Raw genomic sequence first — 72,089 nt, 5'->3', positions numbered from 1 at the left:
GGTTTGCAAGTCGGGAGGATTGGCAGTCGGACCAATGCGGTTGTAGATTGGCAGTCGGGCCAAAAGGGCGGAAGGTCTATGGTCGGCTCAAAGAGTGGAATATAGGGGTAATTTTGGTCTGCTGAGGACACGTGTCAGCAGGCGAAGGATTGGAAGACGGTTGGGAAGGAGACGTTGTAACCGTTCGGGCGACGGTTTTCAGTACAGTTCCCCAGAGAATATTTAAGGATTTGGATCATCATTTGACAAGGCATCTTCAATCAACTTCAACAAAGCAAAGTCAGATTTGGGGATCACCACTTTAAATTTCAGTCTTTTATTTTCCAGTTTATTTTCTGTACCGTACAGTGTTTAGAGATTCCTAATCTCAGGCACTAATTAATCAAGTTTAAGGATATTTTCTATATCTTTGAATTTTACTTTATTTTTGTTGAAAAATTACATCAACAAATTGGCGACCACAGTGGGAGCAAGACAAAATTGCTTATTCCAATTCCGGCGATAATTTCATACATCTAAGATCCGGCCGTATCATCGGAAGGGTCCATATGGCAGGTTCACAACCTCAATCATCTTCGGCACCGGTGGGAGAATCCGTTCCACCACCTATTGTGCCAAATGCCGGGGAAATCCCTCAACCACCAACTGATTGGTGGTCTTATGTTCAACAAATGAACAACCAGCACACTTTGGTTATGCAGAATATGTTGCGTGAGCAACAAACGAACATGTTGCGTGAGCAACAGAGTCTGATGCAGAACATGATAGATCAAGCACTGTCAAGGGTTAGTTTTCAACCCACTCAAACTCCACCAGGAGTATCACCGTCCAGACCACAGGCAAATTTCGCAGGGCCATCATTCGTGGATAGTACACTCCCAAGTGCCACAAATCCCAACCGAATGGATAGGGGAAAATCTCCTCTGACTTTTCCCAACACTGTTCCACTGGGACCAAGGGTTACCAATCCGCAGCCGAACAATGCAAGGGAGGACAGGCCAGAAGGATATATACATGATCCTATTCATATTCCTGTGCAGGATCCGTTCCATGTTCTTGATCATCAACGCTTTCATGTAGATCCTGATGAGATTGCACATATATTAAGGGATCAGTATGGATTAACTCCTCAGATGGCTAACCGCCCTGCATATCAGAGACCTTTCCCAGAAAGGATCATTAATGAACACCCTCTCCCAAGGAATTATCGACCACCCGATTTTCATGCATTCTCAGGGGAGGACGGATCTTCCACCATAGAACATGTTGGTCGGTTCACATCACAATTAGGAGAAGTTGGCAATAACCCTTTTTATAAGTTGCAGCTGTTTGGTTTATCTCTTACTAGAACAGCGTTCTCGTGGTTTGCAAGTCTGCCCCCTGGACAAATTCAGACGTGGGAAGGTCTGGAGATGGCATTTCATGCCAGATTCTTCAATCCTTTACCAACTGTTTCTTTAACTGATTTATTAGAATTGAGACAGTATCCGGAAGAATCTGCTTCACAGTTTATAGAAAGGGTGCGATTGATGAAGGGGCGATGTCCTACAGTAATCAGTGAGAAAGAGATGACCAATTTAGTGGTCCGGAATATGCATACTCGCTTAAGAAAGGCACTCACTGCCCTGGATGTTGAGGATTTAGCAAGTCTTGCATCCAAGGCAGGACGTTTAGAGTCTTTGTTCAGAGAGGAAGATCAGCATAACAGGCGTAATAGAGGCCAACATATGGCGAGTATGGGAACAGAAACATGTGATTTTGATTTTAATCAGTCAGAAGAGATGGCAGCCGAAATCCTTTCTGGAAAACCTTATGTATGCCCCAAATTGAAGCCAGTACCAGGATCTGAAGGAAAGGAGCAACCGACGTTTGATAGTTCAAAAGCTGATGAAATTTTTGATATCTTGCTGACTGATGGGCAGATCCGTATTCCAAAGGGGCAAAGACTGGCCACTAAAGAAGAAATCAAAGGGAGACCATATTGTAAGTGGCATAATTCTTTCACACACAATACAAGTCAGTGTACTCATTTCAGGAAGGAAATTCAAAAGGCCATCAAGACAGGTCGGCTCAAATACATCACTCTAGGTGTAGACCAGCAACCGTTTCCGAAAGTAACAACGGCAATGGTTGACCTCCAACCAAGTTCGGAAACAGGGAAAAGTTCGGCCAATGATGGACAAACAGGGGAACGAACTCAGGCAAGCCCCGGAACAAAAAAAGAAAGTCAGCAAAACAGTGGCCGACCGGAAGAACGACTCAAAGTTGTTGAAAGGCCAGTCGCTGAAAAATGGGACCGACCAGACGGTTCGTTTAATGTGGAGGTGAAAGAAAAGGTTTTAGTACGTGACCACCCGACCAGAAAAACAGGATCAGTCGGGAACAATTGGGCTCGAAATAAAAAGCCTTTACCAGTTGATATAGATCCTCGTTTCCCAGGTATGAATCGTACACAGATTCGCAATGCCAAACGCAGGTATGCTGCAAAGTATGGGAAACGAGTTCCTTCGGCAAAACAACTAACCGACGAACAAAAAGCAGCCGACCACTTGGCAGGAGATCAGTCCATTAGAGTCTTTACAGAACAAACGACCAACGAGCAGGGAACAGCCATTCAGTCTCCAAAAAGTCGGTCCAGTCGGGTTTGTTCAGGAAAGCAACCGAATGACGGATTAGGCGCTTCCGACTATACCAAAAGAAGTTCGTCGGGACAGGGGAAAGGTAAAGGAATGGCAGATAAAATAATTAGAGGTTTTCGATGCCAACATTGTGAACGGATCAACATCAATCCATCTCCTGAGGAATTCCGCATAGAATCTTTGACGGTTCAATCTCGGGATAAGACAAAGGAAGAAGTTGTAACTACAGAGGAAAGTTCAAGATCTGTTAAATCTCGTCTGGGACCACGAATCCCTTGTCGAATGACAGAGATTAATCAGATGAGAGATGAACCGATGTGGGCGAGTCTGGTAGATGATACTATGGACGAACCTTTATGGGCATTCTTGGCAGATGACGAATTAGAGGAAACAGAATGGGCAAAGACTTCAGATTCTGAGCCTCAGCCGGAGGCACCTTCGATTGTGTTTCCTCCTATTCCAGAGGGTGCGATCTCCCATTTGAAACCTCTGTATGTTAATGCTCACATTTGTGGGAAACCAATCACAAAGGTTTTCGTGGATAATGGAGCAGTCTTTAATGTTATGCCATTGAAGACCCTCAAGAAGCTAGGGAAAGGAATTCATGATCTGTCTCCTGTGGAATTCGAAATGACAAGTTTTACAGGGCAGCCGACCAAGCCGGAAGGCATGATGGTTGCCACAATTGAAGTCGGACCAAAAAAGATCTCCACTGTTTTCTTTATTGTGGACGCAGATACTACATACTCTCTCTTGCTGGGAAGAGACTGGATTCATGCCTCTCAATGTGTGCCCTCAACCTTGCACCAACAATTAATGTTCTGGGAAGGAAATCAGGTCTTCAAAATGGAAGCGAATGACAACCCATTCGACGTAACAGAACAAGTTGAAGAGTCAGTGTTTTATTCCAGTCATTTGGCTCCAATGTCTCAATTTTATATGGCCAGGGAATACCCAAACAAGGGTTATAAAGTCACTGGCCAGAACTCGATGTTCTATTAAAAGAACACCTGTTTTGTATGGCTCATGATAAAGCCACACCCATTCCCATATAATTTGTTTGTTATGGATGATACAAGTTTAGAAATATGTAGTTCTCTTATTAATAAGTTCTATTTAAAGCAGTTATTACATAAAGCAGAAAATAGTAAAGAGATTCTGGATGTTCACCTCCAAGACGATGAACAATTTCGTTGGCCCGATTTATTAGAAAAAACAGAACCAACAGCTTCATCACAAGACCCATTATTGGAGTTTAATTTAGGAACCGAATTGGTTCCAAAAGTGATCAGGTTAAGTGGTTATTTGTCTAAAGAGCAACAAACAATGATGCTCGAAGTTATTAGAAACAACATTGATTGTTTAGCATGGGATTATTCAGAGATGCCTGGTTTGACAAGAAGTCTAATAGAGCATCGATTGCCTATCAAAGAAGGTTGTAAACCTTACAAACAACCTCCAAGGCGAATGAGCCCGGATCTAATGCCTCAAATCAAGGAAGAAATCCAAAAACTTCTCAAAGTGGGTTTTATTCAGCCTTGCCGTTATGCGGAGTGGCTGGCTAACATTGTGCCAGTGGTCAAGAAAAATGGTAAGATAAGGATATGCATCGATTTAGGGATTTGAATCTAGCTACCCCTAAGGATGAATATGTGATGCCTATGGCCGACATGTTGATAGATGCAGCAGCAGGGCATAAAATCCTTAGTCTGATGGATGGTTATGCAGGTTATAACCAAATATTTCTGGCAGAAGAAGACATTCCTAAGACAGCATTCAGATGCCCAGGGGCTTTAGGTATTTATGAATGGACAGTCATGCCATTCGGGTTAAAGAATGCAGGGGCAACTTACCAAAGAGCCATGAATTCAATCTTTCATGATTTAATTGGCAAATCTATGGAAGTTTATATTGATGATGTTATTGTTAAATCTGCCAGTTTTGACGAACATTTGAGAAATCTTGAAGAGGCATTCGAAAGAATGAAGAAGTACAAGTTGAAGATGAATCCAACCAAATGTGCTTTTGGAATATCAGCCGGGAGCTTTTTAGGATTTTTAGTTCATGAGAGAGGAATTGAAATCGATGCCAATAAGGCTAAAGCCATTCTTGACAGTCGGCCACCCAAGACGGTTAAAGAAATCCAAAGTCTTTTGGGTAAGGTGAACTATTTGAGGCGTTTCATTTCTAATGCTGCTGGCAAGGTCAGACCCATTACTAAATTGTTGAAAGCTGGAAAAAATGCTTTTGAATGGGGTCCCGATCAACAGACGGCTTTAGATGCTATCAAGCAGGCATTGGTTCACCCTCCAGTCTTGATGCCTCCTAAACAAGGTCGGCCACTCAAACTTTATTTGGCAAATACATATGAAGTGGTTAGCTGTTTATTGGCACAGGATGGTGATGACGGGAAGGAAAGGGCAATCTACTATCTCAGTAAAACCCTTACAGGACCAGAACTGAATTACACTATGCCAGAAAAAATGTGTTATTCATTGGTCTTCGCTTGTACTAAACTCGAGCATTATTTGATGCCCAGCAGAATTGAGGTCATATCAAAGGTGGATCTCATCAAATTGATTTTACAGAGACCTACTATGAAGGGCAGACTCATGAAGTGGGCCATCAAATTGGCTCCTTTTGATCTTCAACATTCCCCTTTGAGGGCAATCAAGGGACAAGCAGTAGCCGACTTCTTAGCGGAATTCTCACAAGTCGGATATTCTCTTTGTGATAGTATCCGACCATTTAGTTGTTCATCATATCTGGATAATCTACAGGTCGGATGTGTGCCTTATATAAGTACCAGAACATGGTTGATGTTCTTTGATGGTTCTACCTCTGGAAACAAATCAGGGGCAGGGGTCTTTTTGCAAGGACCTGATGGTCAAAAGATCAACTTACAACTACGATTGGAAGCCATGACCCATAATTCGGCAGAATATGAAGCTTTAATTTTGGGTTTGGAGGCTTTAATAGCCAGGAAGGTCCAGTCTGTAATCATAAGGGGGGATTCTCAGTTAGTGATCAACCAGGTAAACAATCAATATGTTTGCAATTACCCTCATCTTCGCAGATACAGGGACATTGTGGGTCGGTTACTGACAAAAATCTCAGAAGTAATAATTGAGTTCATTCCGAGGAAAGAAAACCAACGTGCTGATGAGTTGGCTCAAAGGGCCTGTAAAGGAATTTCGGAGGATATGTGGTCGGAGGTCAAGTCGGGCATAGAAGGAAAGACAGACCCAATATGTGATCGAACGGTCGGGCAAGAGACGGTCGGACAAAAGCCCGACTGCGAAGTTACGGTCGGGCAAGAGACGGTCGGACAAAAGCCCGACTGCGAAGTTATGGTCGGGCAGGAGACTGTCGGACAGGAGCCCGACTGCGTAGTTGCTGTCGGACAGGAGCCCGACTGCATAGTTGCTATCGGGCAGGAGTCCGACGGCGAAACAGTGCCCGATTGGAGAACAGAGCTTATCATGTATTTACAGAATCCAGGTGCGAGTGTTTCAATTGCGACACGATTGAAGGCTTTACGTTTTCAATTGATAAATGGAATTTTGTATAAGAGATCATTTGAAGGTTTACTTTTGAAATGCTTGGGGTCTAAAGAAGCTCTAGAGGTAATGACAGAAGTACATGGTGGGATATGTGGAGCTCATCGGGCAGGTCTGAATATGAGATGGGCCATTCATCGTTTGGGTTTTTTCTGGCCAAAGATTTTCGAAGATTGCATACAATTTGCCAAAGGGTGTCAGGAATGTCAGAGACATGGAAATTTAAACCATTTGCCAGTAACCGAATTGCAATTCTTGGCAAAACCATGGCCTTTTAAATCATGGGCTATGGATATTATTGGTAAAATACATCCTGCTTCATCGAAACATCATTGTTTCATATTGGTCGCGACTGACTACTTTACCAAATGGGTAGAAGCAATTGCTTTGAAAAATGTGGATCAGAAAGAAGTGATAGACTTCGTTTTGAACCAAATTATTTACAGATATGGTATTCCTCAGTCTATAACAACCGACCAGGGCCTGGTTTTCACAGGGGAAAAGTTCTCTAGTTTCTTGGCAGAATTTGGTGTTCGATTACATCATTCGTCACCTTATTATCCCCAAGCCAATGGACAAGCGGAAGCAGCAAATAAGATTATTATTGGGATTATAAAGAAGATGGTTGAAGGGAACCCAAGAAAGTGGCATTTGTTATTGTCTCAGGCTTTATGGGCACATAGGAATACCAGAAATACGGCCACAGGGTTCTCACCGTACCAACTCACTTTTGGCCAAGATGCTGTTTTACCAGCCGAAATCCGAGTATCATCTGGCCGAACAGAGTTTACTGATGGTGATTTTACAGAAGAATACCAACAACTTATGTTGCAACAGTTAGAAGATTTGGATGTTAACCGACTTCATGCAATAGGGCGAAGTGTGAAACAGAGTGAAATCAGAGCAAGGAGTTATGGAAAGAAAGTTCTTCACAGGACATTTCAAAAAGGAGACCTAGTCTGGAAGACCATTCTTCCTACATATAAGAAAACTGACCAATTGGGAAAGTGGTCACCGAATTGGGAAGGACCATACATTATTCAAAAAGATATTGGGAATGGTGCTTTCATTATTGTAAATCATGAAGGTAAGAGAGTACATGATTGTATTAATGCTAAATATCTGAAGAGGTATTATCCTGCCTTTTCAGATAACAAAACTGCCTGAAGCAAACTATTATTCAGAACCCATTTGTGGGGTTCGAACCTATTTAAAGGTTCATTTCTGTTAGTCATCATGTATTTGTGAGAAATTTTCTGCCTCTGAATCAGACTTTTCATCCCAGTGAGTGGATATTAGTTCTGGTTCTTCTTCAATAAGATCTTCCAAGTCTGGTCGGTACCTCTCCCATTGGCTTTGCATTTCGTCTAAATCTTGATTGGTACGTGCTTGCATGTCCGTTATGGCTTGATATTCACGGTCAACAATGGTACGCAATCTTGAAAAGACTTTTCGTTGATTGGAGAATATGTTATCCCAACCAAGATCTGGAAGTATGGTTGCTGCGTGATTTTCTATCATTTCCATGTGATGATGGAGATCAGGAATGCGGCTAAGGATGTCACGAAGAGGTTCATACCCCTCAATGATTTTTTCCATTAGGCGGATGACGCGATGAATGGTTCTTCTACCTCGTTGGGAGAATCGGAATTTGAAGTCTAGTTGCTTGAGTATATGTAACAAGTCTTCTGCATGGCCTCCAATAGGGTGATTACCCACAAAGAAGGGTTGAAGAACACCCTCCCAGTTGCTTGATGGAACATGAGGTCGGTCATTCGCCATGATTGTTAACACTTCAAGTGTTTTGATTTTCAAAATATGCCTTGGAATGTGTTTCTTAAAATGTGAGAAACAGTGTTCTTTTAAAGAAGGAGTTTGTTTCGATTCCTACAAAGTTGGAAATTGAAAGGTGATCCTTGTTTTGAGAGAAGAAAGAAAAAATGGATTACTAAGTCAATTGTTGTTACAGAGGGGAAGGTATTACAAAAGTGCCCCTAAGGCAGTTTTTATATTTGTCCATTTGATTTCATCCCTGGATAGCCTTCTGGTATTAGCAGCCGTCTGATATCTTCGGATGAATTGGGATCGAGCTTGGGTTTTTAGCTCTTGATCCAATTCGGCCTCGTTCTTTGTATACTTCTCAAGCAGACGCTGCTCATTGATAATTTGATTATCCAGGATAGACTGTTCCTTCCTTAGCTCCCGCAATTCTGCCTCCTTTTTCTGGATAGACTCATCAACTTGAGCCTTCGTGCTAAGGAGACCGCCCAACCGTCCAGTAGTTTGCTGAAGGGATTCTCGGGTCTTGGCCAAAGAATTCTCCAGTGTTGTTTGATCGAAGTCAGGCTGGGGGGTTTCGGCTGACAGGAGTCCAATAACTAACACTTCAGTCTTGAGCTCCGTAAGTCTCTCCATCAGCCGATGCAGAATGGGGACGGCTGGTGATTCCGTCGGAGTGTAAAAAAGAAGGCCACCAACCGTCTGAATGAGTTTGTCCAATAAGTCGGATCTTAATTCTGAAAGGGGATGGTTGATGGCCTCAGTGAATATAATTTGGGCCTCCGCTGGAACTGGAACAGTCGATAGGATAGCTAAGTCCGAAGGCCCCTGCAAGTCTTACAGTTTCAATAAGTATTCCAAGGGAGGTGTAAAATTATTCAGATAAGATATGTGTCACCTCTGGGCGAACTGCTGTCAGTGAAGGGGGCAACAATGAGGTCGGTCGAGTAGGGCGGACAGCTGGTATAACAGCAGCCGACTCGTCGGCTGCTGCGAATGGTCGTTGAGGTGCCGACCTGGGTCCCTATGGAAAGTAGTATATAAAACAGTTAGTGTTTTCCGAAAGAAACATTGTGGTATGAATTGGTTTAATCTTACCAGATTCACAGAAGTCTCCGAATTGGATGAAGAAGCTTCTTCCATTTCTGGAGGTTGGGCTGCCACAGGTGGTTCTTCTGCCTGCCACTCGATTGCTGGAGGGAGCGCCGCTGCTGGCTGGGCGGCTGTAGGTTGGGCAGCTGCGTCTAAAGCCACTGCAGCTGGTATCTCAGGAACAACTCGGATAGCCGCGGCTGTGGCATTTTCGGTTTCCAGCGCGACTGCATCCGATTGGACGTTTTCGGGATCAGCAGCAACAGGGATGTCGTCTTGAGGGTCAGCTTCGGCAGGGGGAGCTGGTTCTTCCTTCGAAATGGATGAGTCGGATGCCATGTATGGCGGTCGACCCATCTGGGAAGTAGTCCCTTCGCTGTCTGAAGAGACCCCTGCTGCTGATGCGATTGGTGAAGGTGTCTGTGGAAAATCATGGAAATGTTGTTGTTAAATATATCAAGGTTGATCATTAGAATCCTAAGTATTGCTGATGAGAGAGCTTACTGGTTCTATAGGCACTGCTGGTGAAGACTGCCTCCTGGTCGGGTGCCTGGCCCGACCACTCCTCGGTACGGGAGGAAGAGTTTGCCTCCTCGTCGGGTCCTCCGCCCGACTACTCATTGGCAAATTGGTCTGGACCAAAGGTCCGATTGAATGGTCGGCTGGGACTGGCGTCGTTTGTGTGGTCGGTGTCACCAAGGTCGGTTCTGGTGAATGCAATAAGTGAAATCAAAGTTAAGATATAGTGAATTGGTTCACGGTTGTAAGACAAATTACCTATTCGGGGTCGGGTCCTAGCTGACGTCCTAGTAGTTCCAAGGTCCGCGGGAGCTTGCTGGTCGGCCCCAGAGGTCGGGGGTGTTTGCAGCTGGGAAGCTTTCCTTTTTCGCATTGGAACACTAGATCCGATTCCCGGGGCGGCTGTTTGTTGCTGAGTGCTAGTATGTCTAGCCGCCCCTAGAACCAATCCTTGGGGGGGAAGGAGTATGTTCAGCAACCGATCCTCATCAGGGGAGATCAGGGGCCATACAACCGACCACCATTCATTGAATGTATCTACAGTCTCAGGGTTGGAGCGGAAAGGAATATACGAATTGGAAATTATGTACGTGGTGAGCTGGGAGATATAAGAAGGAATGGAATTAGGTAGGACTCGTCGGTCAGGACTTTGAAAAATTATATGCGGACAAGCGACGGGTCCAGGGATACCTTGGCAACAGCCGAACTGGCGCGCCATGAATTGAGGTTCATAATTAAAAGTGTAAAAGGTTTTCTGCCCTTTTTTATCAAGTTTTTTGCTGCTAAAAAGAGACCTGGGTTTGAGGGCAACGTCCCAGGCAAAAGGATAGGTGGGATGAGGACAAGGCTCAGGAGTCGGAAGAGGATTTGGTGCCGGAAAGGGCCAAAAATGGTCGGGAGCATAACCCGCATATTTTTTATACATAGAAAATCGAGAGTTACTGCGGGTATCCGTTACAATTTCGGTTATTATTGGATCGGAAGATTGGAGTTTATTGCGTCCTGAGCAGAGTCGGTTGAGGGCTAATCCCAAATGTTTTTCGGATGTTGGCATAGTGGGCGGAGATCCTAAGTTGAACGCGTTGGGGAAGTAAAGACGGAACCAAAGTTCTAAAAACCAAAAAGGACCCGAGGCGGCAGTGTCTAATTTTCTACTATCATTATCTGTTAGACGAAGGCTAACTCTAGTAAGTCCTTCAAACAGATTGGCTAAAAACAGAGTGCCAAGGGAAAAGAACCGACCAGACGCGATATGAATGGCTAGGTCGAGATGAGAAGGAAGAACACATTTAGAAGGGGAAACAATGATGTACCTACAAAGCCAAAAAAGGATAAAGGCAGTATGCTCCCGGTCGGTCACGGGGGTCCCTGGAGCCCCTTGCTGATCGGTTGCGAACTTTGTCCAGCCCCATTCTTTCACACCTTGTAAAGACCACCCTGGATGGTCTTCTGATGGCTCCTGCCCATCTAGGGCTCCCATCACAGGATCTTCACCCACGACTGGGAGATGCGCGATCATTGCCACATCCATAAGAGTTGGACCAAAGGGGCCCGATGGTAAGAGAAACGTCCCATTTTCCGCATTCCAGAAGGCAGACATGGCCAAGAGCACCTTCTCATGCAGATTGATCGGCATGGTGGACAATAGTATTGCTTGGTCGATTTTTTGAGATCGCCATTGGGTCTGGAAGTGTTCTGCTACTCGTCGATACCAAGAGCGGTAAGGATCTTTTGGGTCTGTGAGATGGGTTTTGATGCTGTCTCGAATGCGAACTGCTTGGTAGTTAGGGTTGTTGATAGCCAAGGAATTTCGAGATTCCAAAACTTCCCTTATCCGATTTGAGTCTTCAGGAGTAGTGCAATATGGGCGGATCGTCGGAGTTAGTACTTTCGAGGCTGAAAATGGGCCCTCTGGGAGGGTTCCGTCGAAAGGAAGGGCAGGAATGTATTGATTCGCCATGGTTAGAGTGTTTTGGGATTGTGATTCACAAAAGCTCGTATTGCGGAGAAGGAAGTTAATCAGGAGTGTTGCAGTAACTGGTGCAGTTGCTAAGGGAATTTTTCAAGAGGGTAGTGATTTATGAACTTCCAAACATTGATTGTTAAATGGCATTTGAAAGTCCCTTGGCGGCGGGCAAGTTGTTACGTACGAAATTTAGAATTAGGTTAAAAGCCCAAGGTAAAAAGAAGAATGGGCCTGGCAATAGAGTTGATTGAACTAGCTCAAAGAAAATAGGTTTATTTCTAAGGAAAGTCTTCAGGACGGAAGGACCTCAGGTCGGTAGGTCCTCAAGACGGAAAGACCTCAGGTTGGAAGGTCTTCAGGTCGGTAGGTCCTCAAGACGGAAAGACCTCAGGTCGGAAGGTCTTCAGGTCGGGAGGTCCTCAAGACGGAAAGTCATCAGGACGGAAGGACCTCAGGTCGGTAGGTCCTCAAGGCGGAAAGACCTCAGGTCGGAAGGTCTTCAGGTCGGGAGGTCCTCAAGACGGAAAGTCATCAGGACGGAAGGACCTCAGGTCGGTAGGTCCTCAAGACGGAAAGACCTCAGGTCGGAAGGTCTTCAGGTCGGGAGGTCCTCAAGACGGAAAGTCATCAGGACGGAAGGACTTTAGGTCGGTAGGTCCTCAAGACGGAAAGACCTCAGGTCGGAAGGTCTTCAGGTCGGGAGGTCCTCAAGACGAAAAGTCATTAGGACGGGAAGTCCGTAGGTCGGGAGGCCCTCAGGACGGGAAATCCGCAGGTCGGGAGGCCTTCAGGACGGGAAGTTCTCAAGTCGGAACTCTGCGGCAGGACCAACAAATCGGATGGTTTGTTAGTCGGGATGTTTGTAGCTATTCCAAATAAGTCAGATGGTTTGCAAGTCGGGAGGATTGGCAGTCGGACCAATGCGGTTGTAGATTGGCAGTCGGGCCAAAAGGGCGGAAGGTCTATGGTCGGCTCAAAGAGTGGAATATAGGGGTAATTTTGGTCTGCTGAGGACACGTGTCAGCAGGAGAAGGATTGGAAGACGGTTGGGAAGGAGACGTTGTAACCGTTCGGGCGACGGTTTTCAGTACAGTTCCCCAGAGAATATTTAAGGATTTGGATCATCATTTGACAAGGCATCTTCAATCAACTTCAACAAAGCAAAGTCAGATTTGGGGATCACCACTTTAAATTTCAGTCTTTTATTTTCCAGTTTATTTTCTGTACCGTACAGTGTTTAGAGATTCCTAATCTCAGGCACTAATTAATCAAGTTTAAGGATATTTTCTATATCTTTGAATTTTACTTTATTTTTGTTGAAAAATTACATCAACAGATAGATAATAAACTGAGAACGCATGGTTAATATGAGAAAAAAATAGGTTGTGTTTAATCGTTAGATTTGTTTTTTCATTTTATTATTTTAATTTTTTTCCAAAAAATGACAAATTAAACATCTATTTTTTATTTATTATATTACACAAAAATTAAATTTTACATTCAAAACATCACATTAATACATATTTATATCATATCAAACTACTATTTTAATTTAAAATTTTACTATTAAAACCAAAATCTCACGAGTAAATGTGTTTTATAGGGATTTTATGAGGATTGCATGGTTATAAGGTTAAAAGAAAAAATTGTTGAGAATAGAACCGAAAATAAATTGTATATCATTTATTTTTATATATTTATATATCTTTTACTTTGATAAATTTGGGTTGAAAATAGTTGCTGAATTAGTTGATATTTCTAGAAAAAATAGTAAATTTAATAATTAATACATCATTCATCCTCTTAAAAAATATTTATTTTGTCATTTTCAGTCACTCAAAATTAAAGCATAATATTTTTATTTTTTTAATGCGGATCCATCAGACATAACAAAGTAAACTAGTTAAAGAAAAATAAACTTTGGTTTAAGGATTTAATGGGATTTTAAAATTCTATGGAATTCATGTTTGGTTAAAAATAAAATGATGGAATTTAAAATGATAGAATTTTAAGAAAAGATCCAAAATCATATAAATGAAGAATTTTTTTGTAATAGGGGTCCCTTCTTACTTTTAAATCTCATTTTTTATAATTTTAAATTTTACTTTTATATCATCTTATAAAAAGATAATATTATAAATTATAAATATATTTATATAAAATAAAAATTAAATAATTTTTAAATTAATTATTATTTAAATTATATATTTAATTAAATTTATCTTATCTTTTATTATACAATATTTTTTAAAATAAATTAATAAATTCATTGCTTAAAATTATTATTTATTATAAATTTTATTTGAATTATAAAACTTTAGGGATGACAATTAGTCGGGTTCAGTCGGAACTGAGATTCGTCCCGAATATATAATATTAGATACGAGACCCAAATTGGATCTGATTATACCAAATCCGATTGAAACTATACCCGATAAGACCGGAATCCGAAAAATCCAATTCTTTTTACATTTCTTATATTTTAATTTAAAATTGTCATGTACTGGACTCAACATATGTTAAAATGTATGTATTTTATTAACAAAATTTTTATAATAAAATAATGAATAAGTTAAACTCAAAAATTATTTTAAATATAATTATATTGTTAGAAATTATTTTTTTCATATGTATAGTTGATATATTATTAATATATTACCCCGAACATGACTTGACCTAATACGCAAGTAATTGGACTCAACTTCAAATAAATAGGTCGGATCCGGGTCGGGTCCCGAGTTTACGCGAGCCTATTGTTATCTCTATAAAATTATTGATATCTTTTCAATTTATATTAATAATAAATTAGAGGTTTAATTCATCAAAATAAATAAAATTCATACGAGAATAATTATGTCATTTAGAATATAAGAAACTCAAATCTTTCAACTCATATAAAAAACAAATAAGATTTGAGAAATATAAATCCCATGTAATTTTACCAACCAAACATAGGGTAAGATTCCAAATCCTAAATATAATAAATCTCATCATATATAAATCCTATTGTAAAATTTCAATCCCACCAAAAAAGTCCATGAACCAATCACGCCATTAGAGTAGTTTGTTATGATTTACCGAGTTAGAATAGCATTTTATGCCATAGGTATGCTAGTGCTACAACAAAGCCTGTATTTATATTTTGAGGGGTTGTTTCACAATTAGTTCTTAGGTTTTAATTGATAATTCATTTGATTATTTGTTAGTTGTTAGCTGATTTAATTAGCTGGTTTGACTAGTTGAACGTATTAGCTATTTATGCTAAGTGTTTGATAAAATAATGATTTTGTATTAACTATTTATACTTAAAATGACAATTTATGATATTATATATTTATTTTTTTTTAAAAAAAAAAAACTCTTTGGTTGAATTTTTTCGATGGATAAACTTTTTAGAATTTTATTATAAACTTATTAAAATTAGGAAAATTTAATTAAAATATTTATATTTTATTTTTTAATCATTTTGTAAAAAATAATGTAATTTTATTGAAATATATAGATATTTCATTAAAAATAGTATAACTATATAAAAAAAATAGTATATATATTTCATTAGATTAATTCTAAATTAATATATATTTTCATTAAATTTATAATTTTAAATAATTATATTTATTTTTAATAAAAAATATATTAGTATATATATTTTTATTAGATTAATTTTTAATTAATATATATTCTCATCAAATTTATAATTTTAAATAAATATATTTATTTTTAATAAAAAATAGAGCAAAAATCATTTTTTGTCTTATTCAATATCATAATTATTAATTTTGGTTTCATTCAATTTTTTTTTGTCAATTTTGGTCTCACTCAAATAAAAATTTATCAATTTTAGTCCCAAAATGGTTGGATGAGACTGAACACAACCGTATTGGCCTAAACACAGCCGTATTGGATGACTCAGAGGGTGACTGAGCGTCCCAGGCAGCTAACACGGATGTGTTGATTATCCTGCACTTCTTAACATGATCGTATTTCTGTCCGTATGTTCCTGCCCATGTTCTCAACACAGCCATGTTCAAGGTCACGTTCACAATCCTGTTCTCAACAGGGTCATGTTGTCGACTATGTTTTCAATATAATCATATTATAGCTCATGTTTATTATTATTCACTTTTTGGTTAAAATTATTTGATATATATATATTTATTATTCAACAAAAATATCTTTTACAATTATTTCATAATATAAAAAATAATCAATTTTTAATATTTAAAAAATAATTGCAAAAAAAATATAAAAATAATAATATATTGATATATATTATAAAAAATCATCATTATATATAATTTTAAATTTATAGTAAAATTTAAAATAATAATAATATATTATTTTGAATATAATTAAATTTAATTTATAGAAATAATTATTTTAAAATAATATTTTAAAATTTCTACTACAAATTTTTAAAAATATATATAATGATGATTATTAAAAATATATATTAATATATTATTATTTTATATATTTTTTTGCAATTATTTTTTAAATATTAAAAAATTGATTATTTTTTATATTATGAAATAATTGTAAAAAATATTTTTGTTGAACTATAAATATATACATCAAATAATTTTAATCAAGAATTGAAAATAATAATAAACATGAAGTATAATATGATTATATTGAAAACACGATCGTCAACATAACCTAAAACATGGTTATGTTGAGAACAGGGTAGTAAATATGATTGTGTTGAGAACATGGGCAAAAATATGGATGTGTTCAGTACACGGGCAGAAACATGAGTGCAGGGTAATCAACACGGCCGTATTTGCTTCCTGGGGACGCTCAACCACCTTCTGAGTCTTCTAACCCGGCCGTGCTCAATTCCGGTCAACCATTTTTAGACTAAAATTGATAAATTTTCATTTGAGTGAGATCAAAATTGATAAAAAATTTTGAATGTGACCAAAATTGATAATTATGACATTGAATGAGACCAAAAATAATTTTTTCTCTAAAAAAATATATAAATGAATTAATAATATTAATATTTTTATTATATCTTTATTTTAACAAATTTAAATTTTTTTATAAATAAATATTTGACAAATAAAAAATTAATTATTTTAAATTTATAAAAATAAATTTATAAGTTATTAGAAGGAAATATATTCAAATATTTAATAAATAGTGTAATAAAAAGTATATTAATATATCTGAAAGAATTAATTACTTTTAAGGGTAAATAAGCAATAAAAAATATTAAAATGAAAAGGCTAATATGAAACGTTGGCATATACAATATTTTTAAAATTAATTTTTTGGACTCAATAAGCTAATAAAAACGTTAATTTATCAAACATAAAAATTAGCTGGTTAACTGGTCAAACAACTAAAAGTTCTTCAATAAATTAAAAACCGTTGAAAAAGCTATTTGCTGAACAGCCTCTGAATATACTTAATTACACGTGTAAATTAAAATAAACACATCCATTAAATTAATTAACCTGTATTGTATTTGAATTTTCCAAACATAATTAGCGAATTAGGTAAATGTTGTAGTTTATGTCATGAAACAAGAACAACTGTTCATAGAATATGTTTTCTAACATTCTGTAGTTCATGTCACAGGATTTGACATTGTGAATATTTTATCTGATTAATTTTTTCTCACTATCATTACCGCGATCTATGTAAACACATTATTTTTTTTGTCGCCAAATTACTAAAATAATCATCTTGAGTAGTTAGAAAGGTCTTAAAACATATCATCATTTTAGAGAAGTGGTTAAATCAATAATAATAGTAATAATAATAATAATAATAATAATAAGTCTACTTAACAAATTAAAATGACTAATTTTTCGTTATTTAAATAAGATGACAAGTATTGACTAGCAAGGGAACACACAAGATCACTTTATTCTCTCCCCTACAAAAGAAACCTTTCATTCTCTCTCTCTCTCTCACACACACACACACACACACATTTACACTCACTCGCTCACTCAATACATTAAATGGCAAAGAACGTGTTATGTCTCACAATCTTGAAAAGGGTTCTAACTTTATGTCTTTTAATGTTCATAAATTGATTAAATATATATATATATATATGTGTGTGTGTGAGAGAGAGAGATAAAAATGAAAATTTGGATTTTCCATGTAACATGTGGTGGTAGGAAATCAAGAACTAGAAACCAGGAAACAAAGACAAGGAAAATAGGGAAGTTATCCTCGATCCACACACACATGTTCGACAGTTTGCCCTTTTGCTTTCTTGTTTTTACCATCCCCATTAATTTCTCTACTTGTCCTTTCTATTCATTCCTACCTTTTACTTCTCTTCTCATCTCATCTCATCTCTTCTCTTCAAAACCCCATTTTGACATTCTCATCAACACATACATACAGACATATTGCCAAAAGTACTTATTATATAGTGGACTTCAATTTCAGTTGGTTTTGTTGATTTAGTTCTTCCACTCGCTTGTATTATTTACTTTTCTCATCACTACAGTGTTCTTCAATTGAACTATATAACCACTACTCTTTTCTCTCTTTTCGGGAATCCTCTCATCTCTTTAGTTTGTAATTTCTTCAAATGTCCATCACAATAATCTCTCTTGTGTTATTTTTATTGCTCCTACATTGTATTGAGTTTTGTGCACCATCCGATGCTCGAAGTCTTGCCGTAGTTCACATGGATTCAGAAAAACGACTTCGATATTCGACTATGACAACAAACAAGGTACTCAAGGATTTTGCTTTGCTTTGCTTAGCTTATCTTTTTTAGGGTTTTCACAAAACACAGTCTTGTGTGCTATACATTTTGATTCTCTCTCTCTATATATATGTGTCTGTGTGTGTTCTGTGTTATTACAAAAACAATATATAGTGTGGATGTCCAATGTAGATAGTGCAAAACTAATAGATTAGAAATTGATGTAGAAAGACAACAAGATGTTGAATCCAGCCAATGCCCTAAATGCACAACGTGACGATGAAGAATATCATTCAAGACATAATAAGAGGTTGAAAGGAACGATTGTGGACAAGAAATACTTGAATGACGAGGGAGAAAGTGGTGATTTCCAAGGATGGAGTCGTGGTGGATTACACTCGGTATGGAGAGTTCATAAAAGAAAAGGAAGATGGGTTAAAAATCCCGGGTTTAACCTAGACTATTCGCGACCCAAAACACACCCTCCAACACACAATTAATCCTCATTTCCATCCCATATATATGTGGATTATAAAATTTTGTAATTTTTTAAGAAATTCGAAGAAAATTTTGCCCTCTTTTAGTATGTTGATGTTATTTCCAAAGAATTTTCAGTTGTAAGTAGATTTGCATGACATCTTTGGTGTGACTATTTGTAAGTTTGCACATTCTCCATAACACAAAGTTTTCATGGAATATTTTTTTACCAGTGAAATAATTAATATTTCAAATACTCACAATAATTAATTCAAGTTATATTTCATCAAGCATTAACCAATACCCTTTTTTTAACATGATTTCATTACAGATATATTAATCTTTACTATTTGAAACATTAATGATATTGAAATTATAATTAGTGAGGTTTTTTTTTTTTTTTTTTTCCACGTTAGGATTGAGTTTTGAAGACTTAAATTTTTTATTTCAATAATATTTAATACTATATTTTTATGAGAAAAATTATATTTTTCAAAGAGCATTAAGTTCAAATAATAATAATTGAGTATAAATTTAAAAGAAACACACCTAGAATGTCTGGCATCATATAAAATTAAATTTGATTTTTCATACCAGATGTGTAATAAATTATATAACCACCTAAAAATTATTACATTGTTATATTGTGTTCACTTGTAAGTTTTTGTTTCTCTCTATATGTGTTAAGAATATATTTAAGTAAAATAACTGTTAATATTTTAATTAAATAAAAAAATAGTAATATAATTTTTGTTAAAAATAATAAATTAAATAGTAAAAATATAAATTATAAAAACAAGTGAACAAACAAACCCAAAAGTTTACGAGTTCTACCAGCACGTTTTACTACGCAATATAATAAACTTGGAGAATAAGAAGATCTGGAACTGAAAAGTAGTCAACACTTGCATTACTATGATAAAACAAGACACAAGGTGCAGCAATTCAATGCTGCTTCCACTTCACATTATAATTTAATTATAAAATAAACACCCCTTTTGATGCACTTTCAAAATAATAATAATAATAATAATAATGCTAATAAAGAATTTCAAATCCCAATAATTTGTCCATAGATTTTGCCTTGAGTCAACCAATTACATCTATTTAGTTAAGCTTGCTCAAATTGCTTGAATTATTGATGTCGATTTATCAAAATTTTGAATTGAAATTAATTAATTTAGATCATAGTATTCTTATTTCGATATGTCAATATAATACTACTCTATTGGCAATCTAAACTCTAAAACTAAATAATTTCGAATGGCAGATTTCAGGTCAAAATCATTAGATGTGTTAATAAAAATTGTCTAATCTAGAAATATTAAATGGGGAATTTCTCAATTATTTTTTGGATTTTGACGTTTCCATTTCACATATAAAATGGGCAATTTAATATGGGGAATCCGTCTGGGTACCATTTGTATGTGGCGATAGTTGGCTGAAGAAAGCTGTTGGATCAGAGATCATATATCTTTCACTGAAAAAAAATCAAAAACTTTGCATGAGTTTGTTGAGATGGAGAAAGCAATGACTTGGTACTATTATCATCGAAGCGAAGTTGGGTCGATGAGCCATCCATCCAATGCAGAGACATGGAAACATTTTGATTGTACATATCCCGTTTTTGCATGATATTCACGGACACTATAAAAAAAATAGTATATTTGTAACGGAATTATGTTCCTAAAGTTCACGTAGCTAACGTAATTTCATCTCTAATTCTGTCTCCAATATCATTAGTAATGGAAAAAGTAAATTTATAAACGAAATAACCTCGTTACAAAATTGATAATTTCTTGTAGTGGGAATGTTCAATTAGGAATTTGTACAAATGATTTTGCACCTTATGGAGCATATGGGGCAGATTATTTATGTTGGTTAGTCATTCGTACCTTATATAATTTGCCACCAAGAACATATATATAGAAGGAGTATATGTTCTTGTCCATGATTATTCCGGGACCGCGTAATCCCAAAAAAGTTGATTGTCGTATACTTATAGCCATTGGTGAAAGAGTTGTTGCATTTGTGGATAGATCGATATATTGTCGATGATGCATATACTAAACATCAGTTTCGGATACGTGTTGCACTCTTATGGACGGTAGACGACTTCCCTTCCTATGGAATGATTTCAGGATGGAGCTCAGCGAGAATGTTAGTTGTCTGGTGTGCATGGATGATAATCCAACATTTCGCTTAAACCCACGGGAGAAAGGTATGTTATTTTGATTATCACCGTCATTTCTTACTGCAATATTATTTTTTCTGTTGAGATAGACGAAGTTTCATTAGGAGAAAAACTTAGTACAGTGTAGCTCGTGAAAGGCTTGATGGCCATATATTACATGAATGCATTTCTACAATGCCTTTAGTAGTGGTCGACCTAAATTTTGCAAGTTAGAAAAATAATTTCCGCCAACATTTTTCGATAGTTGGGAACATTTAATAGTCTATTTTCCAGATGAATGCATGTTAGCTGGACTTGTACACTGTCGTTGGATGTATCATTTTGAAAGGTAAATTTACTGTTTATGAATTTTGACTATTAATTTAATTAAAATTGTAATTAATTTAATTATATTTTTTTAAGAAGATTCTTACATGATTTGAAGAAAAAGGTCACAGATAAGGCACACGTCGAGGCTTCCACTTGCTCAACATATGTTGTTCATGAATTTTCAATATTATATGGGATGTACTTTTCTCAAAAGAATGTTGAACGTACTTTGAATTCTAGAATCTCCCCGTCAACAACTTTTTCAATCTTTAATCATATCGAAGTAGCTTCGGGGCGGGCAAAATGCAAGTATGTTAATACAAAAGAAATCAAGGCTGTTGAAATCTACATTTTCACAAATACTCCCGAGGCAGAGGAATTTCACCGTATTGATTTAATTTACTTGTTTGAATTTCGTTTGAGAAATTTTATGTTATTAATCAACTTTTTTATAATAGATAAAGTTTTTACCATGATTGACTTGTATAATGTTTCGGGATGGAGGAAAGTGTCATTGACAAATGCATTTTTTAAGGTTGTATATCTTGGTTCAAACAATGGTACATATTTTTTCTAAGTCACTTAAAATTGAAATAGTTTTTATAACAAATTAGCATGTAATTTTTTTATATATTTTATAAATATTATAGATCAATCAGTATGATGTTACAAAAAACATCACCAGTGATACGAGCCTTAGCAACAAGCATATCTAATAGGGCTGCGTATTGCAAAAAGTATGAAATAAATAGATTATCCTTTATTATATACGGGAGAGTTGGTAAAGATTCACAACATTATAGTGTGTCTGTGGTTATCGATGTTGGCTTCTGAAACTCCATGGAAAACTACGGAATAAATGATGAGATGATTGAATTTTCATATGATCTCCATCATCACATGAAAGTAGTATTATTTCATTGTCCTTGGGCAGATCTGACTCGTGGGACAATGAGACATCTGACTTACAATATAGTTGGTATTAAGTTTAGGCATATTCTACGGATGAAGGATCATAATATACTTGCACAACAAGCTAAACTGGTATTTATTGTAAATTATTCGAATACAACTAGTTAGTGGTCTCATTGACAAGTTGTTGTGCGCACTCGACTACGAAATGTTGTTGAAATACAATACAATGAATCTATTTTCCAGTATGACCAAGTCGAAAGAATGTCAGTTTGGACCAATATGGATGAGAGATTCAAATTAACTGATAATCAGATGCTTTTTATAAATGATGATGGTGACAATGATAAAAAAAACTCATATAAATAGTCGACTAATGTATCTAATAGAAAAAATCACCCGCTATTACTAATTTATAAGTAATTTATTTTTTACGATTGTGAGTTTCTTAAAATATTTTTATTTTATTTTTTTATTAAAAAATTACAATAAAAAATCTATAAGTATTAATATATTATTTAAGTAAAAATTAATTTAAATTAAAAGTATCCTTATTAAAAAATTTACATAATTAAAAAAAAAAAAATTGTCTTTTTTCTTATTTTTCATATATATTTTTTTTATTATTATTATTTTTAAATCCAGCTAACCCTAATTGATTAGGAGCGCCAATCCCCCGCCCCTCAAATCTTCCAAAATTCATCTTTCACCTCTGCAAAATTCATCAACGCCTCAACGCCGCAATTTATACATTTGTCTCTTTTTCATCCATAGGCGCCCCTCAAATCGAGCAAAATTCATCCCCCATCCTTTATCCATAGACGCCTTTGACTCTTATTCATCCCTACCCAATCGACAATCACAACTGTCGTCTTCCATTTCTTGTTTTAACTCAAAGCCTAACCTCAAAAACCGTTGTAAATTATGGCCTGGTAGTGTAGTGGTGAACTCGTGATCATAAGGTCATGGGTTCAAACCTCCGACGCCTCCAGGTCTACTTGTTATATATAGTTTGCCTAGTGTAACTTACCCGGATTAAATTTGCAAGGCATTAGGTTCGGCCGGAGGTTTACCTGGAGCATACTCGTTAAGTAGCGGTTGCGGGTTCCCACATTATAAAAAAAATAAAAACCTGTCATCCCCACCCAATCGACAGCCACAAACGCCACCTTCCTCTTCTTCAGTCGAACGCACGTGCGAACCCCACATCTGTATTCCGTTTCAATAATTTTTCTAGAAGATCAGAGATAATATATATATATGTATGTGATTATTCATACAGATAGATGTATTTACTTTTATTTTTTAATCCAAACACGCACACACTCACATACGTAATGAAATTTTTTTCTAACCGCACAAATACATGTATCCACTCAAAACCCCGAACCTAGATCTAATTCTCAAGCAAAAATGTCTCACCATTTGATTTATAAGAATTTGACAAATATATGTATTTATGAATATAAGTGTAATGTAAGATAAAATTATTTCTATATCAATATCAATAATAAAACACAGCAAATTTCATAAAAAATTTGTGGTTAATGTCTTAATGAGATGTTATAAAGCATCCGCATGCTGCCTAACTAGATACGGGGTATAAAACAATATTTATTTATATATTTATATTTATATTTATAAATACAATTAGAGCTGTCAAAATGGATTGGTAAAGAAGAGTAGCTCACAATCGAACATAATCCACAAATAAACGTGTTATTTTTTGGCCAACCTATGGATGAATTGGCTAAAATTTAGACAATCCAACCCAATCCAACCCATAAGTTTTTAAAAATATTATTTTTTATATATTAAATATAAAAAAGTTATATTTTGGAATTTAAATAATAAATATTTAAAAATATCTAATATACATTGATTTAAAATATTAAATATCATTGGTTTGCGGTTGGTAATTTTTTTAAAAAAAATTACTAACAGAAAATATTTAAAGAATAAATATGTATTATTCTTATAGCAACATAGCCGATACACTCATAAAAGAGAGTAATATGGAGACAATATATATATTGATTAATTAATTTAATATAATATAAATTTTTTTAATAATCAATAATTTAAAATAATAAGAATTTTTTTTAATTAATTAATTATTTGATTTAACTTAATATAAATTTTTTAAAAAATAACCATAAAAATATAATATTTTATCAATCTCATGTGATATATCTAATTATATTTTATTTAAAAAAACTATGAATATTACTAATAAACAAAAGGGTAAACTGTTTTTTTAGTCCCGTAACTGGACTCCCTTATCATTTTAGTTCCGTAAGTGGAGTATGTCGCAAACTAGTCCCATAAGTGAAAATTTTTCGCTGTTTTAATCCTCCGGCGCCGGAGACGCCCACGTGGCTCGCCGGAGGTGACGTATCCGCCAGGTGTCCCGCCACGTCAGCGACACCTGGCGGACACGTGGATTTTTTTATTTTTTTTTCATTTTTTTATAATTGGACCAAATCAAAAATTAAAAAAATGCAAATAAAATTAAAAATAAGTTTTAAAAAAAATTAAAAAAATGAAAAAATAAATAAAAAGTCCACGTGTCCGCCAGGTCAGCGACACCTAGCGGACACGTCACCTCCAGCGAGCCACGCGGGTGTCTCCGGCGCCGGAGGACTAAAATAGCGAAAAGTTTTCACTTATGGGACTAGTTTGCGACAGGCTCCACTTACAGGATTAAAATTATAAGGGGGTCTAGTTACGGGACTAAAAAAACAGTTTATCCTAAACAAAAATGATGATTTTTATTGTAATAATATATAAATTGTAATTTTTTTAAAAAAAAATTATGAAATAAGCGCAATTACTAAAAGTATAATAAATAGATTAACTAAAACTCATAGTCCGCGCCTAAATTGACTCATTTAGACTCGCATTAAATAATTTTTAAAAATTAATATTCAACTGCCTTTAAAAGTGAGGCAAAACAAGCCAACCCGACTGTTTGAATATTTGCAGAAAATAGAAATGATATATTGACAAAAAAAAAAGAGTTTCAATGTGCATATATATATATATATATATAGGCATATATATGTGGGCTCCAAATAAAAATAAATAAAAAAATATGCTAACACCCCCTCAAACACAAGGTGGTAAAGTAAAATCAACTTGAATTTGCTCAACAATGTGGAGAACCGGCCTGGGAAGAGGGATTTGGTGAAGATATCCGCAGTCTGATCCTCGGAAGAGACAGAAGATAGATGAATAGTGCCTGCACGAACATGCTGACGAACAAAGTGACAATCAATCTCAATATGCTTGGTGCACTCGTTAAAGACATCATTATAAGAGATCTGAATTGCGCTCGTGTTGTCACAATGGAGGGAAGTGGAAGAAGGCTGAGGAACCCCGAGATCAGAAAGAAGCCTACGAAGCCAAAGGAGGTCTGAAGTCGAATCAGCAAGAGCGCGATACTTAGACTCTGCACTGGAGCGAGAAACGAGAGTATGTTTCTTGCTGTGCCAAGAAACAAGGGAACTCCTAAAAAAAAAACAATAACCTGTGATAGAGCGACAATCAGTCGGATCACCTGCCCAATCAGCATCAGAGAAACCAGCAAAAACTAATGGAGAGTTAGCAGAAAAATGAAGACCATGTAGGAGTGTTCCCTTGACATAAGGAATGATGCATAACACAACATCATAGTGAACTGTCCGGGGATTAGTCATGAACTGAGCAACAACATTGATAGCCATAAATCGCATGCGTTAAATATTTATATTATTTGCAATATTTGGTTAATTTTGATTAGATTCTACCTGATTTGGGTATATATTATTTATTTATAATTTGCACGAAAAAAATAATAAAATTGATATAATTAGTGGGGAAATAGAACAAAAAGGCCCAAAGTCCAATTGCTACAAAATTAGGGCAAATATAAAGGAAAGAAAGAAGGAGTAGGCGCCACTTTATGCCACTTGTCAAGGAGAACACCGTGCAGAAAAGTCCCAGAGAGAAACCGTGCAAGGGCAAGAAGGAAAAAGATTCTTCCACGAATATTTCGAGTTCTACCCCTATCAACATCATTTTCAGACGATGTTTCTATTTGCTTCTTTTTCCTTTGTTCTCCCCCCTATGATTAGCGAGTAGTTTACTTTTCTAGTCTATGAATGAAAAACAACTTGGTATGGATTTGAGAGATTAGACTTGTTTTGATTTATGATATTTCTTTGGTTCATAAGTATTTATGTGGTTTCTGATTTCTTTGAGTTATAATTTTTTATTTGGTTGGGTATTGTGGCCAGGTATTTCAATTGGATTAAGGATTAATTGCTAAACTAAGTTAGGCGTCCGTAATTACATTTTAATTTGGTTCAAGTAGCAACTAGTGGCAAACACCATTAGGAAATCACGGAATCAATTTTAAATAATTTCGCATAGTTAATTGTTAAATTCAATTACGCTCTTCTAGTTTGCAAGACGGTTAGGCTAGTAAATTCTTTGTGCGTCACTAGGGTTCTAGTCTAACTAGGGAAGCAGTTGACAGGCGTACCTAGACTGTCCAGAAATTAAGGAATAGTCGATTATTAGGCGTGTGTCGGTAACTATAACTAATTTATTTAAAAACCAATAAAATTAAATATTTATCGATGATCAAATCCACTACCCAAGTTTTCAATTTCATTCATAGATTGGACGCTTGTATTTATTGAAATATCTTTTAGTCGTAGAGTTTTAACTTTGTTATTTTATTTTTATTTTCTACTTCCAAAATACCCCCTTTTATTATATTTATAAATCAAACAATCGAAAATAAAACCTTTTTAATTCCCTAAGGAGACAACCCTACTTCATCTATACTATATTATTTCTTTTTGCAAAAGTAGGTTTATTTTATTTAAATTTTGCAGCGTGTGACACACGCCTATCTAATTTTGGCGTTGTTGCCGGGGAATTTTAATTGGTTTATTTATCTTTGGTTGTTATCTATTATCTAAAAAATATGATATTTTCTTGTTTATGTCGAGATCTGATCGCACAGGAAACTTGATTTTCGACCCCAAGATTGAGAAGACTGTGCATCGATTAAGAAAAGAAACTAAGGAGCGTCGTAAAAAATATTTAGCTTTAGAATCATCTAGCGATTTGAGTTCTGACGAGTTGGAGCTAGAAGAAAAGATGGATCATAGGACACCAAGGGAGCTGGCAGCCCCTAACTTGACCCAACAGCATCTCTGCATCACATATCCGATGGTATACGGTAACAATGCTTTTGAATTAAAATCAAGACTAATACACTTGTTGCCTTCTAATCTATGGGTTGCCAGGAGAAGAACCACATAAGCATCTTTAAGAATTTGATGTCTTCTTCACAAGTATGAAGCCGCAATAAGTAACATAAGATCAAATTAAGCTTTGTGCTTTTCCGTCCTCACTAAAAGATGCTGCAGAAGATTGGCTATTCAATCTACCTGCCGGAAACGTGACTACATGGACTGACATGAAGAAAAAGTTTCTCGAAAAGTACTTTCCCGTTTCATGAGCTGCGATCATGATGAAAGAGATATGCGGAATGACGCAACATACAAGGGAGTCTTTATTTGAATATTAGGACCACTTTAATTCTTTACTTATTCGATGTCCCCATCATCAAATCCCCTTGCAATTACTGATTCAATATTTCTATGAATGTTTGACTTCCATTGACAGGAGAATCATAGACGCATCAAGTGGAGGGGGCTTGATGAATAAAACTCCTAGAGACGCGTGGGACTTACTGAACAATATGGCAATGAACTCACAACAGTTCGGACCAAGAGAAGCAGTAGCAGTTAAAGAAGCAAGCGAGGTGAGTTCTATTCAACAACAATTGACTGAACTGACTTCATTTGTTCGACAATTTGTTGTAGGGAAGGCACAAGTTAAGGCTTGTGGGATCTATGCAAGTTCAGAACATCCTACTGATATTTGTCCTACTTTGAGTTAAGAAGTAGATGTCAGTCCTGCAGGATTCGTCCCAAGAGCATACAACCATTACTCGAATAGCTATAATCCAGGATGGAAAGATCAGCTGAACTTAAAGTATGGGAATCAACAAGCTAACTTTGGAGATTATTCTAGAGAATTCCCAACACCTAACCACCCTCCACAACCCCCTCAAACGGTTCCGAGTAATTCTTTAAAGGATATGATGAAAACTATGGCGTCTAACATGTTGCAATTTCAACAGGAAACTCGGAATAGCATAAGGAACTTGGAAGAACAAGTAAGTCAAATACCGAATGAGATGTGCGAGATTAAGTCAAGAGAAAAAGGCAGATTGCCTTCACAACCTGACGCCAATCCGAGGAATGTGAGCTCAATTGTTATACAAAATGGAAAAGATGCGGAAGTATTAAAGATTGGAGTTCCAAAAGACAAGAATGAGGAAGATATTGAGAAAGAAATAGAGCAAGTCGCCACTGAAACATCGAACAAGGTAACTTTCGATACACCTACTAATACTAAAACTAATGTTGCACTGTTTCCTTACAGGTTGGCGAAACCAAAGAAGAATGACAAAAATAAAGAGATGATGGAAATTTTTCGAAAGTTGGAATTGAACATACCCTTACTAGATGCGATCAAGCAAGTACCGAAGTATGCAAAATTTCTTAAGGATCTTTGTGCGAACAAGAAGCGACTACGTAGAGACGAATACATTATTGCTGGCGAGAGCGTATCTGTCGTTTTACAACATAAGCTTCCTCCTAAATATGGAGATCCAGGTATGTTCTCAGTTCCTTGTAAAATAGGTAAGTTGGAGATTAAACGAGCAATGCTAGATTTAGGAGCTGCTATTAATGTGATGCCTAAGTCTATTTATAAGTTTTTGAACATTGGGCCTTTAAAAAAAACTGAAATTATTATACAATTAGCCGATAGGACAAATGCTTATCCTGAATGAATGATTGAAGATGTCCTAGTGCAAGTTAACGAATTAATTTTCCGGTTGATTTTTATGTGCTTGATATGCATGAAGATAATTCTCCAAATCCTGCACCGATTTTACTAGGTAGACCATTTATGTGCACCGCACAAACTAAAATTAATGTGAAACAAGGTATACTTTCTATGGAATTTGATGGTGAGAAAGTGCAATTTAATATTTCTGATACTATAAAATACCTTGAAAAATCTAATGCGTTGTGCAGTGTGAATGTTATTGACAAAAGTATGTAGGGAGTCTTGAGATTGCATGAGAAATCTATCATGGACAAAAAATCGAAGCCGCATCCAAATCAGTTGGAGCCTATTCACTTAAATGATAATGTGAATCTTGCAAATAAATTTTTTTTGAGTAATCATCATTTTAAACATGGAAGTAAAAGACAAAAACTGAAGTGGGTAAGACAGTCTGAAGTAGTACTACCTAATGGCTAACATGGTAATTGCGTCTAGCCAAAGACGTTAAAGAGAGGCGCTTCTTGGGAGGCAACCCAAGTTTTCTAGTTTTATTTCTTTTATTTTCTTTAGTTTTTGTTTTATTTTTATTTTTTATTTTTAAACATTGCTTATTTGATATGGATTCTTTATTTTTTGTAGGGAACTTTTTGGAGAATTTTGAAAAAAAAAAAAGAAAAGCCCCATCTTTTTTCTTCTTCCCCCCTGAGCTATGAATTTTGGTGTTGGCTAAAAGAGACGCACAATCAAATTGAAGAAGTTTGGAATCCAAAGCAAAAACATGCAGTCGCACCAATCCTACGGATTTCAGGGAAGTTCATCTCTTATTTTACTTTCTTTTACATTGAGGACAATGTTTGCTTTAGGTGTGGGGAGAAAGGAGAATGCAAATTTTTTGGGAAAATTTTTCATTTTGTGCTACTTTTGATGTCTGAACCCGACCTTTATCGGGATAAGCCCAATTTCGCCTCCTCCCTAGGGAAGTTTGCTGTCCATTCTCATGGTTTTGAGATTTGTCTGAAGTGAGTCAAAGGTGGTTTGAGTAATAGGTTAGTCTAATATGATTGATGACATTGGATTTGAAATATGTTGAGCCAGGTTGACATTTGAACCTTGTGAGAATTCGAGTATATATACCAAAAAGCTTACATTAGAAAATAAACTACATTTTATCAAGCTTTTGGAAATTCTTTCTTTTATCAAGCTTTTGGAAATTCTTTCTTGTGTGATTTGTAGTGCTCAATTAAATGACCTAGAACTTGAGTGATTATGCATATTGAACTTGCAACTATCGAGTCTTCCATTTTGAAAATGATTAGGGCATTAGGTAGCCTACTGAACCTTTCTTTAGCACCTAGCACAATATTTTTCCCCTAATTAGTCCCTTTGAGACTTTTTAGCCTAATTTTCTTCTATATTAAACCTTCTTGTAGCCGCACACCCTTCTTTTGATATTAAGCTTTCTCCGATTTGAACCCTATGTTGGAAAGAATTAACTTAAGTTCATGTTGTGATGCACCTTATTTGTTCGACACCGTTACAAACGAATTTTGAGTATAAATAAATAATGTATTCAGAAGTGTTTGCTTTAATGAGAACGGGTAGTGAAAGGCGTATATATATATATATTTTTAAAAAAAAGGCCAAAAAAAAAAAAACAAAAAAGGCCCCAAAAAAATAAAAATAAAATAAATCTTTATGAAGTATTATTGATATAATTATGGTATTAAAGTTTGGGTGGTGAATAAAGTAAGGGTTCTATTGTTTATGCTGAACTGTTTTTCACGTGCTAGCATCGTGTTCTTATTGTGTTCTTTTCTAACATATTTTAGCTTTCGCATGTCCTTTTTTCTACCCCTAACCATCAGCCCCGTTACAACCTTTATAAAAAGTCCCTTTGATTCTTGAATTTAGATTCAAGTATCTTAAGCAAGGGAGATTTGATTATCATTCAAGCCTACGGGATAATCTATTCTCACACTATTTGAGCATTAGCTGATTATACACACTTATTTATTTCAGAGAGCATGTGTGTATACACTTTATCTTGAGAGGTTGACTTGACTTGATATATTGAATTTCCGATTGATTTGGTTGAGTTAGATTTTCTTGTCATATTGAGTCGCTTGCGATTTCTTTTGGCTTGTTTCAAATTTATGCTTAAGGGCAAACATGATCTAGGTTTGGGGAGATTTGATAGCCATAAATCGCATGCGTTAAATATTTATATTATTTGAAATATTTGGTTGATTTTGATTAGATTTTACCTGATTTGGGTATATATTATTTATTTATAATTTGCAAGAGAAAAATAATAAAATTAATATAATTAGTGGGAAAAGAGAACAAAAGGCCCAAAGCCCAATTGCTACAAAATTTAGGCAAATATAAAGGAAAGAAAGAAGGAAGAGACGCCACTTTATGCCACTAACCGAGGAGAACACCGTGCAGAATAGTCCCACAGAGAAACCATGCAAGGGCTAGAAGGAAAAAAGAATTTCCAAGAAGATTTCGAGTTCTACCCCTACCAACATCATTCTCAGACGATATTCTTCTTTGCTTCCTTTTCCTGTGTTTTTCCTCCTATGATTAGCGAGTAGTTTACTTTTCTAGTCTAGGAGTGAAAAACAACTTAGTATGGATTTGGGAGATTAGATTTGTTTTGATTTATGATATTTCTTTGGTTCCTAAGTATTTATGTGGTTTCTGATTTCTTTGAGTTATAATATTTTATTTGGTTGGGTATTGTGGCCAGGTATTTCAATTGGATTAAGAATTAATTTCTAAACTAAATTAGGCGTCTGTAATTGCGTTTTAATTTTGTTCAAGTAGCAACTAGTGGCAGACACCATTAGAAAATCACGAAATCAATTTTAAACAATTTCACATAGTTAATTGTTAAATTGAATTAGGCTCTTCTAGTTCACAAGGCGGTTAGGCTAGTAAATTCTTTGTGGCGTCACTAGGGTTCTAACCTAACTAGGAAAGCAGTTGACGGGCGTACCTAGACTATCAAGAAATTAAGGAAGAGTTGGTTATTAGGCGCGTGTTGGTAACTATAACTAATTTATTTTAAAACTAATAAAATTAAATATTTATCGATGATCAAATCCGCTACCCAAGTTGTAAATTTCATTCATAGACTGGAAGCTTATTTTTATTGAATTTATCTTTTAGTCGTAGAGTTTTTAGTTTGTTACTTTATTTTTATTTCATACTTCCAAACTCCCCCATTTTATTATATTTATAAATCAAATAATCGAAAATGAAACCTTTTTAATTCCCTGAGGAGACGACCCTACTTCATCTATACTACGTTATTTTTATTACAGAAGTAATTTTATTTTATTTAAATTTTACAGCGTGTGACACACTGCCTGCCAAACATGAACCGCATGAGATGTGTCAGGACGAGTGACCATCAAGTATATGAAGGATCCCACAAACTGCCGATAGCGGGAGGGATGAAGGTAGGTCTGGCTATCAGTCAGACTTGAACGAGATATGAGATCAGATGCATATTTCGTCTGAGATAGATATATGCCATATGGAGCTTCAGAAATCTCAAGTCCGAGAAAATAGGGAAGCTGACCAAGACTCTTCATGTTAAAGTGTTGATGAAGGTAGGTCTGTAGATCGGATATACCAGAAGTATCTTCGCTGGTAATAACCATATCATCCACATACAATAAGAGAATGATGATCCCGGCAGAAGAACAACGAATAAATAGAGCAGAGTCATAGGGAGATGCAGAAAAGCCATACTCAAGGAGCGTAGAACTAAACTTGGCAACCAAGCTCGGAGCGCTTGCTTTAGTCCATAAAGGGCACGGCGTAGCTGACATACCTTCAATGAAAAATCTGAGCCAGGTGGAGGGGTCATGTAGACTTCCTCAGACAAATCTCCATGAAGAAACGCATTCTTCACATCCAACTATAATAATTTCCAATTTCGAACAACGGCAACAGAAAGGAGACAACAGACAGATGTCAAACGAGCAATTGGAGCAAATGTCTTCTCATAATCAATACCATACTCATGCGAAAAACCCTTGGCTACAAGGCTCGCCTTGTAGCGCTCAAAAAAACCATCGGAGTGAGTTTTGATTTTGTACACCCATTTGCAGCTAATAGGTTTCTTGCCAGGAGGGCGATCGACGATATCCCACATGCCTGTCTTCTCAAGAGCATGCAATTCCTCAGACATAGCGTTGCACAACAAGGGATCACAGTTCACCTCACATGTGGATGACTTACATAGGTGGGTTCATGGTGAGATAAAATGACAGAAAAACAATGATAATCAAGTCGATGAAAGGGAGGACGACTTACACAGTGGGTCGCCAATCAGTTGTGGTAGGAACTGAAAATTTTGGAGGATCGGACATAGGCTCATGAGGCGCATGAGGGTTAGCTGGTGGGTAATGATCACATCAGACATACCAGTAAAAGCGGACGGGGTTTCAAGACCTGCAATAGGAGGAGAGGAATCCAGAACAGGAATGGACGGGGGTTCGGGACCTGCAGGAGGAGGAGAGGAATCTAGAACAAAGAACGGGGACTCTGACTCAAAGGGAATGGAAAATTTAGACTCAGAGGAAAAGAACTTACGCTCCACAAAAGTAACATCCCGAGAGATACGTAGACGATTTGACACAGGATCCCAACATTGATAACCTTTATGTTCTATCACATACCCAAGAAAACAACATAGACGGGTGCGTGGTTCTAATTTGTTATGTTCATGAGGAGGGAGATGAACAAAGCTGACACAACCAAAAGGATAAAGATGAGAGTAATCAAGTACCTGGCGGAAGAGCCTCTCAAAAGGTGTGGTATTCTAAAAGACAGAGGAGGGTAAGCGGTTAATAATAAACAGCAGTAAGAGTAGCATCTCCCCAAAACCGATCTGGACAATTAGCAAATAACAACATGTGTAACACCCCCAGTTGGCTCATACTGGAAATGCTACCGCCACACTGCATCATGAGGTCGTCACCTCCTACTTCGGGCCCCACAACACAGTGTTAAGGCTAAAATTAATTATATAAGCATTTTATTATTCCCAAAAAAACAAGTTTATAAATATTTACAAAAACATACTCCCAAAACGGGAGGTTTTTCTAGTTAGAATTTACATATAATACATCAGATGCAGTTCACTCATTCAGCCCGTCTTTCTATCTCCCGAGACGTCCCCTGTCCCGGAGGTGCCATGCGTACCTGAATCAAATATTTTTCTTAAAAGCAGTCTAGAATTAAATCCATTTTAAGAACTAACATAAAATATGCCATGTCATGCTCGAAAATAGAGTTTAATTTCCGTCATTTGCAAAATAAATGCCATGCCATGCCCATACTGAAATAATGTAACAATAATGTCAAAATCGACAACTCATGCACATATACCCATATACATATGTCAAAGTGAGCAGCCGGAATAACCTCGGCTCCATAATAACAGCTCACTAGACTATCATCAATAAATAGCCGGAAAATCCTCGGCTCAAGGAAGGACCTGGTAAACCCATAATAATATAACGGTCACCCGGTCACTTCCATATACCCACCATACGACTCCCGCAATCAATACATGGATAGCCGAGCGTTGTCGCCATTAACCACAAGACACCCCATAGTCTGTGATAGCGAAGATAGGACCCTCCTGTCTAGCCCTACCCCGTGTAACGTAGTAGAATCCGTGCAACCTGGAATCACCCGAAGGAAACCCGGAAACTCTACTCCTCCTCGCACGCCCTAACGGGATCGCGTTTGGAGTTTGGCATATGATCCTAAACTACCGGTAGACCTCACTAGTAGCTACTCCAATGAGTGGAACAACACCGAACACGAATGATTAGACCAAATACGTCTCAACTGCAATGGGTCTAATCCCTGAATGACCGTGCGACTAAGTCACCCAGTTGTCCGACTACTATCGTCCACTATCGCCAAAGTGTTACGATACATCGGGGTCGAATATCCTAACCCCAGATGATGCCCTCGCCTAGCACTACCGCACACGGCGACTAAACGATAGATCCATAAAACATATCCGATAAATCGTGCAATGTGTGCAGCATGTCAATAAGTGAATTTAATGAAAAGGCCTGGTGAGACGGCCCACCTATCCTCCTTTTTATAAATTCACCAACACGATCAAATACGTATATCAAATATCGTAAAACGAAGTTTCACACATGCATATACACACACATATATACATATATAGATGCACTGACCAAATGATTCCACATAATATCATATCAATATCAGAATCAGAATCGCATGCAACATAAATACCTAATTTCTTAAAATTAGATTTAATTCCCTATTGCTTACCTCCTACCGATACTTTCTGGATTTTTATAACTTCACCCAAATCTCCTCCAACGTACACCTGTCCCATTATTTACTCAAATCAGATGAGCTTTATGCTTATTCTCAGGAGCTACCTGCTTATTCAAAAGCTAATTTCTATAATTAACTCGTCGGGCTCCAAACTTTTATATTTAGTAGAATATGATATTCTAGCTATAAAATCCTTCTACCTCATAATATTTATATTGCCCGATTATTAAATAAAAATACGCAAAGGTATGAACAAGCAGGCAGGTGCAATATACTGCCGTTTTCAATTCGGCTCGGATCGATACGAAATTCTCAGAATATAATACTAGGACTACGAATAGGCTATTAGCTAAAGAAATTCGTCGATTAAATAGCCAAATAGCTAGTTATAAATTTTTGAAGAATTTCTAATTTAATATCTTCAATATCTAAATTTATATTAAAATCCATAATTAAATTCTACGTATAACAAGGAATACAATACCGAAGTCGGAATCGAAATCGAATGGCTAAATCTTTTTCTTTCTTCTTTTCTTTTTCTCCTTTCTTCTCTTTCACGTTTCTTCCTCTGCCTTCCTTCGCTTCGCAGGTAAGTTTGCTTGTTTTATATATATAATTATATTATTATTATATATATATATATTATATACATTATATTATATTATATTATATTATATTATTATTATTAGCGTTATTATTATTATTATTATTATAATATTATCTTCATCATCATTACTTTTATTATTATATTATTATTATATATTTTATATTTATATTTATCGATATTTATCCATTTAACAGTCTATTTAATTATAACTAATATACAAAATTGGAATATAATTTATCCCAAAATATTAATTTCTTGATTCCATTACTATTGTCAAATATTTATTTGCTATAATAATATTATTTTATACATTCCGAAATCGGGGCATTACAATCCACTCCCCCTTAAAAAGATTTCGTCCCCGAAATCTAAACTCAAACACATAACAAGGCAACTTAATTAAACAATTGTGGGTATGCCTTGAACATTTCTTGTTCTACTTCCCACGTGGCCTCTTCCGCTCCATGTCTGGACCACATTACTTTCACCATACGAATATCTCGATTCCTCATGGTTCGGACCTTTGTGTCCATGATCCACAGAGGCTTTTCTTCATACGAAAGATCTTCATTCAGCTCTATCTCATCTGGAGATAAAATATGAGAAGGATCTGCAACATACCTACGAAGCTGAGATATATGAAACACATTATGGATACGCTCCATAGAATTTGGAAGTGCCAACTGATAAGCCCAATCACCAACTCGATCGACAATTTCATAAGGTCCAACATAACGCGGACTCAATTTTCCTTTAATCCCAAACCTTCTAATACCTTTCATTGGGGATACTTTCAATAAGACAAAATCTCCACTTTGAAATTGACCCTCACGTCGGGCTCTATCGGCATAACTCTTTTGACGATCTTGAGCTGCCTTCATCTTTTCTCTGATAATTCGAATCTTATTTTTCGATTCCTCAATCATTTCCGGACCCAGTATCAGTCGATCACTCATATCGTCCCAACTCAAAGGAGTTCTGCATTTTCGACCATAAAGAGCTTCAAAAGGAGCCATTCCGATACTTGCTTGATGGCTATTATTATATGAAAATTCCACTAAATCCAAGTGGTCTTCCCAACTCCCTTGAAATTCCATAGCACAAGCTCTTAGCATATCTTCCAGAATACGGATAGTTCTTTCTGACTGACCATCAGTCATAGGATGGAATGCAGTACTCATATGCAACTGAGTACCAAAGGCTTCCTACAATTTTTGCCAAAATCGAGATTGAAAACGTGGATCACGATCTGATATGATCACCTCAGGAATACTGTGTCGTTTAACCATATAATGAACATATAATTTGGCCAATTTCTGCATACTCCAAGTAATACGTACTGGAATGAACACTGCTGACTTGGTCAATCTGTCTATAATCACCCAAATTGCATCTGTTCCCGACTTTGACCTTGGAAGTCCTGTTACAAAATCCATTGCGATAGAATCCCATTTCCAGAGTGGAACTTCTAAAGGTTGTAGCAACCCCATTGGTCTATGATGTTCTGCTTTTACCTTTTGACAATTTAAACATCGTGCAACAAATTTGGCTACATCCTTCTTCATGCCCTTCCACCAAAAATGTTGACGTAGGTCATGATACATTTTATTTCCCCCCGGATGCACTGAGTATGGTGTATTATGAGCCTCACTCATAATCTGCTCTTTCAAATCATTTCGATCCTTTGGGATACACCACCTCCCGTGAAATCGAAGACTCCCATCTGGAGCAATATTAAAATTTTGAGTCTGACCGTACTGAACTTTCACTGCAAGCTCAACCATTTTATTATCTTCCATTTGAGCCGCTCTAATGCGATCATAAATTTCAGGCTCAACTTGTATCATTTGCAAATATCCCCGAGTCATACCCCGTCCAAGTACCTCAATTTCCATCCGCGCTAAATCTTGGCACAGTTCATCAGCAACCGACATGAAGCCCAAGTTATGCCTTGGTTTTCGACTTAAGGCATCGGCTACAACATTTGCTTTGCCTTCATGATACACAATTTCAAGATCATAATCCTTCACCAATTCTAACCATCTTCTTTGTCTTAAATTCAATTCTTTTTGGGTGAAGATATATTTCAAACTTTGATGGTCAGTAAATATTCTGCAATGGGCTCCATAAAGATAGTGTCTCCAAATCTTCAAAGCAAACACAACTGCTGCCATTTCCAAGTCGTGTGTCGGATAATTCTCTTCGTGAGGTTTTAGTTGTCGTGATGCATAAGCAATAACTCTTTGATTCTGCATTAAGACACATCCCAATCCCTGCTTCGAAGCATCACTATACACTTCAAACTCCTCACCTTCCACTGGTAAAGCCAAAATTGGCGCTGAAGTTAATCGATGTTTCAATTCTAAAAAGGATGACTCACACTCGTGATCCCAGTTAATCTTTGCATCCTTTTTCAGCAAATTAGTTAATGGTTTTGCAACCTTCGAAAAATCAAGAACGAATCGCCGATAATATCCTGCCAAACCCAAAAAGCTTCTTACTTCTGATTGATTGGTAGGTCTTGGCCAATCCATGATTGCCGCCACTTTAAAAGGATCTACTGAGATACCCTTTCCAGAAACAACATGCCCCAAGAAAGCAACCTCCTTCAACCAAAACTCGCATTTGGATAACTTGGCATATAACTTTCTTGCACGCAATATGTTTAATATTACATGCAAATGTTTTGCATGCGTCTTTTTATCTGGGGAATAGACCAAGATATCGTCAATAAATACCACCACACACTGATCGAGGTATGGTTGAAAAATTCTATTCATCAACTCCATAAACGCAGCCGGGGCGTTAGTCAACCCAAAGGACATAACCGTGAATTCATAATGCCCGTATCTAGTCCGAAAAGCTGTCTTCGGAATGTCATGCTCTGCAATCCTTAGCTGATGATATCCAGATCTCAAGTCAATCTTTGAGAATATAGTTGCACCTCTCAGTTGATCAAATAGATCATCAATCCTCGGAAGAGGATATTTGTTCTTCACCGTGACTTTGTTCAGTCCACGGTAGTCAATACATAACCTCAAACTTCCATCCTTCTTTTTCACAAATAAAACTGGAGCTCCCCAAGGCGATGTACTAGGCCGAATGTAACCCTTATCTAGCAATTCCTGTAGTTGCAATTTAAGTTCAGCTAGTTCTAAAGGTGCCATCCGGTATGGAGCCCTTGATACTGGCTCAGCACCCGGCACAATATCAATAGCAAAATCCACCTCACGAGCTGGTGGCATACCCGGAATGTCATCAGGAAATACATCAGGAAAATTTCGGACTACAGGAATATCTTGCAATCGCTGCTCCCCTTGCGTCAAATCTCTTACCTCACACAGATATACTGGAAACCCCTTACGAATAAATGATTGAAATGATAGGGATGAAATTACCTTCATAGAAGGTTGTCTGGCAGATCCTGCATAATTCACCTGTTCGCCCATCGCTCCAACCAGCGAAATTGATCTTTTTCGACAATCAAATTGAGCTTGATATGCCACTAACCAATCCATCCCCAATATTACATCGAACTCGGATAGCTTGATGCCCAACAAGTTAGTAACAAAATCAACCCCTTCAATACTAACCGGAATCTGCATATAAAGCTCTCGGCATTCCAGCACTTCTCCTGATGGAAGTAAAACTTCCACTACCACTTCTACTGATGAATTCAGACCCAATCGTCTAACTAGACGCTTAGATATGAACGAGAACGTTGCACCCGAATCGAATAACACAAGAGCAGGAAAACCGCAAACCAGAAATCTACCCGTTAAAACCTCACCTGGATGATAATCAGCTTCTGCTTGGGTAAGAACATTTATTCGTCCACGCTGGTCAGGTCCTCTGCCTGGCTGCCTAGATGACGAACGTGACTGACTTCGTCCCCCTCGCCAAGATGATCCTAATCCTCTCCCTTGTGACTGCGAAGACGGCGGCTGCCATGGCCTAAACCTCGGTTCTGGAAACTCCCTTGCAGTTACCACACTTGGGCATAACCTGGCAATGTGACCACTACCACCACATTTAAAACATGTCAATGGAACTTTATCACAACGAGTACCTGGGTGGCTTGTTCCACAACGCCGACAAACAGCCCCCGATTGCTGAGACCTCTCCTGACTCGGTTCATTAATCGAAATCCCCTTATACGATGGCCCAGACCTAAACATTTGCCACCATTTCTTTTTACCCTTGGGTTCATCCTCCACTTTAGCTTTTCCCTTATCTCGAACCTGATGTTGATAACCTATTTCCTTCTCACTCTCCTTTTGTCTGACTTCCTGCTTCTGATAAAATCGGGCAGCACGCTCGTAAGCCTCATACAATGAACTGATATCCAACACCGCTAAAGCTTCTTGAATTCTGTGTTGCAACCCGTCTACAAAATGGTTAATTCTGTCTCGCTCACAGGAAAAGTAGTCAGGAACATACATCTCCAACTCATTAAACTTCACAAAATAATCCTCAACTGACATCGAGCCCTGCTTTAAGTCCAGCAATTCTTGCTTCTTCGCTTTTCGAATATGCGACGGTATAAACGTAGCCTTTAACTTTGCTTTAAATTCATCCCAAGTCATATCCACTTGGTCTACACCTGCAGCTTCTTCACCTAACCACCACCGATTTGCTCGGCCTTCCAAGAAATAGGCTCCAATATTAACTCGTTGATCTGGCGGAACCTGAACAACACGAAATATCTTTTCCATCTTTTCAACCCAAAACTCAAGGACTCCTGGCTCCACTGAACCAGAATATGTTGGTGGGTTATGCCGCATCACAGCATCAATGAAACTCCTCTGTTGAGGCATCATCGCGGCCATAAACTGCCGAAAGAAATCCTGACTAGGTGCCTCTGTTGGTACATGCGCTGGCACAGGATACTGTGACTCATCAGACGAAGGATCAAACTCTGGGCCTTGAATAGCCCTACGTACACCACCACCTCGAGAATTCGACATACTGCCCCCAATTTTTCCTGATTCAATATCAATTCAGCACACAGCTAAACCAAGCATAACAATAAAAGATAGATCACATTAACATGAATGCACCCGCAAAACCCAAACCTCACCAAACCAATTCAATATCATTATTATTTTCAAAACCTTTTTAATTCAAAGAGCCAAAATCTATCAAACCTAGGCTCTGATACCAACTTGTAACACCCCCAGTTGGCTCATACTGGAAATGCTACCGCCACACTGCATCATGAGGTCGTCACCTCCTACTTCGGGCCCCACAACACAGTGTTAAGGCTAAAATTAATTATATAAGCATTTTATTATTCCCAAAAAAACAAGTTTATAAATATTTACAAAAACATACTCCCAAAACGGGAGGTTTTTCTAGTTAGAATTTACATATAATACATCAGATGCAGTTCACTCATTCAGCCCGTCTTTCTATCTCCCGAGACGTCCCCTGTCCCGGAGGTGCCATGCGTACCTGAATCAAATATTTTTCTTAAAAGCAGTCTAGAATTAAATCCATTTTAAGAACTAACATAAAATATGCCATGTCATGCTCGAAAATAGAGTTTAATTTCCGTCATTTGCAAAATAAATGCCATGCCATGCCCATACTGAAATAATGTAACAATAATGTCAAAATCGACAACTCATGCACATATACCCATATACATATGTCAAAGTGAGCAGCCGGAATAACCTCGGCTCCATAATAACAGCTCACTAGACTATCATCAATAAATAGCCGGAAAATCCTCGGCTCAAGGAAGGACCTGGTAAACCCATAATAATATAACGGTCACCCGGTCACTTCCATATACCCACCATACGACTCCCGCAATCAATACATGGATAGCCGAGCGTTGTCGCCATTAACCACAAGACACCCCATAGTCTGTGATAGCGAAGATAGGACCCTCCTGTCTAGCCCTACCCCGTGTAACGTAGTAGAATCCGTGCAACCTGGAATCACCCGAAGGAAACCCGGAAACTCTACTCCTCCTCGCACGCCCTAACGGGATCGCGTTTGGAGTTTGGCATATGATCCTAAACTACCGGTAGACCTCACTAGTAGCTACTCCAATGAGTGGAACAACACCGAACACGAATGATTAGACCAAATACGTCTCAACTGCAATGGGTCTAATCCCTGAATGACCGTGCGACTAAGTCACCCAGTTGTCCGACTACTATCGTCCACTATCGCCAAAGTGTTACGATACATCGGGGTCGAATATCCTAACCCCAGATGATGCCCTCGCCTAGCACTACCGCACACGGCGACTAAACGATAGATCCATAAAACATATCCGATAAATCGTGCAATGTGTGCAGCATGTCAATAAGTGAATTTAATGAAAAGGCCTGGTGAGACGGCCCACCTATCCTCCTTTTTATAAATTCACCAACACGATCAAATACGTATATCAAATATCGTAAAACGAAGTTTCACACATGCATATACACACACATATATACATATATAGATGCACTGACCAAATGATTCCACATAATATCATATCAATATCAGAATCAGAATCGCATGCAACATAAATACCTAATTTCTTAAAATTAGATTTAATTCCCTATTGCTTACCTCCTACCGATACTTTCTGGATTTTTATAACTTCACCCAAATCTCCTCCAACGTACACCTGTCCCATTATTTACTCAAATCAGATGAGCTTTATGCTTATTCTCAGGAGCTACCTGCTTATTCAAAAGCTAATTTCTATAATTAACTCGTCGGGCTCCAAACTTTTATATTTAGTAGAATATGATATTCTAGCTATAAAATCCTTCTACCTCATAATATTTATATTGCCCGATTATTAAATAAAAATACGCAAAGGTATGAACAAGCAGGCAGGTGCAATATACTGCCGTTTTCAATTCGGCTCGGATCGATACGAAATTCTCAGAATATAATACTAGGACTACGAATAGGCTATTAGCTAAAGAAATTCGTCGATTAAATAGCCAAATAGCTAGTTATAAATTTTTGAAGAATTTCTAATTTAATATCTTCAATATCTAAATTTATATTAAAATCCATAATTAAATTCTACGTATAACAAGGAATACAATACCGAAGTCGGAATCGAAATCGAATGGCTAAATCTTTTTCTTTCTTCTTTTCTTTTTCTCCTTTCTTCTCCTTCACGTTTCTTCCTCTGCCTTCCTTCGCTTCGCAGGTAAGTTTGCTTGTTTTATATATATAATTATATTATTATTATTATATATATATATTATATACATTATATTATATTATATTATATTATATTATTATTATTAGCGTTATTATTATTATTATTATTATAAATATTATCTTCATCATCATTACTTTTATTATTATATTATTATTATATATTTTATATTTATATTTATCGATATTTATCCATTTAACAGTCTATTTAATTATAACTAATATACAAAATTGGAATATAATTTATCCCAAAATATTAATTTCTTGATTCCATTACTATTGTCAAATATTTATTTGCTATAATAATATTATTTTATACATTCCGAAATCGGGGCATTACAATACATGGCTCAAACTGTTTTTAAAATATAACGATTCTTGCGCTCTGCCCTACTATTTTGTTGAGATGTGTAGGGATAGGAACGCTGGACAAGAGTACGTTGGGTGGACAGAAAATTAAGAAAGGCAGAATCATTATATTCAAGGGCGTTAGTGCGAAGAGTCTGAATAGGATACGAGAATTGAGTTTGCACCATTTTAGCGAATGTAGAGTAAATGGAAACAAGTTCTGACCGCTTACGCCTAAAGTAAATCCAAGTAAAGTGAGAGTAATCATCAATAAAAAGCACAAAGTAACGAAATCAAGTAAGAGTAGCGACAGGAGAGGGGCCCCAAATGTTAGAATGTACTAACAAAAAAGGTTTATCAACAATAGACAAGTTATTCAAAAAAGGTAAAGCTGGTTGTTTTCCAAGTTTACAATGCAAGCAATCAAAAGACTCAAAATGAACTGTGCCTAAAACACCTGTATTTGCAAGAGACTTGACTTTAGATAGGGAGGCATGACCAAGTCTGAGTGCCAGTGATAGGAAGAAGAAGGAAAGACTGCAGCGGAAAGAGATGGTGTCTGGCGAGGGCAAAGGTGGTCAAACTCAAATAGGCGGCCTGTCTTGTGACCCGTCCCAAGTATCTTACCCGTCTCCGTGTCCGGAACCTGCACACCAGAAAAAAAAAAAATTACAGTAAAATCTTGCTTAACCAACTGACCGACAGACGCAAAGTTTAAGGCTAATTTGGGAATGACATAAACATCATCAAGGTGTGGGGACGTTAAATGGCCAGTATGGGTAATGCGCATGGAGGTGCCATCAGCGGTAAGAATAAGAGGGGATGAGATGACGGGTTGGGAGGAATGTAAAAGGCGAGGGTCAGGTGTCATGTGGTTACAACAAAAAAAATCAATATACCATGTGTTGTTACTTGATGTCGAGGCTAATGAAGGATGAATTGATAAAACCTGAGTGAGCATGTGACGTAGGTCCTCAAGAGTGGGAGGCAGTTGAGGTGACTGTGATACGCTAGTGGCAGCAACAATGGCAGAGGAAGAGCTGGAAGAGGACTGACCAGCCTTGGGATTCTTGGGATAATGCGAACGGATGTGGCCTTTTTGATGACATTAGTGATACTCAACCTTAGGGCAATAGATATAAAGATGATTAACATTCGGGTAACTGCGACATTTATGATACTAAGGTAGTCGGGCATCCTTGCGATTATCTTTGCCAAAAGGAGTAGAAGGGGAACTGCCAATGTCGAATCAAGGGTAGGAGCCTCGAGCATCTTGAGGCGGGTGTCCTCAAACAAAATCTCATTCATCGCTGTCTCCAAGGAAGACAAGGGATGACGATGAAGCAAGGAAGCACGCACAGACTCATATTCTGGACCAAGCTTCATCAAGAGTTGAATGAACCGAAAGTGCTCAATCTGTATGTCTACCTTATTAATGCGATCCCACATAAACTGTATAGTAATGAGGAACTCATTCATATCTTGACGTGAGTCATGTGTCAGTGCATTCAATGACCTTATAAGCTGATAATAATGCATGCCTCCAGTGGCCTAATATCGATGCTGCAAATAATCCTAAGCTTTCTTGACAGTGTTCATGCGGCGAGGTTGAATCTGAATGGACTTGGAAGAGGTATTCTGAATCCAAGTAAGAATAATGTGGTTCTTACTATCCCATTCATCCAAGGCATTCCGATAGTCCGTGAGATCCTTATTATTGAGGGGCGCCGTAGAAGTGACAACAGGAGCAACCGGTGCAAAAAGTCGCCAGTAACATAGCGCCATAATCTTTTACCAATCAAGAAACTCTTCATGGATTCAGCACACAAATCATAATTATCACCAGAAAGAATAACAGTAATCTCGGAAGTGTCTACACGTTCTATATTAAGAGCCATACTATGAAGTGAGAAAATCAAGAATAGTATAGCGCGCAAAAGAATCGTGCAGAAAATCAGACTGGGCAAACCAACCCAGTAACAGTCGCAAAATAAATTCAAGTCAAATGGTAAAACCGACCATACCAGGATATCGGGGATCGAAACAAGAGATGGCGGCCGGAAACAGCCGGACACGGCGGGAAGGCGGCGGTCGCCAGAAGGATTAGTAGCAATGTTTATCCCAGAAAGAAAAATAGGCTCTGATATCATGTTTGAATATTTACGAAAAATAAAAATTGTATATTGACCCAAAAAGAGAATTTTAATGTGCATACCTATATATATGTGAGCCGTGAGCCGCAAATGACAATATATAAAAAATATGCTAATACCGACAAACTCAGCCCATTTTTACACGTCTATATACAACCTTGTTTATACACATAAATGAATTCAGTGTTTGGCAGTGGATTAAGGAAACGTCAACGTGCAATGCATAAACATAGCAAAATACTCTTAAATTAATGTCCTGCCAAACAACATTTTGTCACAGTACGTACAAATCACCGCTACTTGTCAAATGTTAAGAGCACCATATTATGCATGCACCTCTTTGCGTACGTACACTTGTTTATATTTATATACATATAAATTTATTTATTTATTTATTTTGGTTCCAAAAGTGGATTGAGTTAATAATAAAAATGTGTTCATTGTTTTTCTTTAAATTTATTGTTGTTTTTCTGATTCCAATAAATTTTGGTTGTTGCACGGACGAGTTTGTGTTGGTAAAGGAAAGCTTGATTAATGCAGCAGCTTGGGCAAATGAGCTGAGCCGTGATTGGACATTAGCGGCGGCTGCAGACTGTGGAAAGCTGTACAGCGAAGCCGAGCGGAGGGTGGCTCAGCTTGTCGATGGAGTCGACTGGTGCCGTGACGACGCGGTGGCGTGGCTCGGCGGCGTCTTGGCTAGCCACGCTAGCTGCTTGGATGGGCTTGAGGAATCTGGGCGGTCGGATGAAGTGCATCATCCGACGGCTGAGAATTTGACACGGGTGAGTAAGGAAGCGCTGGCGGTTGCTTGGAGAAGATGGAAGGGGATTTGTGGAAATAAAAAAGATTTGGGGAGAAGTGTAAGTTCGGAGGGATCGGAAGGGATTCTGGCGGCGTGGAATCCGGCGACCTCGAAGGCGGACGCCGTCGTGGCTCAGGACGGATCGGCGCAGTATAAGATGATTGGCGATGCAGTCGCGGCGGTCGGAGGGAAATGGGCGGACCGGAGAGTGGTGATTTATGTGAAATCGGGGGTTTATAATGAAAGAGTGGAGATTGGGATGGAGATGAAGAACCTGATGCTCGTTGGCGACGGAATAGATAAAACTATCGTCACCGGGAATCGGAACGTCCGCGACGGCGCCACCACGTTGAGTTCAGCGACATTTGGTATGAATCGAGGGATAATTTATTGAGTTGATTTTGAAATTGGGGGAGAAATCAGTAACCGACGTTATTGAAGATTTCTTGCTGTGTAGGTATTTCCGGCGACGGATTTTGGGCGAAGGACATAACCTTCGAGAACACGGCGGGGCCGGCGAAGAATCAGGCGGTGGCGGTCCGATCGAGCTCCGATTTATCAGTTTTCTACCGGTGCGGATTCCGAGGGTATCAGGACACGCTCCTCGTCCACTCGCTCCGCCAGTTCTACCGCGACTGCCAGATTTCCGGCACGGTGGACTTCATCTTCGGCGACGCGGCCGCCGTGTTTCAGAACTGCGAAATTCTCGTCCGGAAGCCGCTGGAGCACCAATTCAACACGGTGACGGCGCAGGGGAGAGACGATCCGAAGGCAAACACGGGGATTTCGATCGTAAACTCGCGGATCGCGGCGGCGGAGAATCTTCAGGGGGTTGAGAGCTACCTCGGGCGGCCGTGGAGGATGTATTCAAGGACGGTTGTGATGGAGACGGATCTGAGCGGAGTGATCGCCGGAAAAGGGTGGAAGGAGTGGAATGGGGATTTCGGAATTTCGAGTGTGTATTATGCAGAATATAACAACACCGGAGCTGCGGCGGATACCGCCGGCCGGGTTTCATGGCCGGGATTCCATGTGCTCACGGATTACGGCGAGGCTAATGGCTTCGGCGTCGCGAATTTCATCGGCGGGGATTCGTGGATCCCGGCTACCGGCGTGCCTTTCTGGGGTGGACTGTAAAAGGGTTAGGGTTCAACTATTGATCAAAAGTAAAAGTAGCTTCATGACTTAATTTTTTATGGAGGGAGATTGCATTAAAGAATTATTTTTGTTGATTGTGAATTTTTTATCTTTTACTTTTAAATAGGAATAAAGGTATATGTATTGACGTTATGGTTACACACATGACGCATCATAGGCATAGCGGGCCAACAATAGGTCTTGCCTAGCCTACCATGTATATGGCTTGTTTTTGTTGGACCTCACCTAATTCAAACAATATTGGATTCCACGGGACGGGAGGATTATTCAAAGCGAACCTCAACCTCAATTAAAAAAAAGTTTAAAATATCATATGTCAATCAAGAATAATTTAATAATACAAATTAAATCAATTATTTCTTGAGCATTCAGCATGCAACATATGATCCATTGTATTTTGGTATTTTAAATATATTACAAATTACAACAACTATATATTAATTTATACCCTTAAGTGCATATACAATTGGCTTATTTTCGATGACTTACCCTTGCCTAGAGGTCATATTATTAATTAAAGCGTTGGACAACTGATACACAATAACTTATACTCCATCTCAAGACTGTTGCCACGAGAAAGTCTTAAAGTAGCTTAGTAAAGCAGAGGCAACAACTAGACAAATTTTCTACTAATATTTCTTTCTCAATCTTTCCAATATGATTCCCTCCAAAAAATTTCTTTCGATTAATTCGCCAACTTCTCCTTGATTAGAAAACTTATTTCTTCTTTTCCTCTCTGTTACTTCCCGTTGCAACTATGTCATCGCCTCTTAAGCTGTAGATTTTTTTTAGAAAAATCCATGATCGGTGATTGTTGTAATCTTTTCTGTCTCTTTAGTCTTCATCTTTGTAGTTAATCAATTATTCATATTGAGATTCAAAATTAGTAACAAGTCTCATTGAATGCAGATTTTAGTAGTGTTATCCCAAAATTATTTTTGGAATAAAATTAATTGGTATTTTAATCTACTATAATCGGTTAGAATTGATGGTTGAAAGTAATGGGTTACCATTGGGACTGTGGATGTATGATTGTCATCCCATAAATTCATCTATTAAAAGAGCGGTTTATTGTGGAGCTCTATCGGACCATGCAAAATATTCATCGTCATTATTTATTTAAATTGCTTTCCTGACAAATTTTATTCATTTTATTTTTCTGATCTTGTCTTCAATGCAATTTCATTAAGAAGGATTCAGCTATTTTAACTCTTAATTGTTACTCTTGTTTTGTTCTTGTAATTCATTTGTTGCTTTATTGATTGAAATTTTGTTTACTGCATTTCGTATTTCAAGTCCAATTCAGTTCTTTTCGTTCCAGCATTCGATCACGTTTGATTTAGTTTGCTTTATTGATCTATTTGTTTTAATTAGTTTGGCATGTTACGGATCATTTATTGAAGAAGCCGAAGAATCCACCCAATTTTTTACCAATTCGATTTGTCAAGCCGCAGAAAAAATATTTTGAGTGATACTAGTTTGGAACACCCAGTGGGACTCTTTTGTCCTAATTCGTGAATCCATCTGACAAATTGTATATGGGAAGAGTGGATGACCTTAAACCGCATGGAATTTCAGCCGTCGCACCATGAAACGACCCTTTAGATTTCATAGTATTTGTCGGATATTCTTAGTACGGAAAATATGCAATAAAATCACTTAGTTGCACAAAGAAGAAATGAGAAAGGAAGATGTCTCGATGGACACGTCCAAGCAGGAGGGGATGATGTCCGTGGGCATCATTCTGCCGTCAACAGTTGAACCATCGATCTTAGCGCCACTGCAGGTCAGCCAGGTATCAATCATTCAAGGGAGCTAGAATATTGATGCTCAACAACTTGCATCAATACAGGAAAGGGAAGCAAGGACAAAGTAGGGCAGCAAACATCCTCTGCAGTGGCGACACAACCCAACATTGGTGCATGTTGCCCCACATCCCGTGGCAGCAACTCCAATTCATTCAAAACAAGGTTCACCTATTTTCTAGAATACTTGTGCGCCAACGACTAACCCAACCATATTTCCGGCGTCTGTTATTGCCCCTACATGGACATATATTGTCCCTATGCCTTTATGTATGGTGCTGTGAGGCATTTCTACAGTATGATAAGCGCATTTTAGCCTAGGGACACACGTTGGCTGGTGCGGCAGCCCCAATGGCGGGTCCAGCCCAATCTCCACCAGCCATTCCAATTCTGATGGGATTTGCGCCACATCACCGCCCCCGTCTATAGAAGACGCGCCTGAAAGAACTCGAGCTTATGGTGCGCCCAAAGGGGCTGCGCAGTAACCAGCTTTTTCGTAGACAACAGCAGTCCCGGCTCCACCAGCGCACAACGGGCCAATGTTGGCCTTTAAATATCTTGAGGCTCCCAATGAGCCTCCCAAGGCCTAAGACCAACATTGTTGCTTGCTAATCATCCCGACGAGCTTCTTCGTATAGATCATGAAACGATCACAAGAGGTTGTATGATAGATCTATAAAGATCTGCTCTGGTTGCCCGCGTGGCCGCATTATCATCAGTCATTCCCTGACTACATCGTGAAGAAACATCATCTCTTAAGGAATACTCATATTCTGTAATTTACTTTTTCTCTTCGAAGACGACTCGAGCCACCATAGAGCACATTAACTGGTTTACCGTGCAATGTGATGGTGATTTTGGATACAACAACCAGTTTAAATTGTAGCTATTCTCACTATCATTGACGGGAACAACATTCATTTGGTACGCCGCCCTTAGGCCTAGCTCGATATGGTTTTAGATAGAGCTCAAGAGTCTCTTTCATGAAAGGTTCTACAGCCCTTCCCCGGAGGTCACAATTTTTTTTTCTTACAAACCTCCAACCAAAAAATAATGAATTGGTCGGGTAATTCTTAGAGCATTTTAAGCATGCCGAAGGCCGATGTTAAATGCACATCTTTGAGGATTAAGTCCCCATTATGGCTTTGGAAAATATTCCTCCCTATCTTAAAGAGAACCTTGCACTTCAAGAATATCATAGCCTCAGCCAGCAAACCTCCAAAGTCGCGAGAGTTGGGCAACTTTTTCATGATACCTAAGGTGCGCGAGGACAAAAGCCATCTATCAGGCCCCATTTCGTTGAGGAGCTGAAAGAGGACCTTAACATCAAAGAGGGTTCAGATGGTATATGTTTGGCGGAAGTCACCCAAGGCAAGGCTTATGTGAGTCCAACCTTGAGGGCCTCGAAGCAAGGGGAGGATCAACTCGATGTCGATCCCCTTCTCTACATTGGTCATCGTTGTGGGAATTCACCTCAAAGAAGCTTCAGCCCCTGAACATTCAGCTGAAAGGAGAATATAGAAGCCTTCAACACCTTGAAGGCTTGTATTCGAACGACCCGGGCAAACTTTTCGGCCTCTGAGATACCCTTCGGTTTGGGATAGGTTTGCACCCTCAAATACCATCATCAAAGTTAGCTTAAAAATGAACGGCAAGGTGTGGGGGGTCACATTTTTTGATCAGGTTATTATCAAATTTCATCAGACTCGTCTGCCCCGGACTTGGCCAAAGGATGGGAGCTGGCAGTCAACCAAGCTCCCGAGAAGTTGACATCTGTCTCTATCACGGATGAGACTTGAATAGCAGTGGCAACAAGCTCAAAGGCGAGCCAAGAACATCCCGAGAGTTGCCAAATAATTTTTGGCACCGATCGAACAGTCAAAGAGAATTGCAACTGAAGCAAAGTCTGAATGGTGAGCAGCCTTGAATTGATCAAGTCACACAACTTCGTAAAAAAATAATATCGGATATTCATGAGGAATTCCATACATCCGTAATTTTTGAGGGGGTATTTTGTATCCAAAAATTATTTTTGTAATTAAATTAATTAATATTTTGAATCCCTATAATAAGTTAAAATTAAAGGTGGAAAAAACAACCACGGCCCGAAAGCCCGGTCCGAGCACGTCACAAAAAAAACATGCTTGGGCCTTCAAAATAGGCCCGAAACTTTTCAAGCCATGCCGGACCTGGCACGCTAATAAACCGGGCCGTGCCTGGGCTCATGAAATTCAGGCCGTGCCTAGCCCGTCCCGGTTTTTAAAATTAAATTTTAATAAATATATATATATATTAAATTTTGAAATAAAGGAAAAAAATTAAAACATGGCTTGATGGTAAAGTTCTTATTTTGTATTAGTTTGGTTGTGGGTTCAATTCTCCATTTGTTATTTATAATAATAATCGGAATTCTATAGTGCGCACCTTGCTTAAGGTTACTTTATTCTATTATGCATTAAAAGGACCAAGAATGTCTCATCAAAATCAAATAATAACCTTGCTTAAGGTTAATTTTAACCTTCTTGCCGTCACCTATATATATGTATCTTTTACCATCAATTGATTTTTCGATAATAGAAATAGTATGTCTCATCAAAATCAAATAATAACCTTGCTTAAGGTTAATTTTAATCTTCTTGCCGTCACCCATATATATGTATCTTTTACGATCAATTGATTTTTCGATAATAGAAATAGTATGGCATAGGCACACTGATGTCAGTTGTTACACCACAATCCACCCCAAGTGTGTCTATGAACTGAAATTAAACTAATTTTAGAACAAATTAAAGTAAGAAAAATGTCTTTTATCACGCGTTATTCATGATACTTAAGCACAATTTTTCTTCTCATGTCCAGTCTTCTTCAAAAGAAGCAAGTCTTATACACAGGACAAGCCTGATGAGCTTGAGCTGAAAGTGAGAGCAAGATCAATAGAACTAACATGTCCTCCAAAAGATCTAACTTAATTTTCCTTAATTTATAAGCAGTATTAAAAATATTTAGAATGTACTGCCTTATGTTACATTTTTCGTTATACCTCATGGTAATAAGACTCTTCAGAAGAGTACTCATTTCCGCCATATCTTTTTTGGTAAAGCATTTCTTAAGTTCGAAAAGTAACCCCTTAGCAGTAGTGATATCATTAGATATTGTACTCTGAAAACTTTATGAAGTGCATTTCTTAGTGATCATCGTACTTAATTGTTAGACCTATCCAACTTTTCAACCAACTGCTTTTCATCTGTAGTACTTTTTGCCGTATGAGTGGGTTGGTGTACTCTTAATGTCAAGTTAAGATTCATGCAGCCTAAATGAATCAATATTGATTCTTTTCAATGCCTAAAGTTGTTCACAGACAGTGTTGGGATTGAACACATAAATATTTATGAAGCACAATGAAGCTCAATAATAATGTATTCTCATCCCAAGACATTAAGTGCAAGATCAATGATCAATCTTTGGATCATTAACATTGGTTGCTAGTAGTTATCTTGTTGCAATAATCATATACGAATAATAAGTAATCTCAAACAGTAATCAATCTTTGGACTGATTCACTATTCACATAAGTTAAAGTTATATAATCATCTCATACATATTATCACATATGCATATTTCATTATGTCAATTACCAACTGCTTTCGGGCCGAAAAAAATCACATGAATTAAAATACACATAAACATTTACATTATTGATTAAAAATCTCATATAAAGAGGTTACTTTGACAACTTCAAATACTTGATCTTCACCGTCAAAATGTAGCATACATTATTAATGAATTTTTTAATATCCTTAAACCAAATTAGAATCAGAATCACGTTCAATGCATGTGGGCCTGATTTCATAAAAATAAAGAATGTGTATAAGAAACTGAATGCACATATTTATAAACAACTGGAAGCTCCGTATGTGAATTTATAAAATAAACTAGCAATCATATTACAAGTTATTGAGCAACATCGGCAATTATCTTTGGACAAATTACTGACTCGCCAGTGATGAACTTGTTTTGACAATCGAATGTTGACAATAAAGTAATGTGTCAAACAATACCCCATCTTTGGGCAGATCTATTATTCACACACAAATAACCAAATTATTATCATCACATTCAAATTCACCAAACATGCATCTAACTACTTAATCGCTGACTTGTTTTGGGTCAATCAACAGCCTTATAAGTCACAAACACAACCTTCTAATATATTAATTAAATAAACTGATTTACACAACAAATGTTGCTTGGGAAACATAACTGTTTCAACCAATTCATAAAATACATTATACTGTATTATTTATTGCTAATTAAATTCACCTAAAATAAATCATATATGTATGTCGAATACACATTAAAACTATAATAGGAGAAAATAATTTTTGGACTCATTAAAATAATCAAGTAGTTCAAAAACATACTAAATTCAGCGGAATTACAAACAAAATATGTCACCCAAAGAGACTATAAATTTGTACAATAAATAATGATAGTCGAATTTGAATAAATGCATACTGCCGAAAACACATGCTATTGTAATCCAAATTTAATTGGAAATTAAAATAGTTCATAATGACTCTGATTTTATAAAATCAACGCTAATGAATAAATAAATAAATAAATTCTGCACGTATTAAATCTAATTGCAGATACAATAACACACACACAAATTAATAAATTTTACAATAATCAACCTGGATGCATATATATAAATTGAACGTCAAATCTCGACCCAAGTAATGGATTTGTTAAGTAAAAAAATAAGATTAGGGTTTGAGCCCAGGAAGGATGAATGGATGACCCCAGTGGTGGTCCAGTGGCAGGCCAGATCCATTCGGATGGGATAGTTTTTGGGCCCAACCGATCGGATGGTTCGCCCTTTACACTGCTTTTTAATATGAGTTTGGACCTTGGGGCGGTTGGTTACAAAGGTAACCGACGAGGAAGCGTTTTCGGATGGTTCGAATCGATAACCAACGAGGAAACAGTTTCGGATGGTTCGGATCAGTAACCGACGCAGAAGCGGTTTTTGGACAGTTCAGATAGGTAACCGATAAGGAAGTAGTTTCAGACGTTTCGGATCGGTAACCGACGAGGAAGCAGTTTCGGATGTTTCGGATTGATAACTGATGAGAAAACAATTTTGGACGGTTCAAATCGTAACCGACACGAAAGCGGTTTTTGGACGGTTCAGATCGGTAACCGATAAGAAAGTAGTTTTGGACAGTTCGGATCGGTAACTTACACAGAAGCAGTTTTTGGAAAGTTCAGATCGGTAATAAAAAATGAAGTAGTTTTGAACTTTTTGGATCGGTAACCAATGAGGAAGCAGTTTCGGACGTTTCGGATCGGTAACCAACATGAAAGCATTTTTTGGACGGTTAGTAACCAATGTGGAAGCAGTTTTTTGACGGTTTAGATTTGTAACTGACGTGGAAGTAGTTTTTTTACGGTTCAGATTTGTAATCAATTTGGAAGCAGTTTTTGACGGTTCAGATTTGTAATCGATTTGGAAACAGTTTTTTATGATTTAGATTTGTAACCGACGTGGAAACAATTTTTTATGATTCAGATTTGTAACCGACGTGGAAACAGTTTCTGAAGGTTCGAATTAGTAACTGATGTGAAAGTGATTTTTGGACGGTTTAGTTTGATACATATATAACCAGTTCCAGTGAAAAATGATGGGCATCTTCAATCAACATCAATTTCAGAGAAATTCTCATTGGGGATCATCATTTTTAGTTTTCCAGTTATCCTTTTCAGCTTTCCTTTTTATTTTCTTTAGCAATATTATGCACTGCCTATCTAGGGATCTGTGATCTTGACACTCTTCACTCAAGTTCGAAATATATTTTTGAATTCTACTTTTTATTGTTGAACTTTAGCAAAATTGTTGATCCCACGTCTAACTAAAATTTCATACAACTCCGATCTAGATGAGTCGTTAGAAGGAACTTCATAGCAGGTTCTCAATCTCAAAGTCTCAGCACAACCATCGGGGCCACCACAACAATGCCACCATCAATCCCCACTATGGGGGTCGTCTCCCAAATACCATATGAATGGTTAAATCATGTTCAACAAATGAATAATAAGAAAACAACAACCATTCAGATAATGTTGCACGAGAAACAAAATGTGATATAGAACATGTTCAACAAATTGCAGTTGTTCGGTCTATCTATGACCAAGACGGCTTTTCTTGGTTTTTCAATCTGCCATCTGGGCAAATACACACGTGGGAAGGATTGGAGACAACCTTTCACGCTAGGTTCTTCAATCCTGTTCCAATGGTGTCTCTAACTGATTTACTGGAAATGAGACAGATGCTAGAAGAATCTGCTGCTCAGTTTATAGAAATTATCGGTTTGATGAAAGACAGATGTCCGATTGTGATAGTGTAAAAAGAGATAACTAATATGGTGGTCCGAAACATGCATGGACGGCTTGGAGAGGCATTAACCGGCCATGATGTAGAAAATCTGGCTAGTCTAGCTTCTAAAGATGAGCGTTTGGAGTCATTATTTAGGGAAAAATACAAAATTTTTGGCGCCACTAGGTTCAACAGATGGTTAGCATGGAAGCAGAAGTATACACACCAGAGACAAATCCAATGGTCGAAGTAGAAAAAATGGCGGCATAGATAGTCAATGAGAAACCATATGTCTGCCCAAAATTGAAGTATGTTCCAGGAACAGAAGGGAAAGATCAACCAACTTTTGACAATACTAAAGCAGATGAGATATTTGATATCCTCCTGGCGGATGGAAAAATTCAGATTCCTAAAGGACAGTGATTGACAACAAAAGAAGAAATCAAAGAAAGACCTTACTGCAAGTGGCATAATTTCTTCACCCATAGTACAAGTCAGTGTACACATTTCAGGAAGGAGATTCAAAAGACTATCAAAGCTGGACGCTTCAAATATGTCACCCTGGGGGTAGAACAACAACCGTTTCCCAAGATTAAAATCGCTACAATCGGAGTTGCTCCAAATAAAGAGTTACCAAGGAAGGAAGGTCCAGAGAGAAAACATAATGAAGAATTCAAATTATGTAAATACGAGTTGTAGAAAAATAAGATCACGTAGACGGAACGTATGAGGTAGAAATCAAATATCAGGTGTTAGTACGGGACGGGCCAATGAAGAAGCCTTGTCCATCTAATGATAATGAGAAATGTAGTCAAAACAAGAAGCCATTACGATCAACATCGATCCTCAATTTCCAGGTAGAAATCATACTCAGATTCGTAATGCTAAACATAGATATGCTGCTCGGTGCGGCCGCTTTATTGATAGTCGTAGGGATCCTTCGGTCCCTAAACCTGAGATCCGGCATCAACTTGGTATTTAAGTATCTTTAGATACTGCAACAGATCACCGAACTGTTCAAAAAGAGGATCAACAAAGGGTTGTTAAGAAAGCCAAGTGTTACAGATGTCAATATTGTAACAAGATTAATATTGATCCAGTCATAGGGGAGATCAAAGAAAATGGCCAAGGAATTCGGTTCGGGTCCCTCCCACCAACCAAGATTCAGCCACTTAAGGAAAAAACCACGGATCAGGCTGCAGGGCAATCTTCTTTTCAGATCAGAATGACGGGGTTACATTGGCAACAACAAGAGCCAATATTAGAATAACCGATTTGGGCTAGTTTAGCCAATAATTGTTTTGAGGAACCCGAATGTGGGCGAGGATAATGGACCCAACCCATCAACAGATGGTCCCCCATCAATGGTTTTCTCTCCTCTCCCTGAAGAAACGGTACCTCATCTGAAGACTCTTCATGTCGATGTTCATATATGTGGTAAGCCAATCAGTAAGATTTTTATTGATAATGGTGCAGTCTTTAATGTTATGCCTTTAAAAACTTGATTACATGTTAGCCTTTTTGAGAGTTATATTTCATTATGTACCTTCACCTCCAGGAATGTCTTCATTATGCCTTCAGGCAAACTTCGCAAGGCTGTCGTTTGTGGATATCACCATTCCAGGTGCTACAGCCCCTAGTAGGGCAGGGAGAGGAAAAACTCCCCTCACATTTCCAAATAATATCCCTCTGGGGACTCGGCTTGAGTTGTTTCAACCGAGGGATGACCGACCTGGACAGAGGGATGACTGACATGAAGGTCATCCTCGTGATCCCATTCCTGTTCCAGATCATCATCCATTCAGATTGGACCCAGACGATGTCGCACACGTCCTGAGGGTCCATTTCGGTATGCCTCCACATGTTACCAATAGGCCCGCATATCAACGGTCATTCCGTGAGAGGATCATCAATGAACATCCTCTTCCCATAAATTATCGACCACCCGACTTTCACGCATTCTCTGGGGAGGATGGGTCTTCTGCTATTGAGCATGCGGGATGCTTCACGGCTCAACTAGGGGAAATTGGTAACAATCCATTTTATAAGTTGCAGTTTTTCGGTCTATCTCTGACCAAGACGGCTTTTTCTTAGTTCATCAACCTGCCACCTGAACAAAGACACACGTGGGACGGATTGGAAACAACCTTTCACGCCAGGTTTTTCAATCCTGTTCCAATGATTTCCTTAACCGATTTTTTTGAAATTAGACAGATGCTAGAAGAATCTACTGCTCAATTTATACAAAGGATCTATTTGATGAAGGGTAGATGTCCGACTGTGATAGAGGAAAAAATGATGACCTATCTGGTGGTTCGAAACATGCATGGACTGATACGAGAGGCATTAACCGCTCATGAGGTAGAAGATTTGGCTAGTCTAGCGTCTAAAGCTGACGTTTGGAGTGATTATTTAGGGAAAAAGACCTTACTGCAAATGGCATAACTCATTCACCCACAATACAAGTCAGTGTACACATTTCAGGAAGGAGATTCAAAGGGCTATCAAAGCTGGTAACTTCAAATATGTCACCCTGGGGGTAGAACAACAGCTGTTCCCCAAAGTGATGACATCTATAATTGGAATTTCTCCGAAAAAAGAATTACGAAAGTAGGCAAGATCGGAGGAAGAATAGAAGGGAGAATTTAAGCTGTGTAAAGACCGAATTGCAGAGAAGTGGTCGACCAGATGGAATGTATAAGGTGGAACTAAAAAATTAGATGTTTGTGCAAGATTGACCAACGAGGAAGCCCTGTCTAGTCAAAGATAAATGGAGTTGAAATAGGAAGCCATTGCTAGTCGACATCGATCCTCGATTTCTAGGTATGAATCATAGTTAGATTCATAATGCTAAATGTAGATATATTGCTCGGTACGGCCGCCGTATTGATAGTCATAGAGATCCTTCGGGCCCCAAACCTGAGATCAGGGATCAACCTTGTGTTTGAGTATCTTTAGATACTGCCGCAGATCACCGGACTGTTCAAAAAGATGATCAACAATGGGTTGTTAAGAAAGCCAAGTGTTACAGATGTCAAATTGTAACAAGATTAATATTGATCCAGTCATAGGAGAGATCAAAGAAAATGGCCAAGGAATTCGGTTTGGGTCCCTCCCACCAACCAATATTCAGCCACTTAAGAAAAAAACCAAGGATTGGGCTGCGAGGCAATCTTCTTTTTAAATCAGAATGACGAGGTTACATTGGCTACAATAAGAGCCAATATTAGAAAAACCGATTTGGGCTAGTTTAGCCAACAATTGTTTTGAGGAACCCGAATGGGCGAGGATAATGGACCTGAATCCATCAATAGATGGTCCCCCACCAATGGTTTTCTCTCATCTCCCTGAAGGAACGGTATCTCATCTTAAGTCTCTTTATGTCGATGCTCATATCTTTGGTAAACCAATTAGTAAAGTTTTCATTGATAATGGCGCAGTCTTTAATGTTGTGTCTTTAAAAAGACTTAAAAGACTAAGCAAAGACATTTATGATTTATCACCGATGGACATTGAAATGACGAGTTTCACGAGTCAGCCAACTAAGCAGGAAGGTACGATGGTGGCCCCAATAGAGGTAGGGCCTAAAATAATATCAACAGTCTTCTTTGTGGTAGATGCAAATACCACATATTCGGTGCTGCTAGGAAGAGATTGGATACACACGTTCCAATATGTGTCATCATCTCTGCATCAGCAACTGATGTTCTGGGAAGGTAATCAGGTTTTCAAAATGGAAGCTAGTGACAACCCATTTGGTGTTTCAGAGACTATGGAAGAATCTGTGCTTTACTCCTGCCATGTTCCACCTATCTCTCAAATAGCTCTTGTCAACGAATACCTATGGTACAACTACAGGCTCACTAATCAAAGGTATGTGTTCTTTTAATAGAACAATTCTCGCTTCAAGCGTTATGGATCTTTGATAGCTAAACCATTTCTTATTTAACTTAGTTTTTTTTATGTAAAGTACCAGTCTAAGCGAATGTAGTATGATAATTAATCAGAATTACTTAAGGCAACTTAAGAAAAGGTTGCAAAACGCAAGTGTTATAACAACAGAAGTTGAACAGTTTTATTGGCTAGATTTGTTTGAAAAAAAAAAGAACCATTATTTACAGCTCAGGACCCCTTGATCGAGTATAATGTAAGAATCAACCTGGTTCCAAGGATGGTCAGAATAAGTGGTTTGTTGTCAAAATAGCAACAGGATTGAATGGTAAGGCAAAGTGAAATGCATTCCAGAAATTATAGTAAGCAAGTAATATAAGACTTTTAAGGAAGGTGATCTAGTTTGGAAAACTATTTTGCCAACTTACAAAAAGGTATATCAGTTGGGGAAATGGGGTCCTCCAATTGGGAATGACCTTACGTAGTTTATAAATAAATTGGAAATAGATCATTCGTTATTATGGACCAGGAAGGAAAAGTGGTGCATGACACTATTAACACAAAATATCTGAAAAGGTATTATCCAGCCTTTTCAGGTTACAATAAATGAATGGTTAGCAAGTTATTATTGAACCTATCCAGGGTTCAAAACCTTTAAGGGTTTATTTGCCATTTAACCCTTTAAGGGTTTATTCGTCGTCTGAGAGGTTGATACAAGGGTGTTCTTTTCTTTCTCCAATTCAGAATCCTCGTCCCAGCTAGTGGTAGACAATTATGAGATAATGCGGAGGTCAGTCCATTTTTTTTCTGATCGAGCTACCCTGCGTTGTCAGTAGGCTATCTGATGCTCATGGATAAGTCTTGAATGAATGGACGCTTGCAGTGTTTCATACAAGTTCGTTCCACTGTGTCGATAATCGCCAATCAGATGTCTCTCTTCTTCGATGCAGCCGTCCAAAGCACCTTGTTGCCTCCGAAGATTTTCCAGCTCTTTTTGCAGGCGCCCTAGTTCCATCTGTCTCCTAGCTATATCTTCGGCTAAGATACTTTTGGCTTGCAAGAGACTATTCAGCCTCGTGTCGGTAGGAGCAGAGTCAGCTTGGGACGGAGATTAGCTTGGAGTTCGATGATTCGTTCTATCAGTCGGTTTAAGACTGAAGTGGCCGCCGATTCGGAAGGATGTTAAATCAAAAACTCGATTGTGACTTGAGCCAGAGCTTGAAGATCTTCAGGCTGCAAGTTAGCAAAGGACAATGTTGCACATCGGGCCACGATTGGTCGGGCGGTCGCTAAAACTAGCAGTCAGGAGATGAAGGTTAAATCGCGATTATACTGCCAAACAGAAAATTTGATTAAGAATTCGGAGTATTATCAAGAAACTTAAGAGGTATGTAGAGATGTTTACCTGACCCCGGATGACAGTCGGCTCCCTCCGAGGGAGCCAACACTGGGGGGATTCGCAAGGGTACCCGCAGAGGCGGCCCCCAAGGTACCCACATCCCGATGCCAAACTCCTCCCCAGTGGGAAGTCGATTGGGATCGGCATGCCTCAGAACCCTATTTTTTGTCATTGAAAGCTTCCCCCGAGGTGGAAGACAATAGCTCTTTGATAATGACTCGGGGGCGGTTGGCTTTAGAAAAATCTGCGGCTGGAAGGTCGGCTGCTGGCTGACTGGCTTCGGAGGGCTTAGTCGCAAGGGGACCTAAGATGGGGACCCAACCGCCGGAAGGTCTGCGGCTGAAGAATCGGCAGCTGGATGACCGGCCTCAAAGGTGCCGGCTTTAAGGTGACCCAAAGATGAGGGCCCATCTCCGGAAGGTCTATGGCAAGGGAGATGCTTGTTTCTAACTGATCGGTTGGTGGTTGTTCGGGAGGAGCTGGCAGTGTTGGTTGGGAAATCGCAATGAAGGCACCAAAAGATTGATTAGGTAAATTTTAATACAGGTTAAATTATGGGTAAAAAATTCTTACTGGGTTCGGTAGCAGAACAATTGGTATCTCGGGGTTTGGTGACTGTGAGGAAGTTTGCTTCTTGGTCGGTTCCTCGGTCTGACCAATCATCAGCGGTTCATTATGGGGTTGAGTAGAAAGTGGCCCTGTCCTTGATACATGCAACAAAATTCATTATGATTGGAATACCCAAGCGCTCGAAATGTTATAAAGAAAAGAAAAGAAAGAAAGATTACATGAGTGTCTTGGTTGGACGGTTGAATTACAACAACAGTCGGTTGAGCTGCGATGGTAGTCGGACGGTGTTGTGATGATACTAGTAAGATGGCATCCAATGAGTATCAACTGGAATGGAAGCAAGGTATTCATCTACTGCTTGACGGTACATAGAGGTCGGTTTTGGCGTCGATTGGGCTGTTTCCGTCTTCTTCTTCTGCTTCTTTGGCACACTAGGGCCAGTCTCAGGAGGTGGCTACTTGCCTCTTGAGCAGGGCCCGTGTTGGGACGGCTGAGCCCAAGGCCAATGCCGGTGCTGGAAGAAAATTTGGAATCATTTGGTCAGATACGGAAACCAATAGAACCCATGTGACCGACCACCACTCACGAAAGGGCTCAATGGCCCGAGATTCGGTTTTGAATGGAAGACGATGAAAGTTTCGTAAAGTATAGGAGAAGTAACTTTTGGCGGTGGAAAAGGATTTTCAAAACCCTTGTAATTTGACTGAAACAATTTAATGATTATATTGTTTCTGTTACACACTCCCACCCGTCATTTCTACCGCTGATCGAGGGTGACGTTTGGGAGTCAGAGGAGGAGGAGGCAAGTTGTTAAGTACAAAAATAAAATTAAGGTTTGAGCCTAAGAAGAATGGATGGGCCCAGTGGTGGTCCAGTGGCGGGCCAGATCCATTCGGATGGGATGGTTTTGGCTCAACCGATAGGGCAGTTGGCCCTTCAAACTGCTTCTTCATCCCAGTTTAGACCTTAGGGCGGTTGGTTACAAAGGTAACTGACGAGAAAGAGGGTTTCGGACGGTTCGGATCGATAACCGACGAGGAAGTAGTTTTGAATGGTTTGGATTGGTAACCGATGCCGAAGTGGTTTTCGGACAGTTCAAATCGGTAACCGACAAAAAAGTAGTTTCAGACGGTTCGGATCGGTAACCGACGGAGAAGCAGTGTCGGACGGTTCGGATTGATAACCAACGCGGAAGCCGTTTTTAGATGGTCTGTAATCAATGTGGAAGCAATTTTTTGATGGTTCAAATTTGTAACCGACATTGAAGAAGTTTTTTGAAGATTCAGATTTGTAACTTTGGTAGCAATTTTTTGACAGTTTAAGTTTGTAACTGATGTGGAAGCAGTTTTTTACGGTTTAGATTTATAACTGACGTGGAAGCAGTTTCTGACGGTTCAGATCAGTAACCGATGTGAAAGTGACTTTGGGACGGTTTAGTTTGATATGTATATAAGCAGTCCTAGTGAGAAAAGTTTCTTTTTTTTTCTTTAGCAATATTATGTACTGCCTGTCTAGGGATCCGTGATCTCAGACACTCTTCAGTCAAGTTCGAAATATATTTTTGAATTCTATTTTTTATTGTTGAACTTTTACCATCAACAAGATTAAGTAAATAAATTAATTTAATCATAATGATAAAATCGGTGCAGAGATTAATCAATATTTGTTGATTCTCATATAAATGAATAAAAATAAGCAAACGTCCAAATGCTATTTTATTTAAATTGCACCTATATTTACATTGGTTGCATCAATTAATTGAACCAGTAAAATAGATAAATAAAAAAAAAAAATAATAATCTTGAGTGTCAATCAAATAACTATGTATTAACTTCAATAGATTGAACAAAAAATCTTACTCAGCTGCATATGTCAATTTTTCTTAAAAGTATCAGTATTACAAAAATGAATACTGATTTTATAAAAGATTAAAATAATAATTATGTAGACAAATTCATGTCATACATACATATATAAGTTTATCTTTTATAAACATGAGTAGGAGTACAAGAAGTGTTTTTTATTGATTATTATACTAAAATTAATAATCATAAGTAAACAAATAAACGCACGGATTGACATTCCTTCCTCTTGTAGATGCTATCACTCGATTTGATATAATTCAAACATGTCTAATTTGATTTAGACAATATTGCATACGGACGACACATATATAACAATATAATAATTCAATTCAAATGCAGAGATATTAATGCACATGGATTTATGCATGTTTCCCGCGACATATATATATGCATGAAGGATGATAATGCATATATTGTCCTATATTTATATAGATAAATTATTAATTTTATTAATGTTATGGATAGATTATTTTGGCATGTTATTGATTGGTGTAAAGGAATGGAGTAATTCACGTTCATACCATTTTTTCAATCAAAGGATTTTGGAAAGGCTTAATCTAAGCTTGTATGTCAAGGAAAGTGATGGATTACGGGGATTGAGATGTAATTGTAGGCATGATGATTGAGATTGAATGATTAAAGGAGCGATTAAAGAACTGATCATCTATAAAAAGGTGGCCAAGACATGTGATGAGATATCACAACTTACACTCAAATTTCATAGTTTGAAGGATTGGACGAGACATTTGAGAAGAAGCGCCACCGAGAGATTATCATTATCTTTATCTAATTGCTTTATTTTATTTTGAGCATGAGTAGCTAGTTTTATTTATTCTAGTCCACGGTTGAATTTAGATTTCGGATTTAGATTTGTGAGACTATGTTTTGATTTAAATTGCATATTGTTTATGAAATTGATATTTGTGCAATTTCTGTGATTCATAACTACAATTGTTTTATTTAATCTTTTATCGTGGACGGATTTTAGATTGGTTTAGCAATTGTGTGTCAATTGAACATTTGCATCTGTAATTGTGCACTTGTTTGATAATGTGGTAAAAATAGGTTGACAAGTTTAGCCTAGGAATTGCATGATCAAATAATTTAATCTTTTCGTAATTGATTGAATATTTGAATTGGGTTCTTCTCGAGCAATTTTCAATTGAAGAAATTAATTTATGGTCGTACCTAGATTATTTCTTTGATTAGGGATGCGGTTAATCGGTCGTACCATTGACGCCAATAAAGTAAGGAAAAATTAGGCGTTATGATCGTATCTAATGTCTATAACCAATTTATCAATTGAATAACAAAATTATTTAAAATCAATGATCGAATCTTTAATCCGGTTTCTTGTTCACTCCTTGGGCTAGAAGTTTAATCTTTTTGAAATCTAGATTTTATTGCTTATCTTAATTATTTTAGTGAATTGCTAATTTATCCCTCCAATATTTGAAATTGTGAGAAAACAGAAATTAAACTGCACAGTCCCTGTGGATTGACATCGGCATCACTTGCTATGCGAAAATTGTGGTGTTAGAGTATTTTTATTGGAAGCACCGAGGCTACCAATTTTTGGCGCTGTTACCGGTGACTGGCGTTCGATTTATTTCATATTTTTGTCATTCAATTATATTTTATTATTATATATTATATATTTCAATAGTTTTTGCCCCACTCTTCTCGCACAGGAAATTTACTATACAAAGCAGAAATCGAGAGATTGGCAAGGATATTGTGGAAGGAAGCAAAAAGAAAGCTGAAGTTTGATAAGATTTCAAGTTCGCAACCAAGCGAATCGATCAAGCAAGAGCCCGATATGGCGGAAGAAGATACCCGCACGCTCAGGGAGTTGGCTGCGCCTAATTTGAATTTACAACCTTTATGCATTACTTTGCCGGAAATTGAAAGTACCACTAGTTTCAAACTACGATCCAGACTAATACACTTTGTGCCCTTGTTTCATGGCCTTGCAGGAAAGGAACCACATAAACATTTGCAGGAAGTTGAAGTGGTTTGCTCGAGCATGAAACCACAAATGGTTACGGAAGAGCAAATAAAGATACGGCTATTTCCTTTCTCAGTAAAGGATGCGGTGAAGGAATGATTATTTTTTCTACCGGTGGGAAGCGTCACTACTTGGAGGGACATGAAAAATAAATTTTTGGAGAAGTATTTTCCAGCATCGCGGGTGGCGACATTATGCACGGAAATTTGCGGAATCAAGCAACAACAAGGAAAGACGTTGCATGAATCCCTGGAGAGGTTCAACAAGCCCGGAGCATGCCATTGATGTATGCCCTGCCTTACACGAGGGAAGTCATGCCGATGTGAATGTAGTTGGTTTTGGTCCACCAAGGCAACCGCAATATGACCCTTATTCAAAGACCTATAATCCGGGATGGAAGGATCATCCGAATCTCAGGTATGGGAATCCGCAACATCAAGGGTTCCGACCGCAAGCACCTCCCCAACAATTCTGCCAGCCACCACCACCTCCACCCAACCAATCTTTCATATAATTGGAAGAAATGATGAAAATCATGGCCGCCAACACAATCCTATTTCAACAAGATACAAGGGCGAGCATTCAAAGCCTTGAAACCCGCATAGAGAAAATGGCCACGGATCTTCGCCATGTCAAAGAAAGAGAGATAGGAAAATGGCCATCACAACCGGAAAGGAATCCAAAGAATGTCAGTGCCATGACTTTACGAACCGGAAAGACGGTGGCGGCTCTGGAACCAATCATCCCAAAGGACAAAGACAAGAGCACCATTAAAAAAGGAATCGAGAAGGAAGATGCAATGAGGTAATTGATAAAACTGCCACTAAATTGAATACTAATCTTACCCCTTTTCCGTCCAGGTTGGCAAAGCCGATAAAGCTGAAAAGGGAGTATGAGATTTTGGAGATTTTTCAAAAGGACGAGCTCAACCTACCCCTATTGGACGCAATCCACCAAATTCCAAAGTACGCAAAGTTCTTAAGGAGTTGTGCACCAACAAACAAAAGTTAAAGGGTGACAAATGCATCGTGGCAAGCGAGAATGTCTTTGCACTGCTTCAAAGAAATATTCCACCAAAGTGCAGAGACCCGGGTATGTTCACTATCCCATGTAAAATAGGACACTTAGAAGTCAAGTGTGCTATGTTAGATTTAGGTGCGGCAATTAATGTCATGCCGAAATCAATCTATAATTGTTTGATTATTGCATCACTAAAGAAAACTTGAATTGTTAATCAACTTGCTAATAGGATGCATGCATATCCTGAAGGAATTATAGAGGATGTCCTTGTCCAAGTTAATGATTTGATTTTTCCGGTCGACTTCTATATTTTAGAAATGCATGATGAAAATTAACCCAAACCCATCGCCACTACTCTTAGGGAGACCTTTCATGTGTACGGCGGATACTAAGATTGATGTTAAGCATGGTATTTTGACGATGGAATTTGATGAGGAAAGAATTGAATTTAAAATTTTGATACGATTGAACATCCCCCAGATTCTCACTCTATTTTCTCGTTAGATGTCATTGACTTTGAAGTGCAGGATGCTTTGGAGGTAAGAGGCAAGGAGGCGCTATAAATGATTTCACACAGGTATGCCCATGCTCTTTTATTGTTTCCCAAGACTAATACTCGATTATTGACTTCAATTGTGCAGCCACGGGAGTTGAAAATTAAGCCTTTTCTGAATCACTTGAAATATGCTCATTTGAGAGACGGTGAGATACTACCGGTGACCATTTCATCCACAATGATGAAAACCAAGATGAACAAGTTGAAGAGCGATGCAAAGTATTACGTGTAGAATGATCCGTTCAAGGATGGCGAAGAAGTTTGTTTGGATGGCTCTTGAGGGACCTTCATACTAAATTCTCAATTAATAATGTCTAGCCAAAGACGATAAAAAAAAGGCGCTTTTGGGAGGCAACCCAATTTTATTTTATTTCTTGCTTTCTTTTGTGTGTTTATTTGTTTGTCTTTACTTTCCGTAGGTGATGGTGATCTCAGTATGTCCAAGACTAAATTTTGAGAACATAGGATTGGCATTTTAGCAGGTGGTGCGACTTTAGGCATGCCCATGCCGGCCTTTCAACATGACCATGACAGATGAATTTATCCAAGTTTTTTAATATCTTGCGCACCACCCCCACCCGGTTCAGGGAAGTCCTATTGTCCATTGCTATTTTCTTTTTCGAGATGCAGTTACATTGAGGACAATGTGCATAGTGGGTACGGGGGGAAAATATCTATTGTTTGCCCGATTGCATGACTGACTTGTGTGCTAAAGACATGTGTGCATTTCTTTTCAACATGACATGTTTTAATTAGATGACTTGCTGATGAAGTAGATGATAAATATGCCGAGCATGACATGTTTTACCCTATACGAGATTTGAGCCTAATAGAGCATTCATTTAAAATGCTATATATTTCTTCTTGTGTGTGATAGTTGCTCTAAACTTGGTTTTCTAGAACTTACGTAGCGATGCATTTCGAATTTTCTTTCCTAGGAGTCTATGTAATTAATATGATAAGGGCATTAGGATAAATCATTTGGCCTAATATACTTTCTACCTAAAAAAATAATCACTTAGTGAGCCATTTTGGGCTTGAATGCCCTATTTTATTGTTAAATGAGCCACATATTAACCTATGACCTTTTCTTTCTAAAGCTAAAATTTATTTGAACCTATAGTCAAAGGAAAATGTTTTCAGCTCATACTATTTTAAAGTTTCCAAGGGAATGAGAAGTTATGTCTATTTATTGTTGTTATTGCTTATGAAAAAAAAAAAAGAAATAAAGGATTAAGAAAAGCCAAAAAAAAAGAAAAAAGAAAGAAACATGGCACAAATTTTCATTGCATTATAGAGGGAATGGGCATTTTGGTGTTAACTTGTCGGTTAAGTTGGGTGTACTACGGACTATATTGGTGAGCATTCTTACATAAATTGCAAGAATAAAGTTTTGAGTATGCATGTTAATGAAGGAATAAGTGAGGAATGAGAAGTTTTACACGGAGTCTATATATTACAAAATGAGTTTGGAATATTTTCTTTTTGACTTATTTAGCCAAATACTATCCTATATCCTACCCCAACCTGAAGCTCCGTTACAATTTTATTTAATGACCCCTTGATTATTTGCATTAGATTTCGAAGAATTAAGGGATGTGATCAATTTGCAAGCCTATGGGATAATTATTTTTACGATACGACACGAGTGACTTGTTAATCCATATATATTTGAGTGTTGAGTGTATACACTTTATTCATAGTGAGGTCATGTTGCGCTCGGTATGTCTTGAGTTTCATTGAGGTAATGATGATGTGAATTTGTTTGTGGAGATTATTATTGCATCAAGTTCATGCATGTGCATGTTTGGTTTATGCTTGAGGGCAAGCATAGTTTGGGTGTGGGGGAATTGATAATGAATATATATTGTCCTATATTTATATAAATAAATTATAAAATATTATTAATGTTATGGATAGATTATACTCATTTTGGCATGTTATTGATTAGTGCAAAGGAATGGAGTAATTCACGCTCATACCATGTTTTCGATCAAAGAATTTTCGAAAGGCTTGATCTAAGGTTGCATGTCAAGGAAAGTGATGGATTACGGGGATTAAGACGTAATTGTAGGCATGATGATTGAGATTGAGTGATTAAAGGCGCGATTGAAGAACCGATCATCTATAAAAAGGGGGCCAAGGCATGGGATGAGATATCACAACTTACACTCACATTTCATATTTTGAAGGATTGGACGAGACATTTGAGAGAAAGTGCCACCGGGAGATATCATTATCTTTATCTTATTGCTTTCTTTTATTTTGAGCATAAGTAGGTAGTTTTATTTATTCTAGTCCAAGGTTGAATTTAGATTTCGGATTTAGATTTGTGAGATTATGCTTTGATTTAAATTGCATCTTGTTTATGAAATTGATATTTTTGCAATTTTTGTAATTCATAACTACAATTGTTTTATTTAATCTTTTATCGCGGCTAGATTTTAGATTGGTTTAGCAATTGTGTGCCAATTGAACATTTGCATCCGTAATTGTGCATTTGTTTGATAAAGTGGTAAATAGGTTGACAAGTTTAACCTAGGAATTGCATAATCAAATAATGTAATCTTTTCGTAATTGATTGAATATTTGAATTGGGTTTTTCTCGAGCTATTTTCAATTGAGAAAATTAATTATGGTTGTACCTAGATTATTTCTTTGATTAGGGATGTGGTTAATCGGTCGTACCATTTCCGCCAATAAAGTAAGGAAAAATTAGGCGTTATGATCGTATCTAATGCCTATAACCAATTTATCAATTGAATAACGAGATTATTTAAAATCAATGATCGAATCTGTAATCTGGTTTCTTATTCACTTCTTGGGCTAGAAGTTTAATCTTTTTGAAATCTAGATTTTATCGCTTATCTTAATGATCTTAATGAGTTGCTAATCGATCCCCCCAATATTAGAAATTGTGAGAAAACAGAAATTAAACTTCACAATCCCTGTGGATCGACCTCGGCACCACTTGCTAGGCGGCAATTGTGGTGTTAGAGTATTTTTATTGGAAGCACCGAGGCTACCAAGGGCATATTATCACATATATCCAATTGAATACAATCAATTAATTATAATTATATAATTAGTACATCTAATCAAAATATTCAAAAGCGGCATCAAGATCACACGAATCGGTTGATCCCGAAAAATAAATTAATTCCTGGTAAATTACATAACACCCTCTTGTATTTTACTAAAAATGCAAAAAAAGACCATGTATTTTATTTATTACGTGAAATCCCCTAGTGTTAATGTAACGTTTGCACGAAACACCTTTTTGTCCCAAATTGATATTTGGTTCTAAATAAAGACCTAAATTACACAAGTTTTATAAAAATAAAAAATACAAATATCTTAAATAATTTTTTTGAATAAAATAAATAAATAATTGATTAATCCTTCATTTTATAGTTTTTTTAGATAAATTGTTATCTGATTTTTATAAAATGTATAAAAATATATAATTGATCAATTATTTATTTATTTATTTTATTGAAAAAAATTATTTAAGATATTTTACGTTTTTTATTTGTATGAAACTTATGTAATTTAAGTCTTTATTTAGAACCAAATATCAGTTTTGGACAAGGAGGGTGTTTCATGCAAAGTTTACATTAACACAAGGGAATTTACTCAATAAATAAAATACGGAGTATTTTGTGCATTTTTACTAAAACAGAAAGATGTGTTATATAATTTACGCATTAATTCCATATTGCGTGGTTTAAATCGGGGCCGGCCTTTCTAGGCCTGATTTTCTATCTGGTTGTACTGGCCCAACACGATTTGTAATTAGGTTGGGCCAGCCCAGCACAAAAAAACCGGACCAAACCGAATTGCCACCCCTAGTTAAAATTGGAAGTCCACATTAGGCAAGCAGTTGAGAAGAATAGACCACAATTGGGATTATGGTTGTATGGTTGGCATCCTACAATGTCAGCTATTAAAAGAGCCTTTCATTGTGGAGCTCAATCGGATCATTCAAAAAATTAAAAATGATTATTTATTATTTATTTATTTTTTTAAATTGCTTTCTTTACGGATTTAATTCATTTTTTTGTTCCAATTTTGTCTTCAATTCGGTTACATTCAAAAGCATTTAGTTACTTTAATTCTTATTTATTAGTGAAGTTTAGCTCTTATAATTCCTTTGTTGCTTTATTGATTAAAAGTTCATTTGCTGCATTTTCGTATTCCAAGTCCAATTTATTTCTTTTTGTTGCAGCAGTTGATCACGCCCAATTTATTTTGCTTCATTGATCCATTCATTTTGATTAACACAACATGATTCTAGATCTTTTCTTGAGGAAGCCGAAGAACTCACCAAATTTTCGGCCGGCTCGATTTGTCAAGCCGTCCAAAAAATATTTCCAATGACAGTAAGTAATTTATGGTTTTGTTTTTTGTAAGTTTGTTTGAGGATTAAATTAAACTTCCTTTTAATTTTGATACTATGTGAGTTTTGATGTTTTGGTTACTCTATATATTGGAATTTAGTTTTAAATATGTGTTCTTTTGCTATTTTTCTATGTTGATTCCTTATTTTTGTTGATTAAGGTGATGTGTTTCAGTTATTAATACGTGGTTTCATTCATTACCTACATATTGCCAATGTCTTGTTTACTCTACAATTTGCAGTCCTTGATAATCAGATTTCCTGCTATATGTTGTATAATTTCATGAGTTATGGACTTAGTTGTGTAGTATATTATAAGAGTTCGATATATTAAGTCACTAAATTAAATCCCATAAGATTGGGGCAACTGAAAACCATAGATTGATGTTGCTGCTTTGAATTTGAAAAACTAATACAGTTTAAATATGAAATATATGTTATGAGTTCTTTGTTGGAACACCAATTGTAGTGATTTAACAGATTTTTTTATGGATTGTTGAAGTTTTCAATTTTAATCTTACTAAAACTGTTTCAACAAAAATCATTTTATTTTAATTT

General features: G+C 37.5%; 2 protein-coding genes and 1 long non-coding RNA gene across 3 annotated transcripts; 2 read left to right on the top strand and 1 right to left on the bottom strand.

The window, feature by feature from the left end:
- Window positions 1-27,118: 27,118 nt before the first annotated feature.
- LOC127261037 (uncharacterized) lies at window positions 27,119-29,045 on the top strand. The gene is made up of 5 exons (XM_051289179.1): window positions 27,119-27,359; window positions 27,541-27,622; window positions 27,809-27,947; window positions 28,009-28,068; window positions 28,170-29,045. The coding sequence occupies exons 1-5, from the start codon at window positions 27,119-27,121 to the stop codon at window positions 29,043-29,045; spliced, it is 1,398 nt and encodes a 465-aa protein (XP_051145136.1).
- A 5,173-nt stretch (window positions 29,046-34,218) lies between these two features.
- Window positions 34,219-35,657, bottom strand: LOC127260380 (uncharacterized). The gene is made up of 2 exons (XR_007840732.1): window positions 35,384-35,657; window positions 34,219-34,264 (listed from the first exon to the last, which is right to left on the bottom strand). It is a non-coding gene; the product is annotated as an uncharacterized LOC127260380 (long non-coding RNA).
- A 9,204-nt stretch (window positions 35,658-44,861) lies between these two features.
- LOC127261029 (probable pectinesterase/pectinesterase inhibitor 36) lies at window positions 44,862-47,861 on the top strand. The gene is made up of 4 exons (XM_051289165.1): window positions 44,862-44,947; window positions 45,077-45,162; window positions 46,226-46,852; window positions 46,942-47,861. The coding sequence occupies exons 1-4, from the start codon at window positions 44,862-44,864 to the stop codon at window positions 47,619-47,621; spliced, it is 1,479 nt and encodes a 492-aa protein (XP_051145122.1). The 3' UTR covers window positions 47,622-47,861.
- Window positions 47,862-72,089: the final 24,228 nt, after the last annotated feature.

This window comes from Andrographis paniculata, unplaced genomic scaffold, assembly GCF_009805555.1.
Source record: "Andrographis paniculata isolate CXL003 unplaced genomic scaffold, ASM980555v1 Contig62END, whole genome shotgun sequence".
NCBI lineage: Eukaryota > Viridiplantae > Streptophyta > Magnoliopsida > Lamiales > Acanthaceae > Andrographis > Andrographis paniculata.
Note: the sequence above shows the minus strand (reverse complement) of the source record. Positions and strands in the feature narration are given on the sequence as shown.

What these genes read in the sequence shown, in the direction of transcription:
- LOC127261037 (XM_051289179.1), top strand. Translation starts at nt 27,119, where the DNA reads ATGTCGAGATCTGATCGCACAGGAAACTTGATTTTCGACCCCAAGATT. An exon ending in CACATATCCGATGGTATACG is followed by an intron (nt 27,360 to 27,540) that starts GTAACAATGCTT and finishes CCTCACTAAAAG; the next exon opens with ATGCTGCAGAAGATTGGCTA. An exon ending in CAGTTAAAGAAGCAAGCGAG is followed by an intron (nt 27,948 to 28,008) that starts GTGAGTTCTATT and finishes AATTTGTTGTAG; the next exon opens with GGAAGGCACAAGTTAAGGCT.
- LOC127261029 (XM_051289165.1), top strand. Translation starts at nt 44,862, where the DNA reads ATGACGATGAAGCAAGGAAGCACGCACAGACTCATATTCTGGACCAAG. An exon ending in GAACCGAAAGTGCTCAATCT is followed by an intron (nt 44,948 to 45,076) that starts GTATGTCTACCT and finishes GCATGCCTCCAG; the next exon opens with TGGCCTAATATCGATGCTGC. An exon ending in GTTGAGTTCAGCGACATTTG is followed by an intron (nt 46,853 to 46,941) that starts GTATGAATCGAG and finishes CTTGCTGTGTAG; the next exon opens with GTATTTCCGGCGACGGATTT.